The 72089-nt window shown below is 48.4% G+C and overlaps 1 long non-coding RNA gene across 1 annotated transcript; it reads left to right on the top strand.

Annotated features, from left to right (window-relative positions):
* The first annotated feature begins 33889 nt into the window (after positions 1–33889).
* Positions 33890–39671, top strand: LOC105879942 (uncharacterized). Its single transcript, XR_012918837.1, has 3 exons — positions 33890–34109; positions 38978–39049; positions 39577–39671. It is a non-coding gene; the product is annotated as an uncharacterized LOC105879942 (long non-coding RNA).
* Positions 39672–72089: the final 32418 nt, after the last annotated feature.

Below are 72089 nucleotides of genomic sequence, written 5' to 3'. Positions count from 1 at the left end.
GGACATGAGCACTCAGGAGGTGTCGCCTGAAGAATGAGATGCTTTTTTATGATGCAGTAAAAGAGAGGAAATCGCCTTGGCCTCTTGCCTCGTCCTGTGCTCAGTAAGTAAGCGGGCAACCCAAGCCCAGCCTCCCATTGGCAAGGGCTCCGAGAGCTCAGAGTTTCCACTGGGGGCTGCCATTTCAATATAGAGCCGCAGGGAGGGGCCAGAATGGGGGCAGGGGAGAGAGGCCCCACCTCCAGACACTCAGGAGAGGCCAAGGATTGCTAAAACCCACAGACACTGAAAGTTTAGAAGAGCTAGGGTCACACACACTACATTAGCAACATTATATACTCTCAACTGGAGAGTAAATCACTGCCCCCATTTAAGGAAGGAATTTCTCTCTAAATGCTATTATTGGAACAATCTATTATATTGTCTGAAGAGTAGTCTGTGCCCAGAGCCACCACTCCACCCACTAACCACTCCCACTCACTGTCAGGCTATCTAGTGATGATTTTCACACCAAAGATAAAACAGGGGGCTCAACCAACATTTATTGACTGCCTGCTAAGTGCCAGGAACTACATTGAGCACTTTAGCACTCGTAAGAGTTGACTCAATGAGCCAACAGATCTGGTAGCCTTACATGTATTAATTTATCTTAATCCTTACAACAACAAGGCAGATCCAATTGAATAAAAAAATGAAGTTAATATTATCACACCCATTTTACAGATGAGAACACTGAGTCCCAGAGATGTTAAGTAATGTGCCCAAGGTTGGAAGTAACAGAGTGAAGAATTAACCCCAGGCTGGTTTATGCTTTTAACTACCCCACACCTCCCTCTCATAATTGTCATTGTAAATGTAGGTCTCTGGGTTCTCCCTCCTTCAAGGGTCATCCTTAATCTTAATACACATAGGGAGAGCCATTTTCTCCCCCACAGAAGGTGTTAGGATGAAACCTTTTGCCCTTTACTTCACCCTCTCCCAGCCTCCTTCCCGGGGAGGGGCGATTTACTTGGTGGGTGAGATGGCTGGAATGTGACTTCCATTGGTCCACCCCCTCACGATAGATAGAAGGATGGTGGCTTCCCTCTTAGTGCTGTTGAACCTCACCATTGTCAGGCCGAGGGGCGTAGTGATTCTCCATGCCGGCAGCTCAGTGAGGATCTGTCCTCCAGACCCAGTGCTCCCCTCGGGCAGGTCCCGTCTAGACTAGGAAGATGGATTTCAGCTCTCTGGTGCCAGGTGCCAGCTGCATTCATCCCCCCTCCTTGCCAATAGGACCGCCAATACTGCATCTCAATTCTAGTATCTACTTCTTAGAATCTAGACAGGGAAAGGAGGTGACCAAGTAACTCTGAAAAACACCAACAACTCCAACTCAAGCGTTCAAGCCCCACACCTGGGCAACTCCAGGAAGTCTGTCCTTCCATCAGGTTGCCCGAGCGTTCCTGAAGGGCACATTTCCACCGAGGCATCCCGCACGCTGCTGGCGTGGCCAGCCCCTCCCCTGGGGCACTGTGCACTCCTGGGCTCACTCCAGCTGTTCCTTAACGCCAGCTGTGCGCCGTGCAGCTGTGTTCTCCCCAGAACTCTTCGCCCCAAGTCTAGGCCTTGGCTCTGATTTAATTCTCCAATGTTGAGTAAGAACAGGCAGGACTAAATGTTTAGCGGAATGTTGGTGAGAATTTGAGAACAATCAGGAAAGGAAACATGAAGAAAGCAAAGAACCGTCAAGTGCATACTGGGCATTATGACTCCTGACGCCCACTGGGTGTGCCCTCCGTGGGGAGAACTCCCGTCCCCTCTTACCTTAGGCCCCTTCATGACCTGCCACCATGTTGCAGGGACCTCCCTGCTCTGAAATATACCTTTCAAAACTCTGGGGGGACTCAATGCACAGGGGGAATAATTTCACACCTCCAGTCCCCCCATCGGTCCTCCCATCAGTACCCAGCGCCTTCTGGGGTGTCGCACCACCTAGGCACCTCAGCTTTCCCCTGGACCAGAAGGAAGGAGAAACAAACAAACAACACACACCCTTCCTGCCACACCAGCCAACTCCCACGCTGGCTCCGGTCCAGAGAATGGTCCCCTCAGGGGCATTTCCCAGGCAAAGCAGTTTTCCTTCTCATCGTCTTGGCCTCACCACGTGAGAAATAAGAGCTGGATATCGCTTGTACATAACTCAAGAGTCCATCAGAAGGTTTATCCAAGACCAAAGCGCAGACTTCCTGCAAAAATGACTCTATTTCCCAGGAGTGACAGGAAAGATTACTGGTAGACATTTTTCTAAAAGGAGTTTGCTCCTGCTACACATGATGCCAGGGCACCTACAAAGGAGCTTTCTACTCTCTGAGGTTGGCATTTTCCTCATTTTGCAGATGAGGAATCTGAGGTTTAGACAATTTAAACAACTTGTCCATGGTGTCCTAGCCAGTAACTGTTAAAGTAGCCAATAGACACGAAATCAGTCAGGATTCTCACCACCAAACTCTGCGGGGAAGAGACAAATGACAACTCCCAGATTAGCATGAGAGCCTGGGTGGGTCTTGTCCCCGCAGGAGCGCGGGGGTGTGGAAGAGATGGCGTCTGAGGCTGTCTGATGGGCAGCCTCCAGGACTGCGGCCCAGGGTCAGTAAAGGAAAGTACCCATCTCTTCCCCTAAGACGAGCCCTTCCAGACCGAGAAGTCCACAGTCTGCAATTATTCATCTGTCTCGGGTGAGTTCTGTCTGCTCCTTGGTGTCAAGGACCAAGGGCCTATGATCCCAAGTTGGTCGTTTTGAAGGCATAACCCATCTTTGCCAGAGAAGCCTCAAATGCAGTTGTTGCCTGAGATTTCCATCATGCTTTTGTGCAAAATTCAATCTCTTCCCTGGGGAGGGGAGGACAGGGGGAGCAAGGCACAGAGGTGAAGTTTTGAGAGAGAGAATCAAGAATAAAGAGATGTTTTCAGGTGACATAGAAAAAGTGGGAAATGTGACCCTTTAGCTCAAGTTCAGCAAGGTGCCTTCTGCCCTCCCTGCATTAGTTATGTCACCAAAATCTCCCACATACCCCTGCCCTGGCCTCTGTTCCCAGCTTCCTCCTGGCCATTAGCCACATCCTTTTCCTGGCCACGTTAAACCTCTCTTTCAAGACTTTTCTTCTGGATGACTTTTCTCATTGTCTGAAATGCCCCTCCTTCTCTTATTCAGCTGCTTAATTCTTCTTTGTCTCACAAAGGCCAGGAAGGCTTAGGCGTCACCTCCTCCAGGAAGCCTTCCCTGGCCCATCCTTTCTCTGGGCTTTCATTACACTCTATGCCTGCACATAGCTCCACCACAGCACTCCTGGGGGCACTGACCCTCTAGATAAATAGGCTCGTGAAAAATAATCTTAGGGTGCACTGTTAATAGTTTGAAATCTATCATCACACATGTCTTAGCCAAGTCCAACTCAGAAAACACATTTTTTTTAAAAATGTCATAGGCCCCAGTATGACCATAACTTCTCCAATCGCCTTCCAGTTCTATTCTTCCCATCAATATCGTGACCTACATCTCAAGGGGAGGAGGAACGAGTCGTTATCACGTCCACTAATCCCGTAACTTCCTTTAATACTCTAGATAGGCTGGCATCCTTATCACCCCATGCCATGCACCAAACATCCTGAATTCCGTAAAGCATGTATGCATTTAACAGCTGCTCTGGCCTGCGCTGACCAATCAGAACTCATGCTGACCTGCCAAGGGAGGTGTCAGGGAGCTGGCGTGCCAGACGTCTCCTCTTTGCTTGCCGACTCGTGCAAGGTGCAGGTCCAGCAGGAGGCAAACGCGTCAGGTGTGGAGGGTGAAGGAGGAGGGGGATATGACACACATGACATGTTCGCTAACTGGTATGGAAATATTCCAGTGTTTTCCCCCCAGCCCACCAGAAATGAGAGCCTTGGGGACTTCATGGACCAGAAAGGGGCCTAGGTACCTACCTACTCTCATCATTGTCCATTGAGGCTCCAGCTGACCCAAGCTAAGATGCTCATAGGCCTGTAGAATATGTGGTGTTTTCTGATTGTTTTCTATTTTGTCATGCAGAGGTAATGTCAGAGAAGTGGGGGAAGTAGATCCAAAAGTCCGCAGAGTTCCTTCCAGTGCTATGTGCCTTGCAGACTTTCTTGCACTTAACACCAGGCCCCTAAGCTTCCAGACTCTGTCCCCTGAGCTTCCAGACTCTGTCCCGTAACCTGGCTTATAGTGCTCAACAACATTGAGGTCCGGGGTTGAGAATCGTGGCTACAGAATATTATTTTTTCCTAGGAGGAGGAACTTTAAATTCTCAAGATAACAGATAGTACTCATTCCACTGATGTCAACTGTATGATTTAAAATACTCATTCTTTTTAGTTATGTTTTAATTAAACAAATAACATATACACACATTGTCCAAAGTTAGGGAAATACAGATAAAGCAGAAATGCCCCTCAGCCATCATCCTTCCTCTAACTCCCCCAGAGGCAACCACTATTGGCACTTTGTCCTGTGTCCTTCTATACTTTCAACGTGTGCTATATACATGTATGTATATGTTTTGAAGACCTTTCCATACATATATGTGCATATAGAAAAATAATGGTTTTATTTGGTTGTGCTCTCTTTTTTGGTTTGTTTTTACATGGTATTAGATGAATTATTCTGCAATTTTTTTTTTCACTTAAAAACATGTTTTGAAGACCTTTCCATCTACCTCATTCTTTTTAGCTCTGGCTTGAATTCTACAAATTAGATAATCTTGTGATTTAATTAACCATCCTTAGAGATGGGCAAGTCTGTGTTTTCAGGTTTTCACTATTACAGACACTATTGCATGGGATAGTCTTGAACATGCTTCTTTCTACACCTGTATTTTTCTGTATCAGATGTTCCTTGGCAGGACAAAAGTTACAAGCATCTTTCCTGAGCGTAAGCTCACTATCTATTTGCTCTACCACACCAAACACTTTATGACAGTACGATCTTCCCAAAATGCTTGCCAAAACTAGATGTCATAGGACTTGATTTTCCTCACCATGGTGGAAGAAGCATGATTTCTCTCTATCATCTTAACCTGCATTTTCCTCACTATTAGTGAAGCTGAGCATCTTCTCATAAGTTTGTAGGTCCTAACATTTCCTGTGGACTATCCATTTGTACCCTGTAGCAGGCAGACCGCTAAAACGGTCCCCATGACCTCACTCCTTGGGATTCAAGCCCTTGTGTAATCCCTTTCCCTTGAGGCTGGCTGGAACTAATGACTTGCCTCTAATGAGTAGAATATGGCAAAGATGATAGTTGTCACTTCCAAGTTACCAAAGGCTGTGCCCTCTGTCTTGTTAACACTCTTTCTCCCTTCCTGGCTCCTCTTCAGCCTGATGAAGCAAGGAACCATATTTCCACTTGCCCTATGGAGAAGCCCACATGGTGACAAATTAACCATGGATTCCAGCCAACAGCCAGCAAGGAACTGAGGCTCTCAGTCAAACAACCCTGTGAGGGACAGAATGCTACCAACAGTGGTACGACTGAGCTCGGAAGTGGGTCCTTCTTCAGTCAAGCCTTAAGATGACTAGAGCCCCAGCCAACACCTTGTCTGCAGCCTTCGGAGAGACCCAACTATGCCAGGCCTGGATTCCTGACCTACAGGCACTGTGAGATAATAAATGTTTTAATCCACTCAGTTTGGGGGTGATTTGTTGTACAGCAATCGATAATTAATCTATATCCTTTTCCCATGTTTCTATTTTTTGATTTGTATGTATTCGGTATAACAGAGTTGAATATCCTTTGTGTTATATATGTCGCAAATATTTTCTACCAAGCTTTCAATTATCATTAAATTTGTTGAGAGTTTCTTTTAGTATACCAAACTTAATGTAATGTCTTCAAGTGCATCACTCTTTTCTTCGATGGCTTTTAAATGTTGTGACTTGCTTGAAAGTATCTTTGCTACTCCAGAGTTGTGAGCATCATCACGAATTGTTAGCTTCTTTCTCGTGACTTGCACCCCAAGTCCCAAGAGGGCAGGGCCTCTGGGTCTTGTTCATCCCTGGATTCATGGCCTGGAGCCTAGCGCCTCACAAGAAGCTGGCATTCAGGAACACTTTAACACATCCATGCAGACAGGCTTCACAAGTCCAGTCTACATCCCTCCCTCTCAGTGAATTCTCCCTGGTGTCTAATGCTGATTTCCGGGCTAAAGTGTGCACCTATCACCTCTTGCTCTTTGCTAAGACAGAGAACAGATACCCTTCCATCCCCTCCCACAGCTTCCCCCACCCCCCGGCCCCGTGAAGCACACCAATGGACACACTTCTCTGTAGCTGCATGCTTCGGACCCTTAAATATTGATGGCGTGCTGAAGATCTCACACTCTAAAAGGCAAAAAAAAAAAAGGAATAAAAATAATCTGAAGATTTCACTGAAAGTGCTGGCAAGGATTCAATGCCAAGAAATGTAAAAAATTTACAGCATGAATTAAATTTACCAGAAGAGACACCTGAGGAGAGATGGCTTGTGCTGCAAACACAAGCCCAGCCCCGCGCCCATGCCAGGCACCAGCGTGAAGTGAGGGGCTAACAGGAGTGATGCCAGGCGCAGGAAGAATCGGAAAGGGGAAAAGACAGCCCAGGCCAGGGGACTTTCAACACAAAACACAAGTAAAGAAATTGAGACCCGGAGGGGTGAGAAGTGCACAGGAACCTGTGGTATGACTTAATACAGACAGGGGTGATTTGAGAGCATGCACTGCACCCTGCCATCAGTGTACATATGTAAAAACCGAGTCCCAGAGTGGCAAGGTGAATCGGCCATGGTTAGGAGCAGAGGGGGATTAGAACCCAGGCTTTAGTTTCCCTGGCCAAGGCTCTTTCCACACAGCTGGGGGAAGTCCAAGAGGGAGTCCTGGCTCCAAGAAGAGGAAGGAAAATCTCACTCATATTTCTTGAAGGCACAGAGTAAGAGAGTCCCATTCCTGGGAAAGTTGGGAGGTGAGCCAGTGCTAGCAGCTAGCATTTATTCCCCAGATTGTCCTGGGAGAAAGGATTTTTAAAAATCATATAGCTGGGAACTTAATTCAGCCTGTTTGGACTCTCAAGTCCACTCTTCCCACAGGCAGAGGTTGGCTCTCTGTCATATCAAGGTCAGGCATTGCCTTAAGGGGAAGAACAACCACCCATCAGACCAGGAGCAGGAGTGAGGACTGGATTCTTCAGGTGCGGGACGGGTGAGAGCTCAACATCTGATCCGCACCTCCACAGGCCTCTGGAATGCTTTGTACACCCTTCCATCAAGATAATTTACTACCTGTCATCTTCCAGGAAAGTACAATAAATATACAAATCTACAATGACAGGATATGAATGGCACGCCCTAGAGTTACACAATGTGCACCCAGAACAATCGCGTGAGTCAGCCTCTAAGCCACCCCATTCCCCTCCGTGCAGCTGCGCAGGTGGTGTTCCTGGAACCAGCGCAGCCAGAGACATCCCAGCCCCGGGACATCCTTTATGGTGCCTCTGGCCTTCAGGTTCTTCTCTGTCCACGTGGCTGCTGCCTGATAAGTGGCAAATAGACTTTCCTCCTAGATTCTACAAGGCTCAGAGATCACCTGTCAGAAAACACAGCAAAACAACAACGACAATTCTCGCCTTCTCCAAGCTCCAGCCCCAGGCCAAAGCGTGGGTATAAAGCAGAATTGCCCCTGAGCCCCTAATGGATCAGTGACTTCCTAGGCCATGGGCAGCCAGGCCAGGCCACTGTTAACCTCTGTGGAAATGGAGCTGGCGGTCTGCAAACCGGCCAGCTTCCGCAGTCGTCGCCTGCACTCGCTGACGTGTGCACACTGCAGTTCAACAGAATAAAATAATGAAAAGGAATGCAGGTACTGGCTTGCATTTTAGCATAGTCTTGTAAAAAAAGGCTGGGAGAAAAATAGATCAGACACTCAGGCTATACGTGTTCATCCAAACACAGTTCGTTGTCATTCGTTTGCATGGTTTTTGCCATGAAAAGATTTTTCATGATATTTGGTTATCAGAATCACTTTGAGGAGAGCAGGAATCTTTGTTCTCATTTTATAGATGAGAAAGGGGAGATAGAAGCAGAAAGACTGGGACAGGGTCACACCCTGAGCTGGTAACCAGGTTGGATTGGAGCCTGGACTTTCCCTCCAGTGCTTTCTCTGCTGTACCACTTCCCCTGTGCCCCTGTCATTCAGGGCCTCCTGGGCCAGCACAGGTCCCTAACCTACTTGCCACCTCCCTTGCGCTGGCTTGCCTAAGAGCAGAGGAACTGGAGGTCCTAGGAAATGTGGCAGGAAGCAGGGCTTGGGTGGCTCGGGAAGGTGAAGCCTGCTACTGCCCCACAAGGGGCCACTCTACACCCAGGCCTGCCAGGCGCAGGAAACAAACCATATCCTGTAGAGTTCATTTTCTTCCTCCAGTGTCAGAGGAAGTAGGTGAGTTCTGTCTTACCACATGCCACTTCTCTTCCATAGTGGAAAGGCAAAGGCAAGTAGGAAATGTGATTAGAAGATCTCAAATGCCATTTCCTTCCTCCTCATCCTCCACTTCACCAAGTCCTGCCTCTGAACTTAATATTCACCATCCATGACTCTTTGTTTTGGTTTTAAAATAGTCCCCTCCCAGAGAAAGTAAAAGAAACAAACATTTTTAATCATCAACCGTGAGCCAGGAAAGTTCAGACTAAAATCCCACAAACGATCCCACGATAATGGTTAAAATAAAAAAGATAAACAATGCCAGCTGTTGGTGAGGATGTGGAGCAACTGGAATGTCCAAACACTGCCGTCAGGAGGGTAAATTGGTACAACCACTTTGGAAAATGGTAGTATTGACTAAAGGTAATCAAATGTATTTCCTATGACACACCTGGGTTTGTACCTAATAGAAATTAGTTCTTATGTCCTCCAAGAGACAGGTGCAAGAATGTTCATAGTGCCTTTGCTCATAATAGCCCCCAAATGGAAAACAACCCAAATGTCTATTGGCAATAAAATAAGTTTTGGCATACTTATGCAATAGGATACTACAGAACAATGAAGAACACACTGCTAGATACAACACTGTGGATGATTCTCAGAGACATAATATTGAGCAAAAGAAGCCAGACATAAGGAGTGAATACCATGATTCCATTATTAGAAATTCAAGAGCAAGCAAAATTAATAGATGGTGATACAAGTCAGAATAGTGGTTACCTTTGGGAATGGGTACAAGGAATCCTTAAGAGACACTGGGAATACAGTTGTCCCTCAGTATATGCAGGAGATTGGTTCCAGGACCCCCGACATATACCCAAATCCTCATGAAGTTGGCCCCGTGGAACCTGAGTATATCTGAAAAGTCAGCCCTCCTTATACTCGGGCTTCACATCCCCCCAACACTGTGTTTTCAAACTAAGTTTAGTTTAAAAAAAATCCACACAGCACAAACCCATGTTGTTCAAATGTCAACTGTAGTCTGGATCTTGGTTGGGATGGTTGGTGTTTATATGGGTGTAAATATATGCAAAAATTCACCAGGCTATACACTTAAGATACATGCACTATTAAACCTCAGCAAAAGAGAACAAAAGGAAAAATTCACAAATACCATAAGACAGTGGTTCCCAAAATGGTTCCCAGTGCATCACAGGGGGACACATTAGAAATGCCAATTCTCTGACCACAGCACAGACCCACTGAGTCAGATGCAGTTAAAACAGATGCACTCTGTTTTAACAAGCCAGGGTGATTCTGATGCAGGCTAATGTTTGAGCACCCACCATAAGATGAAGGTAGTATTTGTCCCATTTTGTATATTAAGAAAACTAAAATTTCTAGAGATAAAGTAACATGTCCAAGTTCAGCCAACTACTAAGAGATAAAGCTAGAATTTGAACCCACATCTGGCTCAGTTCTATGCTCCCTTTCCCAAACCACACCACCTCCCTCCATGGAGATATGGCTCACCCAGGGGGCACGTGATGTGAGGCTGTGCTTCATCACTTCCACTAACAAAAAGAAGATTCTATTAATAGTTCTGGTTCTTTCAGGGCAGACAAGACAGATGGTCGTCAAGTTCGATTTCACAGGTTTTTAAGCTGGAGAAAGCCATCTAAGACTATTTCCTGTTTTTCTAAACAAGTCTGATGCAGGAAGAGTTGCTAGAAGTGAAGCTGGAGATAAAGACAGAGCCCAGGGTTTGGCAGGCCTTTTAAACTATGGTTAGTAGTTTGGACTTTGACCCAGGAGCAATGAGAAACCTGCCATCTCCCCCTCCACCCACCTGTAAATTCCATGATGGTGGCCGCCATGCGTTTGAGTCACTCGTACATACCCCCCCAACTAGGGTGGTACCTGCCAAATGGCAGAAGCTAAATAAAGATTTGTTGAACTGATTATTTTATGCTGGAGGCAAAATGATCCATTTTCTGTCTCTAAAAGCTAGCCCTGGCTGAGGTGTGGAGAATAAATTTGAAGAGATCAAAGTTGGAAGCAGTGAGACAGGCGAGTTAGGAGACTGGTGCAAGAATTCAGGCCACAGTGGAGGAGTGCATGGGTAAGGCTGGTGTCTGCCAGGATGGAGAGAAAGTGGAATGAGCCGGCCACCAGTCATTCATTCATTCATTCAATGGAGTGAGGCATCTTGGCCAAGAACCGAATGTCTCTGAATATCTTTCCCATCTATAAAATAGGGGTAATAGTAGTACGTACCTCACCAGATTGTGAGAATTAAGTGAGATTTTAGCACAGTGCCTGGTGCATAATCAGCATTCGAAAGTGTTGGTTTAATATTGCTGCTGTGGTTGACCCAACCACAGGGCCTGGGTCGGCAATGCAGTGATCTCGTCATGGTGGCTCCACGTGACTTGGGGCAGTCGCTCCCCTCCAATGGTCTTAGTTACCTTATCAACAAGATAGGAGGCTCAGTAGCCGACCTGGTGAGCCCTTACCACGTTTGTATTCTGTGCACGCTAAAGCTTTTATCAGCCCAGACAGACAGACAGACAGACACTGCATTCCGGGAGAGGGGGAGACGCTCCCCGCCTGGAGATTTAGCACCTGCCAAATTTTGGGTTTGGTCCCTCTGACTTAGTGCAGTTGAGCACCGTGGAAGCAGACTGGAGGACAAAGAATGTTAACTGTAATATCTATTCAAGGGCCCTTTATTAACGGAACTATTAGTGAGGAGGTGGGGGAGGTCTACACATTTCTGAAATATCTGTTTTCTTCTTGCAAGACAGGGAACAGAATTCAAGCTTTCAAACTGTTTATAAAGTAATCAGCATTAATTTGTTCTGTTCAAGTTTTAATTATACACTGTAGGCCATTCTGACAGGACACCACCACCGCGGAGTCTGTCAGCGGAGATAATTTCCCACCAGGATGACCACGCACCTCATGAATTATACATGAAACTTTGTTTCCTTGTGACTGTTGCTAAAAGATGCTGTCAGCCCCCTGAAATCTCAAAAGATCCGCAATTGTTTTTCGATAAGTCTAATTAGCAGGAAGTAGGTGGGGAGGTGTTAAGAATGACTTCCCAGGGATGTGAGCTGCCGAGAGATGCTGAAAGGGTCCTTCCTCAGCTGGTGACCCCGGCAGGCTGCACGCAGGGTGGGCCCCGGCGGTGGAAGTCGGGTCAGGATCCCTGCTCCCGTGGGCAACGAGATTTACACTTGTTCTCCCCGAGACAGAGCCCCAGCAAGCCAGCCCGAGACTCCAGACATAATTCTGTTATTCAAATGGGAGAAGAGTTTGATAGCTATGCTAATGACTTTTATCTGTGAAAACATAACTAATAGCTTGGTTTACATTTGCGTACATTTATGAGCATAATTTTAGCACATAATTTTATTGCACAATAAAACATAATGCAGCATTAGTCGGCTTCACCAAAAAAAAAAAAAAAAGGGATACCTTAGAGTGATCTGCACGTAAACCTTCACACTGCATTTATATGACAGTATCATTTTAAAATGTTGACCCGTTTGAATTAATGAAAGAGTTTCCCAGTTAACAATTAGCTGCATGAGGCCATTTCCTGTAGACATAATATTTGGGAGCGATGCTTATGATTTGCTGCATAATTCATCGCAGAATTGATTGTTAAAGATTGTTTTTCAGCACTGTTATTCCTACAGTTAAATTGGATTGCAAGGAGGTGATCCTTCTCGTGTGGGTGCACAAGCTTTCTTGGAGCCTCTGCGGTGTGGCTCCCATCTGAAGGAGGAAGAGACATCAACTAGGCCAAAGGGGCTCCTTTGGGTTCGAGGAGGACAAGACCTTGGAGATGGCATGGGGACACCCCTTTGCACAAGAGATCTAATGAAACAGAGCTCAGAGATGGGGCTCAGGGCGCAAAGAGGGGTGAGACCCCCAGGCTGGAGGGTTACAAATGGCCAATGTGAAACAAGGTGGCAGCAATGGTGGGGACGTTGTGAAGGAAGGAATCTGCATGACATTGGCTGAAGGCAGAGTCAGAAAGAAGCAAGGAGGTTTGGTGATGCCCAGAACCAAACACAGTCATCCTTCCTAGGTGGCCCACTGGGGAGCACTGGCTGCACTGGATGTGTCAGTCAAGACTCTTGTCTGCAAAAGCAGCAACCCAAGTCAATCCAGCTCAAGCAAAGATGGAATTTTTAGGCTTGTGTAACTGAAAAGTCAAGGGATGGGTTAACATCAAACACAGTTGACTCTCCATTGCTCCAAGGATATTATAAGTGATAAGTGCTCGCTCTCTTGCTCTCTCTCTCCACCTCCCCTTCTCTCGCTCATGTCCCTCTCTCTCTTGCTCTCCATTGTTTTCTATTGTGCCAGCAGGATTCTCTGTTAGGGCCTTTCCCAATGGTGGGAAAGATAGGCCTCTAGCAGCCTCAGCCTTACATGATAATAACAGCCCCTAATCATAAATGAATCCCTGCAAGATCCAGCCCTACACACTGTGTCCAGGGCTGTGAGCTACTCTGCCTGGGGCCCCACACTCTAGCCTTGGTGAGAATGTTCAGGCCCTTGGTCAGTAGCCTCATCTGAATCTTAAGGAGTGGGACAAGGACCTTTCCTAAGAGGAAGGGAGGCAAAGAGCCAAGAAAGCAATGCATGGCCAGTCCCTTCACTGGGTTTATGCTGTGAGGGACTGGAGAGTGCTTACCATCATCAAGACAGCTATCCTGGAGGTCCCCAGGCTAGAGGATGCACTGCAGAGAGAATGTACTGCATCTTCAAGGGGCCACAAGGCAGGTCCTACCTAAAGTACCTGGAGGAAGCGGGGCTACTCATCTTGGGACCAAGAAGCATTAGGGATGATGACAGCTGTCTGCAAATATTGGAAGCTTGCTTCTCCTGTGTAACTTTCAAAGGCGAGAAAGAACAGTGGGTAAAGTTACAGGCAAGCAAGCAGGGTTGGCTCAATAGATGGCTACTATGGACTGAATGTTTGTATCTCCCAAATCATATGCTGAAATCCTCACCCCCAAGGTGATGGTATTAGGAGGTGGTGCTTTGGGGTGAGTGGAGCCCTCATGATGGAATTAAGGCCCTTACAAGAGAGGCAGAGACATGAGATCTTTCTCTCTCTCTCTGCCACGTCAATACATGAGAAGACAATCGTCTAAGAACTTGGAAAAAGCCCTCACCAAGAACCATCAGATCCATGCTAGCACCTGGATCTCAGACTTCCACCCTCCAGAAATGTTTGTTGTTTAAGCCACCCAGTCTATGGCAATTTGTTATAGCAGCCCAAACTGATTAATACAATGTAAGGTCTGGGCAGATAGAATCTAACTGGACAAGCTGTCCTAGGGTTGATGAGCTTCTCATCTATGAATAAATGCAAATAGGCGCTAGAAAAATCCCCTGCCAAAATGCTGTGGAGACAAAATCAGAATAGGGAGAGAGAGTGACCTAGATGACCAATGACCATGTACTGTAAACACAGGGATGGGGGAGGCCCCTGCTAAATGGAACCTCAAAGAACAAGTATCTTCAGGTGGAAAAAGTGAGACTGAGATGCATGTGTCTGAATCCTCTGAATATTAAAAAAAATAATAATAAAGTAAAGCCAATAAGGCTGGAATGTAGGATGCCGTAGAGAAAAGAACAGATCTGGAAGTCGGGGTGAGCAGATAGAACTCAATAGGGAGAGAAACAATTTCAGAGTTAACCAGGAAAACTGAAAGTAAGAAGCAAAGAGACAAAGAAGGCAACCCCAGAGTGAACAATTAAATCACCTTCCCCCAGGCAATATGGGAGGGAGGGTTGCAAAAGATCAGTGCCTGATGACAGCAGACTAGACTGGTGAGTTAGTTTCCTGGGACTGCTTTAATCAATTACCACAAAGTGGGTGGATTAAAATAGCAGACATTTGTTATCTTACAGTTCTAGAGGCCAGAAGACCCAAATCAAGGGGTCAGCAGAGCCACACTCCCTCTGGATGCCCTAGGAGAGAATCCTCCTGTGTCTTCCAACTCCAGTGGTGCATGGCTCCAGTCTCTGTCACCATATTCCCATGCCTTCCCCTCTTTCCTGGTGATATCTTTTCTTCTCTGTCTCTTATGAAGACATCTGTCATTGGGTTTAAGGCCCACCCAGGTAATCCAGAATGATCTCATCTTAAAATTTTTAACTTATGTACATCTACAAAAATCCTTTTTCCAAATGAGGGCACAATCACAGCTTCTAAGTAGACATATCGCTTGGGGGTCCTTCATTCAACTCTCTACAACTGGCAATTGACCCAAATTGAGGACATCACAGGTGTTGTGGGCAGTGGTGGCTGAGAGGAGAGAGGCTGACCTCAGGCAAAGCTAATGCAAGTTTCCTGGCCTCTTCCAAAACTCAAGGTCTGCAAAGGATGTCCAGGACGAGGAGGTAGTAAAAGTGCCTTGTTTATTTGCACACCCCTTAGGAAAAGAAGTGAAATGTCATGGACCGCAAATAGCTTTTAAAGAATGAAGTCACCCCAGAATTCTCAGAGTTCGTGTCTGGATGAGCTTTGTAATGCTAGATATCTATTTACCTCTCAATCAAATGTTAAAACTAATATAACTTCTGGTAAAAGCATTTATTTGTCTTTTAGGTTTCCTAGGAGTGTTGACAAATGACACACACCAAGAGACTATTATCTGGCCAATTTTCCATGAGAAATTTCACAGAAAGTAGATCCAACCTATATAATCAATAATCAGTATTAATATGAACAACCATGTTCACAAGATACTTGGGTGAAAGACATCACTCAAAAACTTCATGGTGGAATAAACCAACAGTGTCTGAAGAATGGCTCCATTTCCCTGATTGTCAGGTTCCCTGTTGTATGATAGCCTGTTGTATGATAGCCTGTTGTATGATAGGCTAAAACTGACATAGAGGTTGTGCTCCCACCCTCATCATCATCCTCCCTACTGAGGACACCTTCATCCCCATCGTTGATGAGTTCCTTTAGTTCAGTGTGTTGGAGCCGTGGAAGGCAGGCAGAGACCACTGTGACGTGGTGGAAGGAATCCCAGACTCGGAGACATTTCACTGTCTCATCCCACTGGCCCTTTGTGGCAGGTATTATTGTTCCCGTTTTACAGAGAGAACAATGGAGGCTCTGAGAGGTAAAGTGTTGTACCCAAGGTCACACAGATGCTAAGTGGCAAAGCTGAGATTTAAATCTGAGTCTTTCTTGACTCCAATATTCTTTCTGTCTTAACTTTGCTTACAGCACATGCGACAGTGGTAAGTACATGCTGGGCAGGTGTCCTAGCACTTAACTGAGTCTGCAGGTTCAGGTCCCACCACCCTCAGGCTGGTCTGTCCTGGTACATCTATTAAGTGGTTGCTAAGAGAGGATTCTATTACAAATGTCACATACTAGCAAGCCAGGACAGGCAATGTCATTAATTACTCTTGCTAAGTTGGCTGATTTCAAAAGATGAAAAAGTCACATGATTTTCCTCAAATCTCTAAAGAGATAAGACAGCCTGTGGGATATGTAGAAAGAACCCTGCCTGGGAGTCCCAGGGAACACTTTTCCTTCCAGACCTGGCTCTGCAGGATTTAGGACCAGCTGTGGTTTGAAGATTCCTATCTTAATGGTGTTCTAAAAGCTCCTTTTTTCCTTGTGGCCCCTGCAATTGCAGAGAGGACCAGAAACTTCCCACTGAGTTTATTGTTTAGGGAACTGCCATCTGGTCCCAAGTCATCTTGTCTTCACTTTTTCTCTTTTTTCCCCTACCTTTTACAATTTCTTGTCTTTGGGCCTTTGTCCAGGGAGCTCTTCTTTGTAATTAACACTTTTTGTGTCTCTGGCAGAGGCAGACCAGCCCTTTAAAGGCCTCTAATGACACCTGCTTTGGCCCCTGCTGTGCCTGAAGAGGTAATGGCCTCTAAAGCTTTCTCCGCAGCCCATGGAGCCTCTCCTGGCCAGCCCCTGTGTGCCCCAGCACTGGCAAGGTTTTATATTAATAGATACTCAGTTTAGAAAAAGACACAAAGAAAGATGACTTAGCCTGTTGTGTCTGAAAGACACAGCACCATGTAAGTGTCTTCCTGTCCTCAAAGCCAAATGTTCATGAAGTAAACTCAAGGGCACTTCTCTTAGACCCCCCGGGAGGAACAGGTCAATCTTGATCAACCGAAGTGTTCAGGAAGGGGCAAGGAAGGAGGGGGGGATTATAAGTAATTGGAAAGTTCTAGCTTACGGAAAGTTAACCAAAAGAGCTTTTTATTTTTCCCCTAGCCTTTATTGCAGCTTTTTTCCTGAAACACCTTGTGAAATCACGTTTTCATATTAGGGTGAGCTGGTGAATATGGTATGGTTACTCTTCCCTTCTTATCTTCTTCAAGAGAAGGGTGAAGGGGTAGTTGAATCTTCCTGTGTGCTCCTGGGGCACTGGGTTCCATGCTGTTAGCACTTAGCTCAGGCTACTCAGTGTTCTCATTTGCATATACTCACATATCATTCCTCTACACTTAGAGAGCAGGAACCATGTGTCATATTCATGTACCAAAAGCAGGTTGTTTTGGCCCAGCCATTTTGAGCACAAGGATATTTGACCCCAAGTTTTATCCCCTGCATTTGCTACTTACTGGCCTAGCCAATGACACAGTAAGAACACAATATGCAAAGAGATGGGAACAAGAGAGACCAATTGGACTAGCCACACAATAGACCAGACCAGGGCAAGAAAGCAATTCTGGAACCTCAGGCAGAATTGCTCACAACTTCCTCTAGGATTGGCTGTACAAAATTATTATCTTTTATCTGAGTCAATGAATATTATTTATATTATGATTGTAACATAATTATATTATAATTAACATAAAATAGAATGAACAATAAAATTTAGATATATACAATTTGGCCCAGGAAAATTGAACGTAATAGAAGTAATGGCTAGGAAAAAAAAAAACTCACCAAAGCCAAATCTGTAATCAATATAACTTGATATGGATCAAAAAAAATCTGATCAATAAACCAGAGCTAATGCAAAGTTTTCATGGGCAAGAACTAAAAAAAAAAGAGAAAAGAATAAAACCTTTATATTAATAATATAAAATTAAGACTAAAATCATGGGGATGGTTTAATTAATGGTTTAACTACAAAAAAATTAAGGATTTGAATTGGCCTAGGGGCTTTTAGTGTTGGAAAATATTTTCACAAAAGAATATCATCAGTATTAGCATAATTCTGATTTAAATATTTACATTCAAAATGCTTGGATCCAAATGGCACCTTCGAACAATCCTCCACCCCTGTTAACTCCAGTACTTTGCACTAGAACTCAGTCCGTGAAAAAAGAGTTTTTTGTTTTTTCGAAGTTTTGCATTTCTGTATTATTGAAAATTTTCAACACAAATAAGCATTAGTTTTATAATTAATTCAATAAAAGATATTTGAAATGTTAAATGGGTAAAATGATACATGAGTGGCAAGAACCGTGAAGCGTCTGAGGTTTCATCCTACTTGTGAGCTAACGAGTTAGAAGTTCAGCTGCTGTAATTTCATTGGTGCTGACGGAAGATTAGAGATTCCAACAGCAGTAGTCAGAGTGTTAGCTTTGCACCATTTTCCTGAGCCCCAGTTCCCACAAGGCAATGCAAAGTGGGTCAGATCATACATGTACTCCCATGGAAGTGAGTCCCAGGGGAGGGAGCCTCTTAGTTGGGGGAATCCAAATCTTTTATAATGGACAGTAAGCCTTCCTGACCTTTGTTCCAGGGGAAGGCACTATCCCTGCCTTCCAAGGCTGTTAGCCATACAGACATCCTTAAAAATGTAGTCTGGAACAAAGGCAGCCAGTGCTCCTGCTGGCCAGACATACAGAAATGCAAGAGACCCCTGGAGAACTGTCTTCCAGTTGATGAATAAACTTAATGAATAAACTTATATCTTAAACTGATGAATAAACTTAAATCTCTCTGTGTTAACTGTTACTTTCACAGGCCTCCAAGCCATCCTTCCAATGCCCTGATTATTACATTTCAGAGCTGAAGATGGAGGAAGAGAATGGCCTAAATCTTGTGGGGCGTAGGGGGAAGCTGCTATTGAAATTCCTAAAGCTGCATCATTCTGTTTTATGCCTCTATTATCTTTGAATGAGAAACTTAAGTACATACATTGCATTCTAACTTTGAAGAGCTCTAACTGTGCCAAGAATAGACAGATTATTCACGCCACAAAAATCTATCAAGTGCTAACTATATGCCAAGTGGTGTTTCAGGTACAGCCACCACATTGTATTCTACCATCGTACTCTGCACAAATGGTGTCTCCTGGAGTTGTTCAAGGTCTTAGCCCAGGTTCTAGGTGTTAGGGATGCAAAACTCTACAAAAATCACCAAATTTCATGCTTGAAGTTTACATCCCAATATGCAAAGATACACAATAAAGGTTTAAAATGTAAGTAAAATATATAGTATGTCAGATTATGATGGACGTTATGGGAAAAGTAAATCTGGGAAGGGGGTGGAAGAGGTAGGGTGGGGGCACTTTTGGAGAAAGTGATCCCAAAAGCCCTCACTGATAGGGTAACATTTGGGTGAAGACCTAAAGGATGAGGGATCAAGCCATGTGGGTATCTGGGCTAAGAATGTCCCAGGTAGAGGAAATAGCTCTGAGGCTGGAGTGTCCAGCGTGTTTAGGGAAAAACAAGGAGGCATGGGGCTGAAGTCAGACAGGAGGTCAGGCAGGTACTGGTCCTCTCATTAAGTGAGGCCATTGCAAAGACATAGTTTAATGCAGAGAACAGCAAGACTTTAGAACCAGCCATCAGAGGCAGGGAAAGGCATTGAGTTGACTCAGTCCATCAAGCACTGAATGCGCATGTTGAGGATGTTCAAGGAGTACATGGCCACATGCTGGGTAAACAAAGAAACCACCAAGAAGATCCTCCCAACCTGTTCTTGGACTAGACATCGCTGCTTGCTAGAGCTGGAAGGAAAGTCGGAAAGTTATCTTGCTGTCTCCAGTTCCTAGGTAGGAACTCAGAAAACCACAGAGAAGAACCAAATTGCTCAAGACCACATCAAGATTAGTAGAAAAACCAGGTCTAGCACCCAGGACTCTTGGAGCATAGTCCAGTGATCTTTCCTCAATCTCTTTCAGTCTCCCCCTTATTTGGGCCATAACATTATATGGTCATCCTCTTCACGGGATAGTTTTGAAAAGTAAATGTAATGTATCCTGATATAAATTGGTGATTACCACTGGGACTAAAAGTCAGACGTGTCTTGCATCTCTGATGGCATGGGACAGGGAACACGGGCTTCTCTTTGCATGGAGAGAAGGGGAATATAAGGAGGAAGAAGGTAGGGAAATTCATAGAAGGGGATGACAACATGACATCTGTTGGGGATCTTGCTCACTCAATCTAGCTAAGGGAACCAACCTTAGTCTAAGCTCCACAAACAGAGGAACTACAGGCAGAAAAGGTAGGAATGGATTTCCAGAGAGACTTGATGAAATATGGCCCATAACCAACACCATCTGGGACACAAGCAACACAGATGGGGGTGGGGGAGGCAGAGGGGGTGTCTTTCTACATGAAGTACAGTCATGCTCCAGCATCTGAGGGGTAGCAGATTAGGGACAATTTGGTGACCTGGCTCTAGTCACTGATACTAGAGCGCCGATGACTGCCATCATCAGGAGGCAGAAGAGGAAGACTCTAACACAGCCTGCGTGGTAATTACAGTCTACCAGCTGGTCCAGGACCTACTGGGTGACCATCCTGAGGCCCTCCAAACAAGATCAGGGAGTCCTGCAGGATGTGGCAGAAGCCATTGCAACATGAGCTATGACCATCACAGAGACCTCCATGTAGGCCCACAGGCTGGAGACAGCCCGGGCAAAGTTGAAATCTGCTTGCAGAGTATCTGACATAGAGCAGATGCTCAACTAATCTCTCCTTGAACCCAACACTCATTGAACTTCCAAAGCAGGGTCCCAGCCAAAAGTCCATTCAGTTAAAGTGACTGTGAGTAAATTCCACATATTATTTGAGGGTCCTTGGTAAAGGAAGAGGATTACAGATCTCAGGATGGCCCTCTACAGCTGGGAATGACCCCCGTTATGAACCCCAAAGGGGTCGCCAAGATGGGCAGGTGTGTGTCTGGTGTGTGCATGTGTATGAGTACATGCCAAGCTTACATGATTAGTAGGAGGGGAAATTAGAGAAAAGGGCAAGAAGAGAGAAAGGCAGTGAGTAGGGAGGGGAAGAGGAGAGAGCCTGGAAGGCCAGAATGAATTTGGAATCCGGGGACCGTCTACCCACTGGGAGGCCATGTGTAGGCGCCTGAGGCACGTTGTCTGGCGTAAGCTGGGAAGGAAGCAGAAGGGAGCTGGGGGCGCCCTTCCATCTCAGGCCAGGCAGCTAATTGTTTCTGATATGGGCCAGAGTCCTGCCAATAAATGCTAGGCTTATCCTCACATTTGAAGTAAAAAAAGGTTTCCTAACATCTGTTCCAAATTTCTTTTTGATTTCAGACCGGCCTCAGTCCCATTACCCTTGAGCATTTGACACTAGTGGTGGGAGTTGGTGGGGCTTTAACGGTGAAGCAGCTCACAGTGATTCTCCTGGAGCCATCCAGCTCTCTAACTCTTAAGAAAGTACTGGGCCCCTCTGCCTCTCTGGACAGGCCAGGAGAGGGACAGCCTTTGCAGACAGGACTCTCACCACTGCTCCAACACCAGCCTTGGAACCCCTGCCCCCATCCCCCATCTCTAGTCTTTGGAAATCACCTTAATATCCTATCACCATCTACTCTCTCCTATTCTCCTAGTTTCCTCCAAGAGTCTCAGAGTCTTGCTTTGCAAATCGCCTTCTTGGTGTCCAGGCATGTGGCAGAATAGAAAGATCTGGGATCTAACAATATCAGCCGTGCCTCTTACTGTGCTGATGGCCACTGGGAAGTTATTTACTCTCAGAGGTTCAGCTTTCTAGCCGTCAGAACAGACATAATAGCAACCGACCTGCAAAGGTGACTATAAGCCCAACACAGTGCCTGAAACATAGTAAATGCTTAATAAATACCATGCCCACGCCACCCACTGGAATGCATGGCCCTGGAGGGCAGAGATTTCCATCTGCTCTGTTCACTGATGCAGTCCCAGCACCTGGACGGGTGCCTGGCACCATGGTAGAAGCTCAGTAAACATTTCTTGAAGAAATGCAGGAATTTGAGGGAAATTTTAACTAGCTAAAATAGAAGCCATCTACATTCTCTTTCTCCCATTATCTCCCTCTATTTTACTTACAAACTTTTCCCAGACTTATGCCCTCTTCCCATAAAGAAATGCAAACCTTCTTTAAATATGATTGCACTTCTCTCCTTCGCTTCAGAGCAAAACTCCTTCACCAGGTGGCCCTTGCTTCCCGCCCCTCAGCCTGCACAGTCCCCACCTGAGGTATATAGCATTATCTTCCTTTTACAGAAGAGGAAATGGAGGGCTAGCGAGGTAAGTAGCTACTTAGTGAAGAGAGAAGCTGGGACTTAAGCCCCATCCCACTAGGCTCAGGTGTTTCTATTTAATCACTGCCCTGTGCCCTGTCCTGCTGCGTCAGCTACTCACCTGCCATCTGCTGGCCCCAGCTCTATCCCCGTGGCCTCTCAGTGGGAAGCAGGTGCACCTGCCCAGTCGCTCTCCTCTAAGTCAGCCTTCAGTTCCCACGGCTCACTCTGCTGTGTAGGGGGATCAGCGGGGCTTTTATAATAATTAGTCACACCTCGTTTCTCCATCTGAGTTGGAGTCAATTAAGAAATAGGGTGCTGGAGTCAGGCAGACAGTGTGATAGTTTGGATAATTTGACAAATATTCACTCCTCTCTATCTCACTAGAGTGGATGAAGAAGATTTCCCTGGCCCACTGAGGTTGCTCATGGCCCCATGGCTTGCTTTGGCCAACAGAAAGTTTACAAATGTGACTCAAGAAGAGGCCATCCCTGTGCTCAAGAAGTTTGGCTTGTCCCTTGCTCCACTGGTCCTGGAGGAAGGAAAGATACAGGGGGCAGACCGAAAACTCAACCTATAGCCTTGCGGCTGATCCCAACTGAGCCCAGCCTAGATCAGCCAACACCAAATGACCCACAGACATCAAGCAAGAAGAAATGATAAACAGCTAAGTTACAGAGTTAATGGCACTGTCATAGCAACAAATGATAGATACAGATGGAGGTCCAGAAACCAGATTCATAGCTGATCAGGCTGTCTGGGTAATCCCAACATCCTGCCCCAAAGGCAAACAAGTCTCTCTGCCATGTTCATCACTCACAACTGTGCCCTGAGTGGTGACATAGAGCTAAACACACCCAAACCTCCAACCAGCAGCCATGCTCACAGACATGCAAGATCCTGTGCATTGGATCCTCAGGTAACTGGAGGCTCAGACCATTTATATTTCTACCTTTGTTGCAGAAAACCTCTGTAGAATGGGACCATCTACCTCCTTGACTTGGTGTTGCCAAGGCCAGGACTGAATGTCAGTATGGAGGTGGGGGCTGCAGATGGGGCTATGCTGACGCTTGTATCTCTCCTAGATGTCTTTTCTGCTCATTGCTCTTTTTAAAATGCTGTTTGCTTTAGCTAATTCGTGGATCCCAACTTAAGATCCTTCAACTGAAAGGTAGCATGGAGGACAAAAAGGAAGTCACGAAGAAACTCACCATTTTGTTTCTAGTACATTGTTTTTCTGCAAAAGCAATAGAAAGAATCCCCTTGAATGTCAGCGAGCCAAGCTGACCCTGTGGCTTCTCAGGAGTACCCTCTCTGACCCTGGGCAGGTCACTCACCTCTCTTAGCTTGGTTCTTGCTCTTCTCCTCCACCATGTGGGGATAATGACAGTTCCCTGCCTCTTTCACAGAGCTGTGCTGAGCTGCGAATGACATAAAGTCAGGTTGTGGAAGCACTTGGAAAATCATAACACTCTGCACATGCAAAACGGTAAACCACTTCCCACCTCCGGCAACCTTGGTCTTTTTCTAAAACAGTGAACAAATTCACATACAATTTCATTGGACCATGTTTCTTTAACAAGAATGTCTGTCCTTTTCCTCATTCTTCCCAAAAGATCTGATCTTTCTATTCTTGGTATATTCAAAAAAGCACAGGCTTTGAAGCAAAAAAAAAAAAAAAAAAAAAAAAAAAGTGAGTTCAAATTCTGGTTCAAGTACTAATAGTTGTGTAACCATGAGCAAGTCAAGTAATTCCACTGAGCCTAAATTTCTTCATCTGCAAAATGAGTATAGTAATAAACATCCCTTAAGATTGCTGTGAAGGTCACAAGGGATATTGGTATTAAAAAACTTTATAAATGGAAAAGTGATGTACAGGTCTCATTATCATGATTTTCTAAGCATTTTGGGGGAACTACTATGTGTGAAGGGGCTATGCTTGATGCTCTGTGTGACCACAACCAGGGAGTTTGGGGGCAACTTTGCTGTTTTCCCGAGAACCTCTGCTCTTCCTCTCTGAAGGCACCTTTTGCCATCAGATAGCTCCCCTTCTCTCCTCAGCGGGGGCAGTGAAAAGAGGAAAGTGACAAGGGAGAGGGGAGGAAGGAATGGAAGACCCCCAAGGTGGCTGCAGCACCACCCTGGTTTCTAGAAAGCTCACAGCATGCCGGGTCTCCCCAGGGACCAAGAAGATGAGGTGTAGTAGCTGCTGCCGGGTAACAGCCGTAGTCATAAAAGTAACACTGTGAAAAATCCATTTTGCGGGTAACAATGAGAAGTTAATGCAAACAGTCATTGCCCTTCATTAGTAAAAACTTTGGCAGCGACTTTTCCAGGCTCCCGGGAAGCCTTTGGAGAATGCTGCTCCAACCCAGAAGCACTTCATCATTTATATGAATGAAAATGAGTGCAAACAGATTGTCGAGCTGTCTGTTCACATCACCTCTTTTTTCTTGCAAGGAATCCCCTCTGTAATTACATTTCGCCTGTCAGTTCATAAATTTTTCTTATTACAAACTAGCCATTATTGATTGCTTTTTAAAAGTACTAAAACTGAGCCCAAAGCAGTAGATCTCTCAGTAAATTCAAAACATACTATCTTCGGTCTCAATCACTGGTGAGGAGTGAAGGGAAACATCTCCGAGTTCATTGTGGACTCCGCACAGATGCGGGACTGCCATACGTTTCGGTTTAGAGACTTGGCTTTGAGGACTGTGTATTTTAAGCCACAATGAAAATAATAAATAAAGGATAAACTTATTTGGCAAATGTTGACACGTTGAAAGCCAACATCCTGTCATTGTTCTTTCATTGGGTCCCACTGCTCAAAGGGTTCTATTTGGGTTTTTGGCAGTTATGATCCTACGTTGTAATGAGCAGAGGGAGAAGGTGGGGGTGGATAATAAAGACTTACAGTCAGAGTTTTTAAGTCACCAACAGAACATTTTCCTAAATGCTCCTTTTAAAATGAGATGCAGAGACTCTATATTTGGACCTATTTGTAAAAACGTGAGAAGAGCAAAATCTCAGGGGATTTCCATGTTCTGGGAAAAGAATGGGCATTTCTCATCGCTCACAGTTTGAGGGAAGTTTCTAGAATCTTTACTAGTCACAAGTAAAAGACATATCAGCAGAAGACACTTAGATTCCGAGCCTGTGCTGTGGCTCAAAGGTCTGAGAGAGGGGTGGAGAGACACCCAGCAGGACAACACCCCCAATCCTCCAGCCCAGCCCCCTGAACACAAGTCTCTGAAAACCAGGGCAGGCTGCCAGCCCCCAAAACACACCCCTTTAACCTGCAGCTGTGGGGAATGCGGAGGGGGAGAGCAAATGAAAACCTGGACTTGTGTGATCAGCTCCTGATTGGAGCGGGAGGGAATCGGGTAATCAGAGCAAGCCGCAGTGCGGTCTGGGCCGGGCTGCCAATCCTGGACCGCTCGCTCGCTAAAAGCAGGCAGTGGCTACCGATCTGGCCAGGAAACAATGCCCCATTCAGCGCGCAGAATCTGTTCTTAATATCAAGATGCAAAACTGGGGCCCCCATTGGTGAGGAAGCCACGTCTGGGCCAGGAGAGCAATTACACCTTAGCCAACCCAGTGAACAAAACGAGAGACATGAAAACATTTTTAAGGTGGAAATAATTTAAGGGCCTTCTAAATATCTTAACAGCACACTTGGCCACACTTGGGATTAGGAAGCGATATTTTATGTTAGGCAGCAGGCCTTTGGTGTGCATGCGTTTTTCTTTTTAGCCGGGGATCCGAAGAGAGGACTGTGCTCTGTCAAAACGCGGCACCCCTCCTGGAGCCTCTGTGGGGCTGCCCGTCCCCAGCACTGGGCAAAAAGACACAGGAGTCCCTGACGCAGCAGACCCGGTCCCTGGGAGCCCCGAAGCACAATCCCCGCCGACACCACCACCACGCTTGCCTGTGGGAGAGGGCTGCCCTCAGAGCAAAGCCCGGGAGACAGGCAGAGCTCCAGACCCCAAAGCTTTGGTCGTGGACCCCAGAGCAGGGTTGGGCTGGAGCTGGGACACCCTCTGTTTTCTGTCAGTTCCCAGATAAGACGAGGAAAGGTCAGGGATGCTGGGAGGAGTCAGTAATCCCTGGACATAAATCTACATCCTGTGTGAAGCAGCCCTTGCTCTGCCCAGCCCAGTGGAGGCTCCCCGCTTGGCTTCTGAGCAACTTCTCCCTGCTGGGTATGGGGTCAGAGGGGAGCAAGACTGGCCTGGAGGGAGGCTGGGAGTAAGGGAAAAGATGGTGATGATGACAGAAATAATGAGGAGGAGAACTAACATTTACACGGTGCTCACCCTAAGAGCTTTATGCATAGCAATAACTCCTTTAATCATCAACCGAATAAAATAGGAACTATCATCATCCCCATTCTACAGATGATGAAACCACAGCACAGAGAAGTTAAGTAACTTGCCCAGTGTCACACAGGCAAAGTTAGGATCTGAACCTAGAACAACTAGCTCCAGGGTTTGTGTTATTAACCACTTTGCACCTAAAAGAGTTGAGGGTAGGAAGCAAGTTAGAAAAGAGTTCCTAGGCTGGGCACGGTTGGTCACGCCCATAATCCTAGCACTTGGGGAAGCCAAGGCAGGAGGATTGCTTGAGGCTAGGAGTTGAAGACCAGCATGAGCCAAAATGAGACCCCTTCTCTACAAAAAAAATAAAAAATTTAGCAGGGCATAGTAGCATGTACCTGTAGTCTCAGATACTTGGGAGGCTGAGGCAGGAGAATCACTTGAGCCCTGAGCCGGGGAATGTGAGGTGGCAGTGAGATATAATGATGCCACTGCCCTCTAGCCTGGGCAACAGAGTGAGACCCTGTTTCAAAAAAGAAAAGAAAAGACTTCCTGAAGAAGGTTACATGTGGGCTGAGTCTTAGAAGGAGGAGCTGAGGTTCCACCAGGGCAGCCACCATTGTCTCCATTATTCTCCTGCGACCGAGCCCGTGTGCTGCGGAGCGGCCAGGCTAGCACCGCCTGTGGCACAAGGCCCAGTCTGGTAACACTCGGGCTCTAGGCAGGGGAAGAAAAATAGCTTGATTCCCTCCACTCCTAGCAATGCCAGACCCTGGTACCGTCTACAAAGTGTGGCTCAGAGTCCAGCGGGCGAGAACCGTGTCCCTGAACAGCAGCATCAGCCTCAGCCTTGCTGGGGAGCATGTTAGAAATGCAAATTCTTGGGCCTCGATCCAGCCTTCCTGAAACAAGCATCTATTTTTTAACAGGCCCCCAGAAGATTCCCAGGCGCTCTCAAGTTTGAGAAGCCCCGATGCAGGCTAGACGCACCACTGCAGGTTGGTCTGAGCAGAGTGCCCAGAGCCACAGGGAAAGTCCGTGCAGGGCCAGTGTCAGGGTCTGGCCTCTGACCCACCATCTGTGCCGTCTGTGTTGCCCCAGCCGAACGGGGGCTGCGCCTTTTCTCGTCACTGCAGAACGCGTCTGACGACAGGCGGCGGCCACTGCCTCGCTCCCCCAAGATCTTCCCACAGCTGACTCCGCAGTAAAGCCTCCTTCAAAAGAAAGCCAGCCTCGACTTCCACGCCAGCTTTTATTTAGGGTGGACGGGATTAGTCTCTGACACCTCTGCTCCCTAACTTCAATTCCCATTCTCGAGGGGCTTTTCTGTCCTGTTTCTCAAACCAAGATGGTGGCAGAGCCCAGCTGCTGGTTGTTCCATCACTTTCCTTTTCCCCACTAGGAATCTCCTTCAGGAGCCAAATAAGCCCAAATGCAGAGAGCACAGCCTTTGAAGTCACAAAGACCTGGGTGCAAAAATCAGTGTCATTACTCCCAACCTGTGTGATCTTGGGCAGGTTGCTTAACCTCTCTGAGCTGCATTTTCTTCATTAGTAAAATGGAGATGAGATTATCTAGCTCAAAACTTGATGAGATAAAATGCATCTAACACCTAACACATTGCTCCCTTCCCTGACCACTTTCCATCACCAACCCCCAGGCCTGGGCCCCAGTGCACAGGGTCAGGTCTTCGGCATCTATAGGCCCTGAGTGACAGTCTTCTCTTTTCACTCGTCCCCACACCCATTGAATTCCTGTCACTGCACTGGCTGAACCCACAGCCCAGTCCCCCTGTGGGCTCACATGCAGGCTAAAGGGTATAGGTAGGGCCCGGGGCACATCCCCTGTGCCAGGGTGAGCCAGAGTCCTTTGCTGCCGGGCTTGGGGTTGGCAGCCCCCAGCGGTGCTGTTCTGGGTCTGCACCGTCCGCATGATCCCTAAACACACTCTGAGCCACTTCGTGTCCCATCTTGGTCCAACACAGCAAAAAGGATCCAAGGTAGGCTTGTAGGGACCACATCCGAGAACAGCCCTTGCCTCTCCACCCACAGGACAAACATCTGTCTGGCCAGAGCCAGAAGGACGCAGAGAGGGAGCAGAGCAGCCAGGAAGCTGTTGCCTCCACGGGCTGGGATTCAGCCCCTGCCACCACCCTGTGCCATCGCCTAAAACTCTGCCGTTCAAGCTCTATCATCCTTCCCGCTTCTTTCAGAATGTGAACGTTCTAAGAGTATGAAGTTCCTCACAGTCCGCTGGGGATAAGCTTATGAGAGAACTTTCCATTAGGAGTGACAAGACAGCATGGGGACCTGGTGCCAGGAGGGGTTAAAGACACGCTTAGAAGCCCAGGAGATTAAAGCTCTGTCATCAGCTAGCCCATTGCCCTCCCAGGCAGGAGTCCCTTCTAGAATTCCACTCCTTGAACACTTCCAGGGATGCTTCCCTCTCTGTCAAAGGAAGCACAGTCGTACTTAATAATCTTTCCTATTTGTTGAGCACATACTATGCACTAAGAGTTTGATGTAATAGATTACCCAAATTAAGCCTCACAAAAACCCTACGAAATAGAAAACATCATTGTCTCCTTTTACAGATGAGGAAGCTGAGGCTCAGAGGGAAGGGGGAGAATATTTGCTCCAGGCTAAACAGCCGGCAGCATGCAGCCAGGATTCCTACTTGCATCCCAACTCCAAGGTCATGTCCGTAGCCATTTGGTTAACAGCTGTCATCAGAAAGTATTTTCCCCTTTCTTAGTTCTGCCGGTTAACTACTAATTAATTAGTGGTTTAAACAGTAATCATACCTCCCTACCAACCTTCTCCCCATCACTACCATTTTGCCTATATTGCCCCTCAACTACGGAGACCAGCCCCATACCGAAGACTATCATCTCCCTCATTCGGTATGCTCTATCTGCAGTGATACGACCCAAGACATCGGCACCCTAGGCAACCTCCCTCCTCTGCTGACACACACTGAGCTAGTACTAGTAGTATATTAATGTAAGAGTCTAAACATTTGTTCGCTCTCACAGCCTCTCAGAGGGGCCAGGAGTGGGCCTGCCCCCTTCCTGATGGGGTCTCAGAATCAGGGCATGGTACAGCAGCCTCTGGAATGTTCTCTCCCAGTTCAGGTTGTTCCTGCTGCTCTTCCTTTGCCCTAAGCCTATAAACTCCACATTCCTCATTAACAGCAGAGTCAATAATTGCACTTCTTCAACAAGCAAGAGTCAGACCCATCCCCAGGCACCCAGATGCCCCAGTCCTGTGTACTTTTCCAGCATGTATATTTAAAAAAAAAATAATTGCCTATTCCAAATGGCAGACTCATCTTCCTGACCTGTGTCTTTAGATTTTGCTCCTTAGCTCAAGTCAGAGGCCTGGAGCTAAAGGGCCTTCGTGTAGATTTAGAAGGTTCTCTGCAGCCCATAAGGCAGCCCTCTTCAATCTCTCCCTAGTAAATGATATGAAAGTTTTCCCTAATTAGAGTCTCCCCTTTAAGTTCTGTAGACTGCTAATGAGTAAGAAAGAGGAGACACTTGGGAGCCCTGAAGAAATTATTTGAAAGCAAAACCAAGTGGTCTCGGGAAAATAGCACTATTTCAGTCAAAGGGATTTTTTTTCCTTACTCACGACCACCTGACACAGCCCAGCTGGTGCGTATTGGGAAATTAGAGACACTGGCTTTCTTCAGAGAAAACAGGCCTCTCTTTTATATTCCTGGAGCTTCTTTCGCTTGGCAAACTGTCTCCTTATCAATTTGACCCTTCCCCGACCCCCGATCTCTCTCAGCCAAGGCAGGAACTGGTATCTCCTTTTGCTCAGTGTTCTCCCAGAGGTCCAGAGAGAGTAAGTGAATTGCTGGAGGTACACAGTAAGTTGACAACAGGACAAGAACTGAATCCTGGGGTTACAGGTTCTAGGTCATTTCATTCCATGGTTAAAAATTCTGAGTGCTCATATGTGGAAGGAATGATACTTTATGGGCACTCATTTATTTATTCCTTTCCCAAATAGTTATTCAGTTTAAGGACCTACTGAGCCCAAAGTCCAAGTGAAGTCCCTGCTCTCCTGAAGGTTACATTCTAGCCAGGGAGCCAACAGTAGACAAATACACAAGACAATGTCATCTGCTGCTCAGTGAAATGAAGGAAAATGCATCAGAGTAAAGGAATAGAGACAGAATGCCATTTACAAAGGGGAATCAGGGTGGCCTCCAGGAGGAGGTGGCAATTGAGCAGAGATTCATTAAGTGCAGAGGCAAGCCATGCAGTTAGCCAGAGGAAGAGCGTTCCAGGCAGAGAGAGGAATCAGTAAGTGCAAAGTCCCTGAGACAGCAGCCTCTTCAGGAACGGCAGGGAAGCTGGCCGGCTGCCGGCGGAGTTCATGCAGGGTGCAGATCACTGAGGGTGTGCCGGCCATGGCAAGGACTTCAGATTTTATTCTAAGCATTCCCAGTTGCTTGCAGGGAGATAACAAGTTCAGACTTCAGTTTTAAAGGGCTTATCTGGCCACTCTTTGGGGAATGGACTGGCAGGGCCAGACAGAAGCTGGGAATTGAGTAAGGAACAGATGAGCTCATCAAATCCCCCAGCAACCCTGTAAGATAGGTTCTATGACCATGCGGCACTTGAGTCTCAGAGAGATTAAAGAACTCGCTTCAGGTCTCCTGCCAGGACGTGGACAGGTTGGGAGAGAACCCACATTTGATCAAAGCCTGAGCTACCCTAGGACTGAAAGCTCAAAGACAGAAAGAGCCCTGGCTGCTGTCTTTAAGGTGTGAAGCTCTTATTTCAGGCTCGCTCCACCCACCCCAGCCTCCGTTTACTTGCGAACCTCGATTAACTGGGGCCTCGTTGTGTCCCAGGCACAGGCCGGGGCTTTGACGTACAGGATCTCATTTAATCCTCTCTGCAGCCCAGGGATCCATGTACTATTATCCCAGTGTTACCAGATGAAAAAGATCTCATTTTCTCAGTAGAGACAGTGAAAACATTCCAAAGCTGCTTTGGGGTTTAATTCACAGAAACCTCAGCATTTAATCTACTAAACCAGAAAGTAATCCCCTCTTTGGCTGGCCCTGGGAGCCTGGGTCTGCCCACAGTCATCAGAGCAAATTGGTAACTCACACTTACACACGTGTGCACCCACACGCATTCTGGGATCCAAACCCAGCTGATCCCTGAGCCATCTGAGTGATGCCTGCTGCCACCATGAATGTGAGTCCTTAATGCTTCCCTGACCCCCTCCCCCAAAAGCCCCTCACCCTCCTGTGCCCACACAGCCAGTGCTGCAGCAATAATGAGGCCATACCCATTGCACCCTCACAGAACACTGCACCCCCTGGCCTAGGCCTCTCCTCCCTGCCCCCTCAGCCCCATCCAGGCCCACTAGAGCTCCTCTCCCCCAAGATCCAATACGGCCAATCTGACAAGCTAGGCTGGACTCAATTGCAAATGGTGGCCAGGCAGTTATTGACACCAAAATCTCAGGTAATCCTTTTGTCTTTCAAAGGGAACTTCTCAGACAATTGTTTGGTCCTAGGCAGTGAAGATAATGGAGAATATTGGGCATACGGAGAAGGGATGACCATAGGAAGTTAGGGGTGCTTCCGAAAACTCTACCATTTCAAGACTCCTGACTTTGGAGAGAAATTAAACCTGACAATGACTTATTTTTTAAGCACCTATTATGTGCCAGGAATTCTGCCTAAGTTGCTTACTGTCTAGCAGGGAATCAAGCATTTAGACAATTACAATGACAGCACAATCTGTGCAGGAGATTAGAATTATGTGCATGGTGCAGGTGGGTTGAGGAGAAAGGTGTTAAATCTCTCCTGGGGCCGGGCAGGGTAGCTTACACTGGTAATCCTAACACTCCGAGAGGCCGAGGCAGGAGGATCACTTGAGATCAGGAGTTCACAACCAGCCTGAGCAAGACCCTGTCTCTACTAAAAAAAAAAATATATATATATATATATATAGAATAGAAAAAAATAAGCTGGATATGATGGCAAGTACCTATAATCCTAGCTACTTGGGAAGCTGAGGCAGAAGGATCGCTTGAGCCCAGGAGTCTGAGGTTGCTCTGAGTTGCCATTACACCATGGCACTCTAGCCCAGGTGACAGAGCGAGACTCTGTCTCAAAAAAAAATACCTCCTGGGAGGGTTCACGCTGACTTCTGGAACAGGACTCTAAGTATAAACATGAATGTGTTCTCATGGCTGATGGCGAGGGGAGGGCTCTCCAGGCAGAAGAAACCGTGGGGCCAAAGGCAGAGAGGGGAGAAGCGGCACAGTGTACGGGCGTGGGGAGCCTTCATCATTGCCCGTGTGCACAGGGAGGTAGAGGGAAGCAAGAGGATGTCTTTTCTGATGTGGTGTTTACACCCTGATTGTCATCAATGGTTTCCTCTGCAAACTCCATTGCCCAGCATCAGCCCCACCCCAGCATCCCGGCATTGCCCCTGGGGTAAGGAGGTATAGCAGAAACTGCACTACGGGGGCTTCAGCAAGGCGATGGCTTTCTGATGGGGTCAGTATTGTGCTCATAAACCTTCCATGGCTCCCAGTACCCAGGGGGTCAAGTCCATAGGAAAGAACAAAGACTAAGTTCCCAGAAGCCTCTCTGACCTCTGACCCTTCCCCAAACTCTCCTGCCTTCTCCAGGAAGTTGTCCTTGATCCCTCCCTGCTGGGAGGGCTCCCTCTCTCCTCCAGACTCTCACCCTGGTATCTCTCTTATGACACTGTCCTGGTCCTCCTTGGGTCAGAGACCCCTGTGGCCCAGTGGGATAAAAAGGCTTAGGGGTCCCCACGACCTGGGGGCTGCAGTGGAGATGAGCGGGGTGCAGGTGGTGCAGGGCAGCCGTTAGGCCAACGGGCTCCAGAGACAAGGTTCTCAACCCTGGCGGAACACACAACCCAGCCTTTGGGCATAATCTTCCGAAATTGTTGCCAGGTCTCACCCCCTAGATTCTGAGTTAATTGATTTAGAGGGGGCTCTGGGCACGGGTGGTTTGTCAAAGCTCTCCAGGTGGTGCGAATGTACAGCCAGGGTCAAACCACTGGTCTAGAGCCTGACTGTAGAGTTCAAGTCCCTGCTCCACCATCTCGATCCACTTTTGAAACTGTGAAAGGGGATGATAATACAGCCCCTCCCTCTGAGGAGTGCTGGAACGCTTAAATTAGATGACACATGCCAGGCTCTCAGCAGCAGCTTGGCTCAGGGGGAACACTTCCTAGTAGCTCTTGCTAGTGCTTTAGGCAGGGCGTGCTAGACACAGTTCTGGGTCCCCCGCAGAGCCCACCGCAGAAGAGGCACCTGGGAAGGGGGTGTCGGGTTGGAATCAGTTAACTGAGCTCCAAGGGCACCATGCAGGCAGGGCCCAGCCCCCAGCCAGCTCCATGGGAGGCTTCCCTGAGGACTTGCCCTCCGTTCTCCAGGTCAGGCTGGCCACCCGGGTCCTCTTCAGCACCGTTTCAAGTCCAGCTTGGGTGCGAACAGGTGAGAGCACAAGGAAACCCCAGGACCCCTCCGTCTCCTCCCTACGTTGCCACAGATGACTGCCGTGTCATAGACCCTCCTGGCCACACCAAGAGTGTCCCAGGTGCGTTTTCAGGCTGCAACCCCTCAAACACTGACCACTCTGGCCGGGGAGGGGGAAGCCCACCAAAGGGAGCTGGGAGCCAGCCTCTCTCCTGTCTCTGGGGCCCTCTGGCCTCCGGTCAGACCAACTGAAGAACTGGGTTAGCTGTGCCCATCTCAGCTTTCCCCAGCATCCTGCCAATCCAAACCCGGCATGCCAGCACCCTGGAAACGGAGCCTCACATTTCCCAGGAAGGCGGTAAGATGCCTGCGGGCCTCCTGCTGTTACATTGATCAAGAACTGTAAAATTCAAGAACGTGTAAGTGTCACGGTACGATTGCCAGGAACTTATTTCCTTGCTGCTGAGGCTTTACAGCAAAATCAAAAGAAATTTCTGTAACGGAAAAGGAAAATTCCATCCCTCTCTTCATCTCTCTGCCCAGCCTTTTCCTCACCTCCGCTCACCTGGAGGAGAAATTCTAATCTGCTAGATGGGGCCATGCTTGCTAATGAGCAGAATCACCATGCGGGGCCTTGTGCCCTGAGGCTCGCTCTCTCTCTCTCTCTCTGCTTCCAGCAGCTTCCTGGCGTGGGAGGTAGGGGGCCAATGGTTACCCCTCTTTAGGGCAAGCCCTGGTAACTTTCTCTCTTGGCGTTTCTTACATCTCTACAGCAGTGCTACTAAAAATGTGGTTCATGAACCACTGTTAAGCTATGAACTGGTTTTTACTGGCCTGCCATGAGATAAGAAGATTGTGGCAGAATTTAAGTTGACTATGTCACTGAGCATACTGTTTGGTTCCACTGACCCATTTTTCTTAGCAAGACTTTCTTGGTGAAGGAGGCAGGGTGTTGATTTACATTCTCCACGTGATGGTTATCTTATCGAAGATGAGTAATGGTTTGCGGAAAGCCTAAGTCGTGTAGCACTGTGCCTTAGGACAGCCCCGACGTTGGACATGGTAAGGTTTGGGTTCAGCTTAGATGGAGAGAAAGAAGTCCCACTGTGTTCCTGCCCCGCCTTGCCAGGCCTCTGCATTGGAAGGCACCAGACTAGTCCCAGCTCATAATGAAGTGGCATGTGCTATTATCCTTTAAGTGTACCCACATCCAGTAGCCTACCCGGAAGGAGGGGTGACTGGCCAGTCGAATTCACACTCAAATACAATCTTGTCTCTCCAATGACCATAACTAATTGCATTTGTATTTTAAAATTTATTGATATATAATGTGTCTAAGGTTACCAAGACAGAGCGAACAGGTTCCAGATGGATGCCCTATGTCAGGCAGAACGCTTGCTTGCAGATGGACCCAGGAGACCAAAAGCTAAGGAAATATTGTGAAATACTCCCACCCCAGGATATTTCTATCCTGTAGAGGTATAGAGAGAAAGCCACCAGTTTAGGCAGCCTCCCTGGTCTTCCAGGGACTGCAGCTGAGCACATGAGTCAGTTATCTCAGTGCCTGTCATAATGATCAACAGTGATGCTTCACGGCATGGGGTGACAACTGCAAGCCGCAACTGCAGCTTACTCTTTTCATGGCCATGGCAGGTAATTTAGGTTCTGTAGTCTTTCAGGATGCTCGCTTCTGCAGTTAATGTATGTATAACTCTAGAATGTTGCTGAGACTCAATTTCCCCATCTGTGAAATTAGAACAAAAATAGACATCATGTAGAGTAATACATAGGTTCCATATAGGGAAGAACTTTCTGCAGAGAATCCCAGAAAGGGCTGCCTAAGGCTGAGCTGACTCTCTGAGCACTGGAACAGCAGCTGGTTGTCTCCCTGAGAAGATGGGTAAAGAGAGCTGGGTTCTCCTGTAGTCCCTCTCAAAATAGTTGGCAAATTTCTATCCGGCACCACCTTTCTGAACGCCAAGAGATCTCAATGGCCAGAGCTGCAGGGAAACCTACCAGTGTTGTTTTGTTGTTGGTTTTTAGATACGAGTCTCACTCTGTCACCCAGGCTGGAGTTCAGTGGCACAATCAACTCACTGTAGCCTTGAACTCCTGGGCTCAAGTGAGCCTGCCACCTCAGCCTCCCAAGTAGACGGGACTGCTGGTGCACACCATGACACCTGGCTAATTCTTCTTATGTTTTGCAGAGATGAGGTCTTGCTATGTCACCCAGGCTGGTCTTGAACTCCTGGGCTCAAGAGATCCTCCCACCTTGGCCTCCCAAATTGCTGGGACTATAGGTGTGAGCCACCATGCCCATTCCCCACTAGCATTTACCCAGACACCCTGGCCCCTACATCTCCATGGCCTGCTGCAGTTTGAGGGGTCCATATATATATGCAGCTACTCATTTTCACTTACGTTTGCTCAACTCATTAGCATGCTATGTGTAATGATGGCCAAGTTGCTGAGGGGCCTGCTGCCTCCACACTTAAGCTAGAGAAAGTCAAACACCTCCAGAGAAGAGTGACCCAGACCCAGGTCCATGTGAGATAAATAGCATCTCCAGCCACCTCCCCTCTCCTCCATCAACCCCATGTCTCCCATGCATGTCCAGAGAGGGAAGGGGCCAAGACATCATCCTATCCTCCAATGCCAGCTCTGGTAGTGTCCTGGGGGCTTCCATAACAAAGCACCACCAAAGGAGGAGCTTAGAACAACAGAAATTTATTCTTTCATAGTTCTGTAGACCAGAAGTTGAAAATCAAGGTGTTGGTAGGGCCACAGTTTCTCCAAAGGCTCTAAGGGAAAGTCCTTCTTGTCTCTTCCAGCTTCTGGTGGTTCAAAGGGTTCCTTGGCTCATGGCTACAAAACTCCAATCTCTGCCTCCATTTGTATATGGTCTTCTCTTCTGCCTCCTCCTCTTCTGTCTTTTATAAAGACAGTTGTTATTGGATTTGGGCCCACCCAGGTAATCCAGAATGGTCTTACTTTGAGATCCATAACTTAATGTCATCTGTAAAGACTCTTTTTCCAAATAAGGTCACAGTCACAGGTTCCAGGGATTAAGTTGTGGACATATCTTTTTTGGGAGGGCCACCATCTTAATGCCATCAACACTGCTATGACCTGAATGTTTGTGTCCCCTAAAATTTATGCATTGAAATCCTAACCCCCAAGCTGATGGTATTAGGAGGCAGAGCCTTTGGGAGGTGACTGGATCATGAGCTCTGCCCTCATGAGTGGGATTAATGCCTTTATAAAGAGACCCCAAAACCTCATTTGCCCCTTCTACCATGTGAGGGCACAGAAGTAAGGTTCTGTCTGGGAACCAGAAAACAGGCCCTCACCAGACACCCAATCTGCTGGTACCTTGATGTTGAACTCTCCAGCCCCCAGAACTGTGAGAAATAAATTTCTTTTGTCTATGAGCCACCCAGCCTGTGGTACTTTGTTATAGCAGCCCAGACTCACAAAGACAGATAACAAGGACAGCACCTAACACGTAGTAGAGACTCAATAAGTATTGTTGAATGAAACAAAGAATCTGGTTTGGTCACTTCAAGGACAGTGCCCAGGGGCAACCCTGAGGGAGCCCCTGTGCCAGCTGATGAGGACACCAAATGAGGGAGACCCAAGCCTAACCTTGAGGAGCTCTTTTTAGAGGCGAAGACAGAATCAAATGGAGCCAAGTGATTGTCAGCTTCACCTCCTGCTAACTGGGCAGCCATGAAACTCAGCTCCCTTCCCTATCTCTAGAACCAGGGAAATAATACCTATGGCCCAGGGGGGAGTGAAGAGTTGTGATGTTGCCTTACTTCTGGAGGGGGTCACAGGCCCATACAGACTGGCCTCCTTCTGCTGCAGAAAAAGTGTGTCCACAGTAGGTGCCCAGCCAAGTCATCGACACCATCTCTCCCCTCCTGCCCACAGCGAGCGCTCCAAGCCCGAGAATCGGGGAGGCACCCAGGTTGGCGTGGAGGCTGCCTGGCTCCTGCGCCCCCTGAGCCCGCTCGCTCAGTCCCAGAGCCAGGGTGCGCGCCTCAGACGCCGCCTGCTCCCGAGTGGGCGACAGCCTGGGTGGTAATCAGAGATTCCAGCGGAGCCTTTGATGCTGCAGCCGGCGCGGCGAGCCGGGCACTGTTTGAAGTGCCTTCCTGTGTAATAAGGATTTCTAATTCACTTGAACCAAAGCAACATTTGCAGTAAAGATCATTTTTGGAATGAAAAATAAATTGTGACTGGAGGGTCTGGGTTTGTTTCAAAAAGGGAGATCACCCACAAGCATCCCGCTCTCTAAGAAGCCACCCGCCCGCGTGTGTTGAGATGGAGAGCACGCCACTCAGAATTTCAAAGTGCTGTTAATTAAGAGCAGTTTATTAAAATGTCAATCTTTGAAACCAAAACAACTCTCTTCCCTTGCTTGCCAAGTGGGCTTCCCAGCCACTCTCCCCATTCCAAATAATACCCTGAAAAAATTATCTGTCTACATAGTGGCCCTAAAAGCCAAGGGAGAGCTGCTCCCAAGGACAGCCCCTAGCACCTGTCCTTCTGCTGAAAGCCACTCTCGTGGAGCCTGCTTTTCAAGAGACAGGATGGGCCAGGGGCTAAGTGTGTGGACTCAGGAGCCCGACTGCCTGGGCTGCAATCATCGCCCTGCCTCACCAGCTAGGCGACCTTGAAAAACAGTTAACCCCTTTGCGCCTCAGTGCCTTCTACTATAAAAAGAAGTGATAATAATAACACAGTCAGGCCTTGGCATCTGTGGAGTCCACATCTGTGCATTCAACCAATCATAGATCCAAAATATTCCCAAAATAATTGCATCTGTACTGAACATGTTCAAATCTTTTTCCCTTCATTATTCCCTAAACAATAAAGTATAACAGCTATTTACAAAGCATTTACATTATATCAGGTATTATTAGTGATCTAGAGATGATCACAGGAGGATGTCCATAGGTTTTATACAAATACAACACCATTTTATATCAGAGACTTGAGCATACATAGATTTTAGTATCAGAGGGAGGTCTTGGAGCCGACCAATCCCCTAGGGACACTGAGGGACGACTGTGCCTATCTCATAGGCTGCTGCCAGGATCAAATGAGAGGTAGTATGTGTACAGTACTCAGACTGATGCCTAGAGCATAGGAAGTGTTAAAGGGGCATTATAGCCCAAAGTCCCCATGAGTTGGCACTAAATCTCCCTTCTTTCTTTACAGATCTGTCTTTTTCAAGGCAAGAAATGAGCCTTCTTCAGTTTTATAACTCCAGCAATGAAGATCTGGCATACGGTAAGTACGGAGTAAATGTCTGTTGAATAAATAAGCAAGTCCATGAATGAATGCATGCAGCCTGCTCACTCAATCGGGTTTGGTAAGCAGGGCAAGGTTGGCTGCCCTGTAGGAATGCATGATCTGATAGCTGCCCAAACAGCACAGGGCTCTGTGGTGGCTCCCTCGGATCCCTGCCTCCTGGCACTCTTGTGCCATCCCCATCCCTCGAGTGTGGGCTGGACCTACGGACATGCTTCTAATGAAGGGACTACAGCAAAAATGATGGAATGTCATTTCCATGATTAAGTTATAAAGACCGTGACTTCCCTTTTTCTGGCACTGTCTTGCTTTCTTGGCTTGCTGGCTTTGATGAAGCAAGCTGCCACATTAGAGAGGCCCACGTGACAAAGCACTGAGAGCAGCCTCTGGCCAACAGCCAGCAAGGAACCAAATTCCACCAGCGGCCATGGGAGTGAGCTTGGAGCCTCTCCTTCCCCAGGTGAGTCATGAGATAACCACGGCCCCCGTCAATACCTTGATTTCAGCCTGTGAGAGACCCTGAAGCTCAGGACCCAATTGAACTGCACTGGAGTTCCTGGCCCACAGAAACTGTGAAATAATAAATGCATTGTTTCAAGCCACTAATGTTGGGTTAATTTGTTACGCAGCAATAAATAACTAATACAGGCTGTAGGGAACAAAAGAATCTTGGAGAGAAGGGATTGCCTCCCACCTTGCCTGGGGTCATCTACCCTGCAGCTTGCTGTCTCCATCAGTCACACCAGAGCCACGCTGCAGCCCAAGGGACCCCCAGGAAGAAGCGCATTTGAGTCAGGTGAGCCAGAGTTTGAGTTCCGGCTTTCTAGTGTGTGACTTTGGGAATATTGCTAATCTCTCCAAGCCTCTGTCTCTTCTCCTGTAAGGGAGGATCACCATACCTGCCTCACAGATGTGCTGGAAAGATAGAGATCGTGTATGTGAAAATGGCTGGCAGAGCTTTCCAGACCTTTCACGGTAGAAGCAGCTGGAGAGGCCAGTGCCCTCACTCCGATGGTCACCTGAGGCTCCCAGCTGTCACCCCAGTGATTCAACACAAAATCTTGGAGCATCTCCTGTGTGCCAGACACTGTGCTGAGCACCAGGTCATGACAGTAACCAAAAGGGCACAGTCCCTGAGCACTGCTCATGGCGCTGGCTTTCTAGTGCGGAGATGAGCACTGAACCAGCAAGGGCAAGAGTGAGCTGCAACCACCGACATCCTGGGCTCTGGGAGGGTAGAATGTGTGGGGGGGTGGAACAGGGACCAGCACAAGTGGGCAGTCAGAGAGAAGGCCTCCCCAAAGAAGTAGCCTTTGGGCTCTGCACTAAAGGGTCGGTGGAGTTAGCTATGTGAAGAGGGCAGGGGCTCAAAGGTCCAGGGATGGGAAATAGCAGGGTAAGTTCTTACCCGAGAATGTTTGATTTTGCATACATGATGTGCCAGACACCGTTCTAGGCACTGAGGACGCAACATCAATCTAAACAGCACATTTCCTTCCTCTTGAAGCTTACATTTTAGTGGAGGAATTACCTTGCCCACGTATATAACAAGGAAGATAATTGAGGAAAGTCCTCAAAGGGCACGACTTGAACTGAGACCTGGATGATGTGAAGGAACAAAGTATCTGAAGAACTAGGGGATCGGCATTCCCTGTGGGGGACCCAGTAAGAGGAATGGTCCCAAGGTCATTCCAGTGATGTGGCTTCTAGAACCAGCCAGAAAGCCAGTGGGCTGCAGTGGAGAAGGCAAAGAGGACATGACCCAAATAAGGTGGGTGAGGGGAGAGGGGGGCCTGCAGGGTCTTCCAGGCCATGCAGAGGAGTTTGGACCTTTTATCTTGTGGTCAACAGGAGCTGCCAAAGGGTCATGAGATTTGAACACAGACCTCGTGCAGAATGAGTCCGGCAAGGGGCAGATGGGGCAGGTGGCCAGGGAGGAAGCTGCTGTGGGCGATAGGTGTGTGAGAGAGATGAGGGTCTCACCTGGCCGGCAATCCCCAGCCTGGAGTCCACACTGGTCTCTGACCAAGTCCCCTCCCTGCAGTACTGCTCCTGCAGAGGGTCCCTTCCCCAGATGGGTGGGGAAACACCAAGAGTACCCCCAGATCTCCCTCACAGGACTGCCCCGCCCCCGCCATAGACGTGTCATCGAAAGTCTTTACATAAAGGACAGCAGGGCAGGCTCTGGAGGCAAACCACCAGGTTCCAATGCCAGCTCTGCCATCTGATCGCTGTGGGACCTTGAGCTTCAGGTCCCCTCAATAGTCGTGGGGGGCTAGAATGCAGGATGCAGGGGGCTGTCATGCAGAGCAGACGAGCGCACATGCTAGAGCCCTGGCACACACGCGTGCTGCTCAGCGTTAGTGATTGCGAGAGTAAAGGGCCCGCAGGCTGCCTGTCTCCGGGCTCCGTGACCTCCTCCTCATCAATCTTCAAATCCCCAAGGCTTAGAAAAACAGAAAAACAAGTAATAAGTGACGTCTCCCACACCCAGTGCTTCCACCCAGTCTGCCTGACCTGACAGGTCCCACGGATGTCTTGCGAGCCCCAGCCTGTGGCAGGCGTGACGCGCCCTCCCCAGGTGTGCTCTAGAGCTGCCCCCGCAGCGCACGGCAAGCAGCGGGGCCAGGCGGACCAGGCAGCAGCAGTTCCAGATCGTGAAACGGGCCCTCGGTGTCCATGTTTCCAGCAAGCCTGTCCTGGGGCTGGGGTCTAGGGAGGACTGAGACTGCTCCACAGTGTCATTGACACATCTTAACGTCCATCCAGTTGTCAATAGCTACACCCTAGATGAACGAATGAATAAACGCAGTCTGTGCTGCATAACATTTGGTCAGCCAAGGACCACGTACACATCAGTGGTCCCAGATTATAATACCGTATTTTTACTGTGCTTTTTCTATGTTTAGGTACAAAAATACTTACCATAGTATCACAGCTGCCTACAGTATTCAGCACAGTAACACAGGGCACAGGTCTGTAGCCTAGCGGCTAGGTGTGTGGTAGGCTACACCACGCAGGGTTAGGTGAGTACTCGCCAAGATCACAAGACGAAGGCTGATGCACATCCCGAGCATTAAATGATGACTGTACATGAGTGAATGAATGAGCAAAGGAATGGATGTGTCTTCACCAATCTGTGGGTTTCTTAGGGGCATTCATTCATTCATTCAACAGACATTATTGTGAGTGGATCTCCATTGCTCCTCCAGACCCAGGCTGTTCCCGCTCTGCCCGGGAGGCTGACCTTGCCCTTTGGCTGCAGGAGACCAGAGGGTAAGAGCAGAGAGGGATGCCTGCCCTGCTGGCCTTCCACTTGGCTGTGGCACAGCATTCTGGTAACCTGGGGCCGGTAACGACCCCGCTGTTGCCAGCTGTGGGGTGTTTCACACCTCTTGGTTGTTTCCCCGAACTACACACAGAGTTTGTAAGTAGTCTCTCCAGCAAATGCTCTTCAATTCCCGTCTACAGGAGGTACAGGTGTCACTTGGTTCCTGCCAGGTCCCTGAGCTGCACAGCCTGCTCTGCCCAGCCCTCTTGGCACCGAAGCAAGGGTAGAGGGTTCCTGCCCTCGGGGGTTATTTATTATTATAAAATTTATTGCAAAGAGTCTAATGAGAAATGTGATCAATCAGTAAAATACACAACCTAAGAGATAGTAGTGCCCACTAGGGGAAGGAGGGTGGGTGGACAATTTAGGTATGGAGGCAAGGGAGGCCTCACTGGGAGAATGGCAGCAGCGAATGACCTGAAATGAAGGGACATTAGATGAGGGAAAGCCGCGCAAAGGCCCTGAGGCAGCGTGTTTCCCCCGTGCCCAAGGAATGAAGAGGAGGCACAGCCTAGCCTTTTCTCTCTCATGGGCCTGGAACCCAGTAGGCTTTAGTGAATGCTGTTTGTGGTTGAAAGGGGGAGAGGAGGGAGGGCGAGAAGGAAGGAAAGAAGAGGCTCTGGTGGGTGGGGTGCACTCACTGGGCAGTGCTGGGGTCACTGTGCCAACCACAGGAGCCTCCCTCAGGTCCCCAGCCCATCAAGTGACTGGCTCTGCTCGTGGTGTCCCATGAATCGCAGGCTCTAGGTCATCCCCAGCTGTGGAGCATGGGCCCCCCCCAGCGCCCTCTCTCTTGAGTGCTCCCGTTGGGGGATGCTCCCTACCTCCGACACTGGACAACCCAGTCATGAGGGCTGGTGCCCCAGGTTCCCTGGCCCCTGGCAGCCCCAGGCTGGGGAGAAGCCCACCACCCAGAGGAACCCTCGTCCCTGCGGCCGGAGGCCTGCCCTCCTCCCCAGGCCCCTGCCCCAGGCTCTCGCTGACCAGGCCCCTGTAGCAGAGCAGGGCAGGACCGGAAGGGAGGGCCGGCAGAGGGCAGCCCTGGCCCGTGCCCTGGGGAGCCCGTCCCTGGGGAGTCTCTCTCCTTGCGGTGATTGTTTCCCAGGCTCCCTGGAGCCAGAGGAGGATGGAATGTTCTTATCGCTTTCCAGAGGGAAGGCTTTCTTCTTTCTTCACAAAAATGTTAAGCTTCATAATCCGATAGGGAACCTGGACAGGCTGCAGCTGGCGGCCTGGGTCCCACTTCTGGGAACCGAGGGAGGGGGAGGGGAGGGAGGGGATGAGTCCTGTTGAGCAAGACCAGGGTGGGGAGACCAGGGTGGGGACAGGGGATGGGCAGGCCCTCCCCATAACAAAGAGGAAATCTTGTTGATAGCTGTCAGACCCCAAGACTCCCCCCTCCCCGCCCCACCCCTGCCCTGTGAAGAGGGAGGAGCGCCACCTCCAGCTTGCTGGCCTGCTCCCACACCTCCACACAGGGACACCTGAGTACAGGTCTCAACAAGGGAGCCGACTCACTGTGCTCCTCCATCCCTCCTGGGAAGGTGGAGTTTTACTTGTGAACTGGCTTTTTAAAACCAACACCGTATTGTAGACACCTTTCCCTGTACAGGTTCATTTCATCCTAAGATATACATATAAGTACATTTATATATGCAGATTTTAAAAATTAACAATAATTATCTAAGTGCAGTTCCACATAAGAAGACTCTTCACTTTCTAATTTACAGGTTTATATATTGCTTGAATGTCTAGAGCGTACGCACTACTTGGATAATAAAAATACAAGGACATTTATATTTTACAATTAAAAAGAATATGTGCTTGAAAAAAAAGTCCTTTGTGTGTTGGAGCAGGGGCATAAACTGAGGAAAAACACTATTTCATGTGGTTGGAGGAGTGGGTGTGGAAGAAAACACAACTGGCATGTCCCAAGGCCACGCACCCCATGCGCAGGGACAGCCCTTCCCAGCCAGACCCCCACTTCCCCGCAGGGAGCCAGGCAGAAGCGGGCATCCGCCCCGGCTACAGAGCCCCGCATATGGGGCAGGTTCAAAGTCAAGCTAGCAGGGCTGGTAGCGTCCTCCACCTGACCCCAACTAGCGTTATCTTTGGGAAAGATGAACATCACCTGGGCCAGATGTGCCGTTGTCAGTGCAAACTGGGGAAGGGAGCGCGGCAGACTCTGAGGGCACCTTTGCTCACAGGTCAGACCCCAAGGCCACCCCAAGCTGCAGCACCCAGCAGAGGACAGCTTTGCTTGCACTTGCTCAAAGTTTGGAGGTACTTAAATTCAAATTCCCAAATTAAAAGCAGACCTCAGTGAGGAGGGTGGGAGTTGAGCCTCTCACTCTGGGGAAGGGATGGCTTCCAGGGTGAGGAGGCAAGGACACCTGACTACAGGTCTTCACAGAGGGAGCTGTGTGGAACTCAGGGAAACTGAGGCTGGAGGGGAAAGCCGGCTTCTGTGTTTCCTGGGCTTACCTGTTCCTGCCCTATGGAGACAAAATATATATATATATATCTGTGGTGGTCTTTTGAGAGGGACTCTGCACACACCTGCAGTGGTCATTTGTCACCTTTGAACATGTTTGGGGGGCTACCCAGAGCCCTGGTTGGAGCCAGAGACCACCTCTTTCCATGCCGGCCAGACCTCGGCTTTCCCAGGCCTCTTGCCCCTTAAAGGCAAGCTCATGACCTCACTCCGATCACCTGACTCACCACATCAAACTAAACCAAAAGCAAATGATGCAGCAGAATAGATGCCACCTGGGACTCACTCCAGGGACAGCAGCAGCAGCCACCACGCTTGAATTCCAGAAGAGCCAGGGCTGAGGTTCTGGGACAGCCAGTACCTGGTGCTGGTGGTGACGCAGCACTGCGCTGACTGCAGTGTCAGGGCCCGGCAGTGACGGCCTAGGTGCTCTCCCTGGACCAGTCGGTTCTGCACAGTGATTTTGGATGTCGCTCCTGGCTGTGGGGCCTCCAGGCCAGGAGCTCTGGCCTTCCAGAGATTCTACAAGTTTCCCAACACCCTTTTAATAAATCGCCAGTTTACCCAAAGTAGCCAGCGTTGGTTTCTGGGTTTGCAAGGGAGAAGCCAGACCTGAATCAGAGGCCTGCGTATGCTTGGTCAGATGACAGTCAGCAAGGTGTGAGGGTCTCAAGAAGGGACAGTAACTGCTCCAAGCCTCCCATGGACCTGCCACCCTGTGGAGAACTAAGCTCTGCCCATTGGCCAACAGCGTCAACAGCGAAGACCCTCTCCTTACCCTGCCCTTCCTCTTCCTCTGCTCAAGAAACACTAAAACTCATTCCTGAGCTGCATCTGTGGGACCGCACAGACCCCCGGGTTGTGTGGGCCCAGGGTATGCTAACTTCCCCGTGGCAGCCAGCAGCTGTCACAGCCCTGACATGCTGTCATCAGAGCGGCCTTGCAGCACAACCCCAGGTTGCAGATTGCATTCATAGCGCGATCTATGGCAGCGGTGCCTTTGCTCCAGGCGACACACTTCCACAGAACCATGGAGTGTGATAGTGTACTGGGCTTGTGCAACACAAGGTGGTGGCCTGGGCCATCAGGGTGTGATTGAGAAGTGAGTTCTGGGTTCAGACCCACAGAGCTACTAGGAGTGCACACTAGCTGGAAGTAGGAAAGAACTTTGCTGAAATCAAACATCCCTGCCCTCCCCCAGACCCTCGCCTTTTGGCATCCACATTGCCAGGTCCTGTCCCAGACATCACAGCCTGAGACCCCACACCACCCGCCTCGCTCGGCCGGAGCAGCCACCCCCACGCACAGCCTTCCCTCAGTGCCTCCTCCATCGTCGGAATGTCTGCATGTGAGCTTCTGTTTCAAGACGAGCTGGGGGGGTGGACGGTGCGTGAGCCCACCCATACCGCGCAAGCACCAGCCCTGTCTCTCTGGAGGTTGGCCGGGCCTGAGATGCCATGGGCAGCTCCTCCCACTTGCTCCGCTGGAGCCAACACAAACAGCCACGGAGCCGCCCCCAGGCTGGCCGCCCAGAAGGCCCACACCTCCATCCCACCCTCCTGGGCAGCTACCCGGGAGCCGGGAGCCAGGTATCAGGCTTCAGCTGGCGGCACTCCCAGCAGCGCCTGCTGGCCCACACTGGGCCCGCCGCCCAGCCTGCCCACAGGCGCTGGCCGCAGCCTGGGCAGGGGCCCCGGAGCTCAGCCTGTTAGCACCCACCAGCCGCCTCCCTGCTCCGGGCCGGCCAGGGGCTGGCTTGGCAGGGGAGCAGGGGGCGCAGACGAGGTGCCCTGACTCACTCGGCTCCCCGGGACCTCCAAGTTTGCTCTGGGACCCATTCCATGAGGCAACGTGAAACCCAAGCACTCGGGCCAGAAACAGAACATTTTGAACAATTTGAGGGGAAAAAATTATCCAGACCAATTTCAAGACATCTGAGAGCTCGGGGGGGGGGGGGGGGGGAAATCGCAGCCACCTCTTCAGGCACTATCATGTGTTTGCGCCAAACCCAGACAGCTTGGACTGAGGCAGCACGAAGGCTGAGAGTCCCCACCTCCTTCCAGCAGAGGACGGGCCTGATGCCCAGGACTCTGGGCCGCTGGGCACATTCTCTCCTGTGTGACTCCAGGCAGCCTGCCTCCTCCTTGGACTCCCATGGTGTGTGGTTGACGCTCAGTGGCGTCACCCGTCAGCCAGAGCCATCTCCTTGTCCCTCAGCTCACACATTGCTGCTGCTTTTTAAATTTTTATTATTTATTTTAAAATTTTTCTTTTTTAAATTTTTTTAGCTACCTCATATGCGAATACAATGTTGCTTCTTCTTGAAATGTCCCCGGCCCCTCCAGGACACCTTGCTGGCACGTGAATGGTGCCACACAGCCCTTAGGGCTACTGTTTAGGGAGCCCCACCAGACCCTGGGCTCTGAGCAGGGGAGCTTCAAGTAGGTCACCCCATTTAACCCTTGGCACTCGGATGTCGAGTGTGGATAATGTCGAGTGGATAATGAGAAAAAAGCGAGCGAGTGCAAAGGGTTAAGGGCACCCACCTTATCAGTTGAGCATAGTCACTCGTGTCACAGATGGGAACACTGAGGCCCAAAGGGTTTCAGTCACTTAGCAAAGTCACAGCTCTTACTGGAGTTGGGATTTGGAACGAGGCAGGGCGGATCCGGAGGCCACTTAGCCATTTCTCAGTACTCCCTGGAGGCCAGGGAGGGAGGGACCAGCTCTGCTACAAGAGCAAAGCATGGGGAAGGCAGATGGGAGCTTTCACAGTAAAACCAGGTGCCAAAAGATGACCAGGCAGTCCCCAGGCAAGTAGGCAGGGAGAGCACCCCAGTGGAAAACAGAGCCTGTATAAAGGCCTAGAAAGGAGGTGTGGCAGCCGGCAGTGGCTTCGGGTTCCCCCATACATGTGTGAGGAGAAGGGCAAGAGGGACCAGACTGGAGAGTCAGGCAGACTCTGGAGGCACCACACCCGGCCCTCACACCCACACACACACCCAGCCCTCCACACACACCCCACCCCAGCCCTAGAGACCGGGCCGCCGTCCTCCAGGTGCAGAGAAGCTGGGGCTGGTCTGAGGAACGTGGAGACTCAGATGTGACTTGAGACCCATCCCTCAAGGACCCTGTGAGCCCACTGAGGGGCAGTCACAGTACAGTCACCGGGAGCCACGAGAGCAACACCGCAGGCCTGAATAGACATGAAGGACATTCAAGAGACATAATTTTAAAAATATATAGTATAGTCTGGTTTCTATGGCATTTGATCGTATTCAATAAGCAGAAATTTTTTTGTTTAGTTTTGATTTTTTCCCCTTGAAAATATGTTAGTCATGCTTATAACAACAAAAACATTGTTTAAACAACCAGAAGTATATGAAGTAAAAAATGGAAGTGACCTTCCTCTCTCGCCCAGTCTACTCCCCTGCCTAGAGGTCATCACTGCAATAAATTTGGTCTTTCCTGAACTTTCTCTTTATATAAACATATATACAGCTATGCACATGTATAGGATGTTTTTCTTAAGAGCTATACATATTCCTCTGCATCTTGCTTTTTTTTTTCACTCAGTAATGTATGGCGAGCATCATTATTCAACCCTTCAGTAAATATTTGCTGGGATCCCACTGTGCGGACAGGGAAGTGAGGTTCCTGCCATCACAGCCCCCACAGTTGGGGTGGGGTGGGGGCGGCAATGGGAAGGAAGTCATCGAATAATTACAGGCTGTGATTAGGGCTGTTATGGGAGAGTAACGGGCGCCCTGACTTCAGACGGGGGTGAGGGGGGCCCTCTCTCTCAGGAGACATTTAAGCTGAGACCTAAAACCTAAGAGCCAGAGGAAAAGCATCGGAGACAGGCAAGAGCCTATGCCAGGCCCTGCACATGACAGGGAGCGGGCAGGGGCTCAGCAGCTCCGGCCTGCAGGGAGCCCAGGTGACAGGGCCGTGTGGTCCAGGGCAAGAGAGCTGGGTGATGAGGCTGGCCCTGGAAGGGGCCCCTCCGTCAAGGTGATGAACTTGGATCTCATTGTAAGAGCAATGTGAGGGTTTGAGGCTATCTCATTCGTGTTTTAAAAAGATCCCAGGCCTTGGGGCCACTCGTGGCCTTCTGGATCCTTGAGTGTGGCCTTTTGACCGAATCCAAATTTTACAGAAGAAATGCTTTTTTTTTTTTTTTTTTTTTTTTTTTTTTGAGACAGTGTCTCACTTTGTTGCCTAGGCTAGAGTGAGTGCCGTGGCATCAGCCTAGCTTACAGCAACCTCAAACTCCTGGGCTCAAGCGATCATTCTGTCTCAGCCTCCCAAGTAGCTGGGACTACAGGCATGAGCCACCATGCCCGGCTAATTTTTTCTATATATATTAGTTGCCCAATTAGTTTCTTTCTACTTATAGTAGAGATGGGGTCTCGCTCTTGCTCAGGCTGGTTTCGAACTCCCGACCTCAAGCAATCCGCCCGCCTCGGCCTCCCAGAGAGCTAGGATTACAGGCGTGAGCCACCGCGCCCGGCCAGAAGAAATGCTTTTAATAATAGGGTTTGTTCTGTGAGTTTGGATTTGGCACTTGGGGATCTGGAAGGCCACATGTGGCCTTGAAGCTGCAGGTCCCCCCCCCCTTGGATGGATTATAGGGGAATTAAAGCAGAGGCAGGGAGACCACTTAAAGATGCAATGGGCAACGTAACACCTCTCCTCGAGATGCCCACGTTCTAATCCCCAGAACCTGTGACTATGTCAGGTTATGCGGCAAAGGGGACATAGGATTGAACAAAGGGAATGCAGATGGAATTGAGCTTGCTCATAAGCTGACCTTGAAACAGGGTGAGTGTCCTGGATCACCCAGGTAGGCCCAATGTAATGTCAAAGGTCCCAAACAAGGGAAGAGAAAGCAGAAGAGGAGGTCAGAGTGATGCGGTACGAGAAGGATGGGATGGTCGTTGCTGGCGTTGAGGATGAAAGGAGGAGGCCATGAGCGGAGGTCCTCTGGAAGCCTCTAGAAGCTGGAAAAGGCAAGGAAATGGAACCCCCACCCCCACCAGGGCCGCCAGAAGGAAAATAGTGCCCTGCTGATGACAGCTTTATTTTAGCCCAGCGAGACCCCTGTCAGACTTCTGAACTACAGAACTGTAAGATAATACACTTTTGTTGTTTTAAGCCACCAGGTTTTTGGCAATTTGTTACAGTAGCAAATAGGAGATGAACTCAGGAGGTTAACGCAGGAGAAGGTGAGAGGTGCTGGGCTTGGACCAGGAAGGTCAGAGAGAAGCAGACAGATCAATTTTGGTACCTACAATGAGAGAGAAAGAGACTTGTCGGGGAGACAAGGGGGTCAATTGGATGCAGATGTGGAGGGAGAGGAAGGAGCCCTGGGTAACCCAGGTCAGGGGCTGGACAAGTGCACGATGGTGGAACCTTACTGTGCAAGGTTTGTGAGGGCAGGGACTTTGTGTCATTCACTGCTATATCCCCTGCACCCATCGAATGCCCAGAACGTACCACGTGCTCAACAAATATCTGCTGAATGAATTGATTAAATAAAAGAGAGAATCAGGAAAGCCCAAGGTTGGAGAGAGACGATGCATTCAAAGGGCAGCACGACCTCTCCCAAGTGGCTCTGTGGTCCGCCACAGCTATCAGAGAGATATGTTAGGAGGCTGAACACATTGCTGGGTAGGAAAGAGGAGCCGAAGTGGAGGAGCCCTCTGGCCACACCTGCCTTGTAGGGCTGAGCACAGAGAGTGTGGCCAGCCGCAGGGTCCCCAAGGCAGGCAGGCGGACAGGAGGCGGCTCAGTGCTGACATTACCCAGTAATAGGAGGTCCTTATCACCTGGGATGGAGCCGGGTGCTCTACTTAATTCAGGGGAAAGCTACTCTCTGGGAAACAGGTGCCAATTTGCAGCAATCACAATAAGAAACATCCTCTCTCTGGCTGATGCAAGCCAACAAGGTAATAGGGCATTGTGCTGTAGGGAGAGATCAAAAGGATTTTTTCCAAGCCCACGGTGGGCACTTAATCCATCTTTTGCTCTCTCTCTCTCTCCGTCCATTACAGCCTGTGGATGTACTATTTACAGGACCTACATTAGCTGCCTTTTCAGATATCGCACTCCCTCAAAACCACTTCAGAAGGAAAGTGAATTAGAAATGAATTTGAGACATAGGCAGCAGCTTTCACTGCCTACCCCTCTGCCCCCAGCTGGCAGCACCTTCCTGCCTGCGGAGCCACGGCCCACACCCTCCCAGCACGGGCAACCCCAGCCCCCAAGGACTGGGGACACACGGGGCTGGCGTGGAGCACCCAGACAGAGAGGCCGAGGGCGGGCGGAGGGCAGATATAGATAAGGAACCAGGGCAAGAAAGGCCCACCCTGGGCAAAGGCCGGAACTGTAGCTGAGACAAAGCAGCACACCTGGGAAGTCCTGGGAAGTGTGCCTGCAGACGCAGAAGCACATCCAGGGGAGGAGGTCATTTCGGACAGCCCCCTGCACTCTGCAGGGCCTCCTGTCCCGGCCAGAGACCCAACCTTCCAAATGGGCCTTCCCACTTTTAAGTGCCCTCCTTTTTGGCTCCCTCCTTCTCTTTCTCCAGAAAACTCCAGAAATGCCACAGCCCCTCCTGATGTAGGGGCATCTTCCAAATATGAGATCCCATGAAGGGCAGAAGCCAGGCAGGAACGTGAGAGTCTTCTGAGCGCTGAGCAGGGAGAACTTCCCATACAGGAGAATGCAGAGCCAGAAATCCCCTGGCCCAGGCTCCTCCTTTTACAGACGAGGAAATCAATGAACTAAGTGACTTGAATGGAGTCCCTAAAACCTGACATTTCTGATCCACAACCAAATGCTTTTGCTTCCATTCAATTAGTTTAAAATCTAAGTGGTGCAACTAGAACGAAACTTGGACTTAATCTAGGCTGAGATTTTGGGCCTGAAACTGGGGCCATGGAGGGGAGAAGAGAATCCACTCCAGCCACAGTTCCATTGAAATCATCTTCCTTATTGGGATTTCCCCTAAGAGCTTGCAAGTGAATGAACCATTCGCCCTGGGGGAAAGCCACAGGCACACCTCAGGCAGTGGGCTTGGGTTGCTGTCTGTGGCAGCCTCCAAAATGGTCCCAGGGTCCCCACCTCCTGGCCCTCACTCCTCGTGCAACCACCCCCCCTCCAGAGTGGGCCGGCCCTACACACCCACTTCCAACAAATAGAAAATGGCAGAAGCGATGGGCTGCCACTCAAAGATCACGTTACTAAAGGATTCTCCTTCTGTCTTGCCCACCCTGTCTCGCCCGCTCTCACTCTCCCCCTTTCCCCGTGAGGAAAGCCAGATGCCATGTTGTGCACTTTCCTCCAGAGAGGCCCTCTTGGCAAGGAACTGATGTCTCTGGCCCGCCGCCAGCGAGGACCTCAGATCTGTCAACAGGCACGGGAGGGAGCTTGGAAGCAGGTGCCCCGACTCAGGCTGGAGCTGGCCGGCACCTCGGCAGCATCCTGAGAGACCTCAGGCCCTGGGAGGACGCAGCTAAGCTGTGCCTGGTTTCCTGACCCATAGAAACTGTGTGGTTAATAAATGTTTGGGGTGATTTATTACAGTTCTGAGTGAACGCAGCACTTTCTGGAAGGGGGCTGGCATGAGAAGCCCACGCAAGTGTGAGCAGGGACCGCGCTGAGCTTGCCACCCTCTGGTGCTGGGCTGGAGTCAGGAGACACAGGGATCATGTTTAGCCCTGCCAGTGACCCCCTATGTGGCCTTGGGCGAGATCCTAACCGTTTACAGGCCTTAGTTCCCCCCACTGCGCAACGGAGAGGACTCTGCGACGGCTCCGAGTGTAAGTGACTGGAGGACGAGGAAGGGAAGGCTGCGGGCTCTGGATGACAGCTGGTGGTCGTGAGAAAGGGGACGAAGGGGTGGATGCATGATCGGCCCCCACCCTCCCTTCTGCTCTTTCCTCCAACCCTGAACCCCATGGCATGAGACTCGGCCTCAGTCTTCGATGACACGCTGTGACCTCAGAGGCCCGGGGTCTCCAGACCTGGTAAGAGGAGACTCAGACACTGGGGGTTCCTTGGAAGGAAGAGAACTGCCCTCGCTGCCCCACACTCTCTCTGGCCAGCGTGTGCCCTGCCTTCTGCCCCGAGGAAGCCTTAACTGATCTCCTCCAGCCCCCTGTCCCCTCAAAGTCCCGGCTGGGACTCCCAGCTCCGGGCCCCGCCCCCAGGTGGAATACCCCTCAGGGGCCTGGGTGCCAAGAGGAGGCTTCGGGGGCAAATGTCCACACCCTTCCTTTCCTCAGGTCCCCAGAAGCAGACCCCTGCAGGGGGACAGAGCTCCCCAGGCCTTCCCCTCTGTGCCCCAGGTGGGGGGGGGGTGCTCTTCCCTACACACCAGGCATGGGACGGTCCCCAAGGTCCCACTTCTCTCCCCTGAGCAGCAGGAAAGCCTGGGAAAAGCCATGCAGCCCCATCGCTTGTAGGGGGATAAAAACAAGCCCAAATAAGGGTCCATTTCTGCAACATTCCTGCAGGCTGCAAGGGAATGCCAGACCAGGGCAGCCTCCCACGGCGGCCTCCCCCTCACCAGGGCCGGGCCAGGCCCGAGTCTCCAGGCTGGGAAGAGCTGTCGCGTGATGCCCTCTGCAGCCCTCTCTCCTCTTTGAGCCTGCTCCTCCTCTCACAGGCCTGGGGCAGTAGCTCCTGGCGGCCTCTGCTGATGAGTCGGGGGTCCCGGGGGTCTCTCCGGGGTTCCTGAAGCCCTGACAGGCGATTGTCAGCAGGTTCCCTGATCACTCCAGAGGGCTCCTGCGGCCTTTTACACTCTGGCTCCCTCCTCCTTCTTTCACAAGCTGTTACTATTTCAATCTCTCTAACTCAGGGTTTCTAAACATCAGAACCATTGACATTTGGGGCTGGTGAGTTGCTGCGGGGGCTGCCCTGTGCAGTATAGAAAGTTCTAGAGCATCCCTGGCTTCCACCCACTAGATGTCCTTAGCATGTCCCACCCCCACTGGTTATCACAACCAAAAATGTCTCCAGACCTGCCAAATGTCACACCCAGTGGAGAGCCACTGTGCTAAGTGGATTTCAAGTCCTTTTGCTGGCGTCTGATCAAGCGTCCTGGCTGCAAGGCTATGCTAGAAGAAAGGCAAGTGGCAAGAGGAAGGAAACCTCACTAGACCCACCACCACAAACCCCTTCCTCCTCTCTCTCTCTCTCTCACACACACACCCCAGAACTGGAGAGGCTGCTACTCCATCTCTGCTTGGGTAACGAGGCCCAGGAGGTTGGTGGCTCACGCCAGGCCCACACAGCCAGGCAGAGGCAGAGCGGGGACCCACGCCAGGCCTAGAGCCCCGAACCCATGCTCCGCACCTTGTCACCATCCACCATTCTACAGATGAGAGACGGGCTACCCTTAGACTCTTCTGGAGCGGGAGGAGAGACTGCACCTCCCTCCCCAGGGGCACAGCGTCCACCCCCCACTTCTGGGGCCCAGGTGCCCCGCGTTCTCCAGGACAGTCCAGGTTCCTGAGCCTCCTGGGCTGAGTTGCACCTTCCTTTGCTGAATCGTCCCGATCTCTGGTGATCGATTTGCATACCGTATCGATCTCAAGGGCTGTGTAATATGTTTGATTTGTGGCACTTTGCATAATTTTCTGATTAAGTTACTTATTTAACCTATTGACCTTTTCTCTTAATTAGAGTATCTGGGTACTGCAAATGTTGAGTAGTAATCAAGTTGTGCATTTCCCTGAGTGGAATTCGCATCCTCACCGCTTCCCTGCTTCTTCACGGCTCCGTCTTCCTCTGGGGTAGGGCGTGTTGAGCTGGCCGGTCCCCCCACCCACCCACCTTCCCCGGGGAGAGGGAGAAGGGTGCAGATGGGGCCAGGCCCTCTTTGGCTCCTGCTGCCCAGAAGCTTGGACTGGGCCACGACAGGGCACAGCATTGACTAGACTAAGTACAGTAGTCCCCTTGGTCTGCGGTTTTGCTGGAGTTTCAGTTATCCACTGTCAATCGTGGTTGGAAAATAGGTGAGTACAGTACAATAGGAATTCAGAGAGAGAGAAAGAGAGAAAGCATATTCACATCTCAATATTACAGTGTATTATTATAATCGTTCTGTTGTATTATTAGTTATTGTTGTTCAGCCTTTTCTGTGCCTAACATAAATTAAACTTTATCATGGGTGTGTATGTATAGAAAACTCACAGCACAGATGTTCCTCTATTTATGATGGGGTTATGGTTCCTACTGAACACCTGTGGCTTTTGCGCCATCCTAAAGTTGAAAAATCATAAGTTGGGCCATCATCAGCCGGGGACCGTCTGTATACATGCATAGGGTTCGGTGCTATCCTCGGTTTTAGGCATCCAATGGGGGTCTTGGAACATACTCCCTAAGGATAAGGGGACCCTACTCTACCCACAGCTGAGTGGACAGATCAGGACAGGGGTGTGGGTCAGGTGTTTGGACACTGTATCAGTTAGCTATTATTTGTAACAAATCACCCCAAAATGCAGTGGCCTAAACAATATCAATTTATTATTTTTTATGAAGCTACGGGCTGGCTAGACAGTTCTGAAGATCTGAGCCAAGCTGGGATGCTTTGGGCTGAGTTTGCCATGCATCTGCAGTTAGTGGTCAGCCTCGGCTGGGGTGACTGTGGCCTGCTCTACCAGTCTCTCATGTGTCCTCAGCAGAATGACACAGCTGTGTTGTCATGGGGCGATGAAGAAGCAAAAGTGGCAATAGAGCAAGCCCCAGTGCATGACTTGTGAAGCTTCAGGGGTATCACATTTGTTCCCATCCCACTGGTCAGAGCAAGTCACCAAGAATCAAGAAGTATAACAGAAAGCCTCACCCACAATAGGAGGAGAGAATTGGGCCAGGTGAGACTTTATCGGTCCACCTTAGACAGAATTGCTCAATTAAATGTTGAGAGTCTTGACACAAGTAGAAAACACAGGGGATCCTCCTCCTGCCCCACCATTCTGAGCCTCCCCCACCCAAAACCCTAGAGCTGAATGTTTTGAGCCTGGGATCTGGGGAAGTGAGGGTTCGGGGTGCAGTTTGCTAGTGCCTCTTGTTTCAGCATCTTCTGCTTGGAGGACCTGGATTAAGATACCCTTACAAGGGATCTCAAAAATCTGCCTGTCTTCTAGTTGCAATGGGTCAGGAGAAGACTGAGAGAGGCTGTCTCAAGCCTTCTGTGCCTGTGACACTGCCCTCTTTCCCAGTGGGGCCGTGTCACCTTCATCCTTCCGTCATGGAACAAGGGGAACACCCCCCCCCCAGGGCTCTGTGCAGGAAGGGGCATTGTTCCCTCCTACTATCAGGTCTCCAGACCTATCTGAAAGGAGAAGAGTGGGCTCCAGGGAGGACCCTAGACCATTTTTAAGAGATCCTTTCCCCACCACCAGCCATCTAAATACCTCCTCTCCCCTTTGGGGTGCAGTGTCAGCTGCTGCCACAATCCACTCTCTGCTCCTCCCACAGAGAGAGCTTTTATGGCTTTGTTTTACAGCTTTATTTAGGTATTACTGACATACAATAATCTGCTTATATACAATAAAGTGCACAATTTGGTGAATTGCACACATCACATGCCCTTGAAACCATTAGCACAATCAAAACAATGATCATATCCATCACTCCAGAAGGTTCTTTATGCCCCTTTGTCATCCTTCCCTTCTCCCCCATCTCTGTCTCCCTTATTCCCAGGAAGTCACAGATGTGCTTTTCTGTTACTAGGGATTAGACTGCATTTTCTAAAATTTTATATAAGTGGGATCAAACAGGTCATCATCTTTCTCTCAGCATAATAATTTTGAAATTAGTCCCTGTTATTGTATGTACCAACAGTTCATTCCTTTTTATTATTGAGTAGTATTCCATTGTATGGATATACCACAACCTGTTATCCATTCCCTTGTTGAAGGATAACTTGAATTGTTTCCAGCTTGGAGCTTGCTATGGTATGAATGTTTGTGTCCTTCCAAAATTGATATATTGAAAGTTAATGCAATAGTATTAAGAGATGGGATTTTTAGGAGGCTATTAGGTCATGCGGGCTCCATCTTCATGCATGGTATAATTAGTGCCCTTATATAGGGGCTTGAGGGAGCCTATATAGCCCCTTTGCTCTTTCTCCATGTGAGAATAGAGTGCTTTCCCCCTTCTATCATGTGAGGATAGAACAAGAGGTGTCACCTTTGAAGAACAGAGCCTTGATTTTGGACTTCCCAGCCTCCAATACTATCAGAAATAAATTTCTGTTGTTTATAAACCACTGAGTTTATCTTGTTATAGAAGTCCAAATGGACTAAGACAGGTTTATTACAAATAAAGTTGCTACATTCATGTTAAAATAGACACATGCTTTCATTCTCTTGGGGAAATACAGAGAAGTGGATTGTCTAAATCATATGGTAGGTGCATGTTTCACCTTTTAAGAAACTTTAAAGCTATTTTTTTAAATGGTTACACATTTCACATTCCCACAACTGGTATATGAGAATTTCAGTTTCTCTACACCCTCACCAACACATGGAGTGATCAGGCTTTTTAATTTTAGCCATTCTTGGGGTACTTTAGTAGCTTCTCATTATAGGTTTAATCTACATTTCTCTAATGACTGATGAGCACATATTCTACGTGTATTGCCATCCATCTATCTTCTTTTAAACTGTCCCTATGATTGTTCAACTATAGATTATATTTTCCGGCCTCCCTTGCAGCTATGTGTGGTCATATGATTAATAAAATGTGAAAGAAATTTATTTTTTACACTATATGCTTTCTTAAAAGAAAATTGCTTGCCCTCAATTTATACTTTGTATCAATCATCTTTTGCTGCAATGATGCCTCATAAAACCACCCAAAACTCAGTTGCAAATAAACACAGGTATCTATTTTTTGCTCACAGGTCTGCAAGTTTCTGAGCAGCTGCTATGTCCTCAGCTAAGGGTAGAGATCAGGTCAGTTCCACATGTTTCATTCTGGCCACAAAGCTCCAGAGACAGCAACTATCTTGGGCAGGTTCTGCTCAGGGCTGAGACCAGAAGCTGCCAGGGGATCATACAGAAACTCATGTTACTTCTTAAGGCCTAGATGTGGAACTAGGGCAGGGAAGTTTACTCTGCCTGTGAACCTGGACAAAAAGGCAGTGAACATTTTCTGAACAATACAATTTACCGGTGTTCTATTTCCTTTCCCACAAGCTGGAACATGGATGTAACCCACACTGGGCTGTGCAGCTGAGGTTATTATTCTAAGGGATGATGAAGTAGCAGGATGGAGGGAGCCTGGGTCCCTGAGAGTCCTGGTGGAGCAGAAGTGCTTGCTGACTTGGATAGCAGTCCTCACCTGAGAATGGTTAAATGAGAATATGAAGACCTCATCCTCTTTATGACACTGTATTCTTACCCTTCTTTGTTTCAGAAGCCTAGACTTTACCCTAATACATGCTCCAGCTGTTTCTTTTCCAGCACAGGGTAAATTTTTCTTTTTCTTTATTTTAATCTCCTCTCAGGTAGGAAAAAAAAATACCCAGCAAGCATTCTTCCATGTCTAACAGTCCAGAAGAAGGAAAGTCCTGGGGTCAAAATGCAAAAGCCAATACTTCACATTACTCTCCTGCCACGTGAGCTACTCTCCTGCATGTTTCCAAGGATCCTGGGAACCAACCTGGCATATTCAGAACACTTCCTTCCCTGGTCTCCAGTCCAGCATGTTCACCATCCTCTCACACAGAGCTCCTTGCCCCAGCTCTGCCCTCAGTTCTTTCTTCCCCAGGCCTGTGTGGCTGGTCTAGCAGAGGCAGGTGCCAGACCTGGCGGGGGCATCCTTGCCTCTGACTGGCAGTGCCTCCACCTAGCCTTGCGGCTCCACTCAACAAACACTAAATAACAGGCTCTGGCATCTCCTGAAGCTCCGCGCTCATTAGCACGCTGGGAGGTAAGTGCAGGCAACCAGGGAGAATTTACCGTGCAGCAACAGGCTTCTCACATAGAAGCCAAACACACCCCAGCAGGTATCAAGTGCAGAGGTTGGGGGCCTCCGAATGCCTCCGAAAATGTTCCTTCTTCCTCTGCCCGAAGCCAGCCTTTTCCTCTCCTGCCTCATTTTTGACGCCCCTTTCGCAGGCATAGCTGTCGGGCTCTTCTCCAGGGGAGTTTCCTGAGAGCCTGTGGAACTGCCAGCCTCATCCGCCACCTCTCCTCCTCCTCCTCCCTGCACATACTCTCTGGCCATGAGCAACTCCACCCCATCCCATTTGGCTCCCAGATCTTACTGCCCACCCTTCCAGCCGCCCATAATACCTGTACCTTCTTCTCCACCTAGCAAACTCTTACCCACCCTCCAGGTCTTGATCAAATGACACCTCCTCCAGGAAGCCTTCCCCTAAGTCCCCAAGCACAGCAGTTATCTCGTCCTCTGGCTTCCACTGATTGAAAAGCATCTCTCTGTTCCAGTTCCAGCATCTCTCTACCATGGGTAGCTACAGGTCTGTTTCCTCCCATCCACCAGGCTGTGTGTACTTTGAGGGCAGGGTCAAGGTCATTTTTATATTTGACTCTCCAGTGCCTAGCATAGTGCCAAACAAATGACAAGTGTTTAGTTATTATTTGCCGGAAGGAGGAATGAATGAGCAAAAGCAGACAAATAAATAAACAAATAGCCAGTCAGGTGGGAGTCTACTCAGATGTCCTCTCCTTCTCTGGCACTTACTTCTGTGCAATATGTATCATATATTTATTGTTCTATGTCCCCTCTCCTGTCAGCACCAGGAAGATGCGGGCTGTGTCTGTTTCATGTACAGTCAGTGCCCAGTTCAGAGCCTGGGCCTTAGAGGGTATACAATAAATATCTGTTGTCTAAATTAAAAAATGAAAGATTATTAGGTTAGAGGACTAGTGGATATATGAATGGGTACCAGGATAAAAGCAACAAGGATTAGTTTTGTCATCTAGAGAGACTTGGAAAATTTTTCTTCAGAAAAAAGACTGCTTATTTCTTGGGGGAGAAAGCTATAGCTGGCCTCTTGGTTTTATAAAGGCAAGGCCCCAGGCTTACTCGAAAAGTGCAGGTTAAGGACATTCAGGGCCAAACTTCTTTACAGAATAATTATTTAAGTAAAAGTCTGATATATGGATAAGGGCATATAGCTATACTTTTTTTTTTTTTTCAATGTTAAAAGAGTGGCAGTTGTTCATTTGGCTGTTTCATCACTCCTGGTGAGTAGGGAAGTAGAGGTTTCCTGGCAATGGGCCCAGATGACAGAAGACCTGAGCTGAGTGGAAGCAGCAATGTTCCTTCTTGGCCCCTGCCTGGGGACAGAGGCCACCAGGACTGGGAGAAAGAGGCAGGAAAGGCCCTTATGAAGGGCCATAGATAATAGACCCTGGGAACTCTGACATAGGAGGTTTAATTTTAAGTTTCTCTTCCCTGTGCCACCATTTCCTTATAATATCCTCAGTGCAATCCATGACTCCTGACAACGCTATGTCAGTGGCACCCTGGAGAGTAAAGAAGGCTGCTGCCTCTGTTCTTGTGGCAAATTGCTACAGGGACAAGAAGGGCTCCGAGAAGCAAGGACAGCCAGAGAGCTCCCGGAGAAGCTGGGAGCTGTAGGTCACAGCAGGAGGTGCTGAGCAACAACCAAAACAGGTAAGCACTCCCCAGGTAGCCTGCAGAAAGCAGCTGGGGCTGAGATTTCTTCAGTAGGGCACGGTGAGGGCTCAGGTATCATACGTGAATACAAAAGAATGCCCCCAAGAACTTGGAGAATAGGAGGACATAGATTATTAGTGGATGGATGGATGGGTGGGTGGATGGATGGATGGGTGGATGAATGGATGGTTAGATGGATGGGTGGGTGGGTGGATGAATGGATGGGTGAATGGATGGGTGGGAGGATGGGCGGGTAGGTGGGTGGATGGATGGATAACTGGCTCTTATAATTCCCTCTACCTGCAGGTGTTTGGCCCAAACAGAGTGATTGGCTACTTGGCTATCTGAGTTATAAAGGAAATAGGTGAAATGTTATATTTATCTGGACCTTACTTCCCTGCCTAGAATCCTAAAAATCAAACCTTTCTCTGTTGCTTCCTGGCCCTCTGCACTGGCAACCCCTGTCCCAGGCAGACAGGGATTGTGCCTTAATCAGCCCTGGGGAGGAAAGCCTAGTTAAAATATTCAACTGCAACAGCTAAGAATGCACACTGATTAGCAAAGTGCATCCCAGCTACTTCACTCCACAGCAGCAGGCTGATTAGTGAAGGAGGCAGTTCAATCAGCACAGCCTGCAGCACCCAGACAGGGCCCTGGCCCTGCCAGCTTCTCAGGAGCTCGCTTGGTGGATGCATGGCACAGGCAAGGGATGTGGCTGTTGCTGACCCCTAGGAAGTCAGCTTTGCCCCCAGCCTCCTGCTCACTTCTCTGAAACCTGGACACTCAGCGTCTACCAGGCACCTACCATTTAATTATCACATCACTATGAAGCTGATAATATAACTATTCCCATTTTATAGATGAAAAGACTGAGGTACAATGAAGTTAGGTAGGCTATAGAACTAGAATTCAAACCTATGTTCGAAGTCCACATTTAATACTGTCCCTGCTACATACAGGGAGGGAGTCCAGTTAGGGACAAATAGGGACCCATTATATCCACAAAAGCAACCCGGTGGGGTGAGGCTGATCAGGGGCCACTACCTTTGTGGGCTTGTCTTGGCTTCCCCAACACAGAAGACCTCACAGATCTCCATTCCTGGACCTACCTGCAGCTCCCAGACACCCCATTAGGCCCTCAGACCACAAGGACTGCCCGTTCCCCTGCCCTACTGCCCAGCCTTGCCGCTCTGCCCTCCTCCTGCAGCCCTCATGCCCAGAGCCAGGAACTCCTGATTACACTGAGCTGGCATCCCTGGTTCTGGAGGACCCCCATGCATCACACTCCTCTTCTTTATCAGAGCTTAACAAGCTGCTGCAAAGTTCCCACCGCTCACAACAAAAACAAGCATGGCTCAGTCTCGTTCCTGCTGCTCCCTTCTCCCCCCAACTGCTGGCCTGGCCCACGAGACCCTCCTCAGTCTTCTCAGCATCCCTTCCTCCCTTCCTCCTGGGTCTGTCCCCTGTCATCAGAGGTCCAACAATACTCGAGTGTTCTTTTCTATTCTCATGATTGGCTCCTCTGCCAGGTTGCCAGGCTCTCAAAGAAAAATCTCTGTCTTCTTCCTCTTTATTCCTCCAGCACCCAGCTCAGAGTAGGTGCCTAATGACTTTTGACCAAAGGCTGAATAATTCTCAGAATAAACCCTTCTGTCTAACCTAGCACACTGCCTGGCACCTTGCAGCTGACTCATAAGTGAATGTGGATGGGTAGGGAAGGGGGAAGAGCCATTGATAAGCCAAGGTTCAAGGCTTTGCAGAGTAGACATGAGCCCTGCATCCCCTATGGTGAGACATTTCAAGAGCATCCTCTGACCCACTGACTGCAGTGGTTCCAATGTGGCTTCAAAAGACCTTCATGTTTTATGCTGAACCCCGCACTGCTTTTGCTTGTCTCTAGGCACAAGCAAGAAAGAATTGTGGCCATATGGCCGATCTGATGAGACCTGATGACTACAGTGCATCACAGAGCTAGGAGAGAGAATACTAAGCAACAGAAAGAAAGCACCATTCTCCAGCTATTCAGCCAACTGCAAATCACCCAAAGGTAGACATTCAGGGATCTTCTGTCTAGTGAACTAATCCACAGGTCCAAGGCCAAAGCCAAAGAGTGACAAAATAACCCCACACCCAGAACAAGAGTTTCCTCAGTGAGTCTGTCTTCTGGAAAAGAGAGTAATTCAATTCTGTCTTCGCGTGCACGCCCCTGCCCTTAGACAGGCAGAGAGAGAATCGCACTTGCGAGCTAGAGCCCAGCTCTAGCTGAGCTCAGCTAGTCCTTCCTCAGCACCATGGTCGTAGCCCAAGAACATGGTTATGGGTGTCGTAAAAGTGCCCATTGTCAATACTCTAGTTTTAATGTAATCTTATGTCTCATAAAATAAAGATGAAAATAGTTTTAAGTGACACAGAGTATGAGAATGTCATTAGGTTACTCTGAATGTCCCTCTCTCTTTCTCTCTCTCTCTCTCTTTCTCTCTCTCTCTCTGTCTCTATTCTCTTTTCATGTAAAACATTAAGTTCCATCAAGAAACCTCTTCCTCTCCTTCCTTTCATAGGTCCTTTCTCCTGAGATCCAGGTAGCTCTGAGAAAAATGTGTTCAATCCACCTTTTAGCCTAGGAATCCTCCTTTTGTTAATGTACACAAATAAAATAATCTTAAAGACAGGAAGCTTTTGTGCAAAGATGTCCATCATAGTGTTTTTTTTTTTGTTTGTTTGTTTGTTTTTTTGAGACAGAGTCTCGCTTTCTTGCCCAGGCTAGAGTGAGTGCCATGGCGTCAGCCTAGCTCACAGCAACCTCAAACTCCTGGGCTCAAGTGATCCTTCTGCCTCAGCCTCCCGAGTAGCTGGGACTACAGGCACGAGCCACCATGCCCGGCTGATTATATATATATATATATATATATATATATATATATATATATATATTAGTTGGCCAATTAATTTCTTTCTATTTTTATGGTAGAGACGGGGTCTCGCTCAGGCTGGTTTTGAACTCCTGACCTTGAGCAATCCGCCCGCCTCGGCCTCCCAGAGTGCTAGGATTACAGGTGTGAGCCACCGAGCCTGGCCTCATCATAGTGTTTTATATATTAGCAAAATACTACACACATACAAATAATGCAAAACCTAAGGTCTAAAAATGGAAGAAGGGTTAAATAAATTATAATTCAACAACTCTATAAGAAATTATATAGTCAATGACAATGATGGTTAGATGACAATGTCAGGTCAGTTCAGTAAATATGTGTTAATTAGTTTCTATGTGCCAAGCACTGAACTAGCCAACTACATGAGAATTGAAAGATAAACAAGATATAGACCCCTAAAGAAGCTCAAAAATTATTTTCAGGTTATAATAAGAGAAAATATTTACACATATTACATTTTAAAAATCAATTATTATTTTTCTATGAACAATGTTGGAAAAAAACTTTTCATATATATCCAGTATGGTCTCTATACTATGACATTTCTCTTAATAACCCCATTAACATAACCTAGGCTCCCACCTCGCCACCACAATGTTCTCCTTCATGCTCTCATCCTGGATTAGGAAGACGTCCTGGTCATCACACCCAGGGTTGTTTACACATGTAATTCAGTCCTGGTCATCACTTGTCACCACTTACCATCCTGAGCTGGTGTATCAGTGTTTGCTATAGCCAGAGACTCACTTGCAACCTATTCAGGGGAAGTCAGCCAGAGCAACTCTATTCACCCTTGCTGCTTGCCCAAACATTGTCCCCAGGGCCACCCAAGGAGGAAGAACTGGAGAGCCAGGCAGTGGCAGCCTCACAGTGTTGCTATTAGAAATAGGCATGTTCACATGGCTTCACATATACACTACCTCTGTGACAGCTGTGACAGCATCTTAGATAGAAGGCACTAGGGAGAGAAAAAGATGGAACAGTGGGCCTCTGAGGTGTGGTTGACACCAGCCTGGGCCTGAGCTTTTTACTATCACTAGCAGAGCTATCAATCCCAGGGCTGGGTGGCCAAGAGAGGCTCCTGACACAGCCCGAGGTGGTGGCCCCAGTCTAACCCCAGGGCAGCATCGGCCCTTACAAGGAGCCAGGGCCAACAGTCCAGCCACCCCTTCCCCTGCAGTGTGGTCCCTTCCCTTCCTGGTAATATAGCCTCTGGGTTTTTAGCATTCTGAACAAAGGCTAAACCTCTCATGCTCCCTTACAGGTAGGTACGCCCCTGAGGCTAAGTCCTAACAAATGGGATGCAAGCAAAAGGGTAAGGACTTCCTTGAACCTTTCTTAAAAGGCAGCTGCGATGTACCCTGTGCCCTGTTTATTTATCACTTCCTCCATCTTGCATCCTGGAATGCAGATATTCTGTCTAGAGCATTAACTGCCTTTTTGAATCATAAGAATGAAAACCAAATTCTAGAGGTGGAGAAGCATGAGCTAGAAGTTGCTTACGAGAAGCAGAAATGCCTTATCAGTTATGCATTGCTTGCTTCCAGGTTTGTATATTAGCTCAAAATAACAATTTCTCTTCATCCTACTCCTACCTTTTTTTTTTTTAAGCTACTGCTTATTTGGGTCTCTGATACTGAGTCTATTGGGACCCAATACAGTGTCCTTCCCTTCCCACTAATCTCAGTTGGCATCATCTCTAGAAGCCCTCAAAATGGAACATGGTCAACTTCTCCATCCTCTCTTCCTCCCCAAGTGGGCTCCACAGTCCTTCTGCGGGTTTCTTCTTGACCACCTCGATAGCCTTTGAAGACTACATACCAAGGGAACATGGGAGACATAGCCTCTACCTAGTCCAAAAAGTGTGTTATGAACAACCTACATATTATATGACAATGGTGAACAACTCTTAGTCACAGGACTAAGAGTTGATGATTTTTATTTCTTCCCATTTCTAAATTTTCTCATTTTCTTCAATGAGCATTTATTATCTTTATAATAAAAAGTAAAAAAAAAAAACTAATAAAAATGAACTGATATGACTCAAATGAAAAAATGTAGAAAAGCCTCTCAGAGGTTTTCAACTCAAAAGTTCAGAGGTAATTGACATTGTCAGAGTGGGCAAAGAATGGAGTGATATCCCTTTTAAGGTGTCATGTACGAAAGGTGTATTTGGCCAGTCACCACGCTAAGTGACTTGCATATACTATCTCTAGTCTCCAATTCATAGATCAGAAAACTAAGGCTCAGGAAAATATTTTCCTCAAGGGCACACTGCTGATTGATAGAGCTGGAATTTAAGTCTAAGTCTCCCCCAAGTACCGATCTTGTGCTGCTTCACCAGAGGAAGCTATTTCATCTGCCTGGATTTTTGGAGAGCTGGACCCGCTACCTCATCCTTATGATAGGACTCTGTTAGTTACAAAAGGAAGAAACTCCAACCCAAACTAGAGTGAGAAAAGGGAAGTAGTTGGCCCACAAAGCTAAAAAGTCTGGGGTGAGTTTCAGCTGCAACTTGACCAGCTCAAACCATATCATCAGGACTCATTTTTCACGTATAGTCTTTGTAGACTTCTCATGGTAACAACCTGGGAAACAACTCTGACCTGCAGGCATCTAAGATTATAGCCAAAGAGGTAAAGCACTTACCTTTGTCCCAGAATTCTCAGCAAAAGTGTCTTTTATCTCATTGGCTCTTTGTGAATTACGTGGCCATCCCTAAACCAATCACTGCAGCCTCAGAAGTGCATTGCCTTGAGCAGTTTAGGCTGGGGGCAGTTTTATCCCCACCCAAGCCACAGAGCTGACATTTCAGAAGATGTGATTTCCCAAAGAAAATTCTAATGATCATTTAACAGAAGAAATGTGCAGGGTTGTTGGGGGCAGGACTACTGACATCTCCCAAGCCCCCCAAAATTGTAACAAGCCTCCACTGACCTTGGATTCTGCCTCCCGAGGAGCCAGTTCTCTGTGTGAATGCTTAAAACAAACCTGACCCACAGCTGACATGCATGTGGCCCACAGAAAAAATGGCTTCTGTGGGACCCGCTTTCTCCTTTTCACAAATGGACTTAGTTCTTAAAACCCTTTAATGAGGAGTGAGAAAGCATCACTCAGCTAGCTGGATGTGGACTCAACTCGGGGCCAGAGGCATTTGATGATTTATTAATTGACCCACCAAATCTAGTTCGTCCCTATAGGCCAATACTAACCGGCCATTTCATTTATTACTTGGCAAAGTTTGACTTCATAAAGTAGATCCCTTTTCAATTACTTACAGAAAAATTTCCTTTGGCAATTCAATGCAACAAACTTTTATTAAGTACCAACTATATGTCATGGACTGCTGGGCTGGGTACAGAGATGTGCTCTCCACCCAGCAGATGGGACAGGTCTGAGAATGAATGATTACAGTGTTGTTCCGACAACACCTTATTCGTCTCCTAGGGCTGCCATAATAAATGACCATAAACTCAGTGGCTTAACACAAGAGAAATTTATTCTCTCACAGTTCTGGAGGCCAGAAGTCTGAAATCAAGGTGTCAGCAGGGTTAGTTCCTTCTGGAAACTCTGAGGAAGACTCTATTCCATGCCTCTTTTCTAGCTCCTGGTAGCTACCAACAACAGTTGGCATCACTTGGCTTCTAGCCATGTCCTGCCAATCTCTAACTCCATCTTCACCTGGCTGTCCCCTCTGTGTCTCTGTGAAACCCCCCGCCATCTTTTCTCTTCTAAGAATAGTTGTCATTGGATTTAGGACCCACCCTTAACTTAATATCACCTGCAATGACCCTATTTTCAAAGAAGGTCACAGTCACAGGTTTTGAGTGGCTGTATCTTTTGGGGATCCACTATGCTACCCACAGCAGTCACTGTGCAAGGTGTGGAGATGCATCAGAGAGGGGAGTCGTTTTCTGTCTTTCAAATGTGGTAGCAGTGGTGTCCTCACAGGGGAGGGCACATCTGAGCTCTCCAAGAGGAGATTGGGAGTTTCTAAGGAAGCAAAGGGGAAGAAAGGCATTCCAGGCATTCCAGAAAACAGCAGGTACTCATGCCAGAAAAAGAGAGAGAGAGCAATCACCTGCTGGGAACTAGGAACCATGTGGCATGTCCAGGGCACAGGGAGAGTGACAAAGGAAGAGGCTGGGGACGGAGTTAGGGCCTGAGAGCCTCAAGAGGGAGTCTGGACCTGAGCCCATGAGCAACATGGAGCCATTAAAGAGCCACAAGGAGGAAACAGATTTGTTCCATGTGAATGAATGCTCGGGTCTACTCGAAGGGTCTTGAGGATTTTAAGCATTTCCTTGTAACCTTGGCAAATAATGGATTGTGAGCAACATAAGGGCTAGGTTCACATTTGACTTACCTTGTACCTTGCACAATGCCTATGTCTCAACACATAGTACATGCTCAGTAAACATGTTCTGTTTAATGGAGGAGCTGAACTGAAATGAAAAAGGTGATTACCAAGGGCAGATGGCCTCTGGGTCTCACCCATCAGAGGCACCGTGGGAACCTGTGGTCATGAGACTCTCCAAATGGCAGCTCCGCCATGTACAAGCTCTGTGACCTCAAGCAACCCCTGCCCCACCTGGCTCTCAGGCTGCTGGTCTGGGTGATGGAAATGATCACCACCATCAGGTTGGTCTCCAAGCTCAGGCAGAAAGAGGCCTCCTCCAACAAGCAGGAGTTGTATCTGAAGAGGCGCAAGTGCTCACAGATAGGGCCCGGGGCCAGGGCTGGCCGTGTCAGCATTTTCAGCAGCTCTGAGGCCAGCGGCTCAGTGGGGCACCAATGACACATCTGGATTAGCACAGCCTCTGGCCACAGCCAGCATCAGGAGTCATGGAACTGCCTCCACAGCTGCTCACACATACTGGGCAGTTGTCCCTCCAAGGGAACTGTGACTTTCTCAGCCTCTAAGCTGGAAGGTGGGGGCAGGTGGGCTCCAGAGGGGCCATGGGGGAGCCTGCCCTGTTCACACTGGGCCTGGAGGCTTTCCTCCCTGGCCTGGGTCCATCCGGGCCTGCCTCTCAGCTCCTGGCTCCTGAAGACTATACTGGGAAGCCCAGGGATGGAGCCAAGATGGGGCTTTGTGCTCCACAGTCCTCTTCCAGGGGGAGGCCCCGGCTCTGGGCCTCTCCTGGTGTCCTTCTGTCAAAAGGGGTGCCTACAGTGGCCTTCCTGACTAACCCTGCTCTGAGAGGCTTCCCCCACCACCTCCCTGCACCATGCGAGTGCCAGGTTACCACCACCCTCCTTTCCCTGACATCCGCTCGCTGGTCCAGAAGCTGCAGCTTCTAAGGCAAGTGGGGTCAATCAGCAGGTTTCTCTTGAGGATCTGGACTTGGGGATCTGGACTTCCCTTGAGGATCTCTGACTCCATGGGCTGCAGGGTCAGGCTGCAGGGCTCTCTAGCATCTGGAGGTGCTGGTGCTCACACCAAAGCGACGTGCAAGCCCCAGATATGGGAAGTACAAACAAGCATCCCGCAGAGAGAAGAGGGGGCAAAAGTGTGAAACTGGAAGATGAGAGAGTGACTGCAAGCCCAGCGGTCCCTCCTGAGAAGCCCTCCTGCCCCAGAGCTGGACTGGATGGGTTTCAGTTTCATACAACTTGGAAATCCCTGCCAGGGATGTGCTTCCCATTCCCAGCTAAACTCAACTCTGTCCAAAAGGACCTACTCAGGTTGCTCAGTCACGACCCCCCCTGTCCAGTACTGTGTGCTCAGGCTGGAACAATGACAGATGGCTGGCACTGAGCACCTCCTACCTGCCCAGTAGGCCCTAAGTGCCTGGCTGATGTTAATTCTTTTAACTTTCACTGCAGTGCTTTGAGGAAGTACTAGTCCATGTCAAACTTTCAGATGAAGAAACTGAGATACTCACAGAGATCTTCAGCAACTATACCAGGGGACCAGCAGTTGAATAGAGGATTTGGCCTCTGGTTCCAGAGTCCACACTCTTGGCCCCAGGCCACACTGCCTGTCTGGAACACAGAAGTCAACCAGACTCATTCCACCCAGAAGCCCAGGGCTGAGGCTGGAGGGGCAGGAGACACTTTGTGGCCATTGTGATAAGCAGCATAAGAGAGGATTGTAGCAAGTGCTGCGGGTCATAGAAGGGAGAGCCACCAACTCCCTGGCACACTCAGGTCTTCACTGAGGAGTTGCCATTGGGCAGACCTTGAAGGATCTCTGGGAATCTGTCAGGGTAGAAATGGAAAAAACATCATAGACAGAGGGAACAGACGGTGCAGAGACGAAAGTGTAGGGTGACTTTTCCAGGCTACACTGACCTTATTCTCTTCTGAAACCCTACTGTGCTGACTGGGGGTGCCCACAGGTTAATCAAATGCCCAGTGGAAAGATACTGTGTTGGTTTCTCCCGTATCCATAGAGGCGCATTTGTTTGGCCGGGTCCTGACTCTTTAAAACAAGTGTTTCACCCCAGCACTGTGCAGAGAGCTTGTCCCTGAGAAGAACAGCCCCACTGCCCCAAAGGCTCTCCTGTCTTGGCCCAGTTGCATGGATGCCAACGCCCTGATGTGTGTCCTGCCTTCAGCCCCTCCCTCTTGCTCCAGGCCTGGCTCCTGACCTTTCCCTCAATGTTGGCCTCACCCAGGAAGTGCCTCTGTCCACTCAGGTAAGACCCACATCTGAACCACCTCCATATCCAGGATGCTGCCCTGTCCCCAGCCCACATGGCTCCCAATATCCTGGCAGATCTTTCCTGCCCTATTTCCACCAAAGCGGTTTGGTTAGAGTACAGAATCTGTGTCCTGCTTCTCTGCCTGGCAGTATGGCCCCAGTAAACTCTGAAAAGCTCTCCCACTGAATCCTGCACTAATCACAACAAACAGAATTCTTAATGCATCCTTGGGCTCGCTAAAAAGTAAGAGAAATTTCCATGGCCAAACATGGCCATAAAAAGATCAGCAAACTGAAATTCAGATGTAAAAAGCAGAGTTTCCTTAAGGGCAAATGTCAATGCTGTCATAAGGAGATTAAGCCCTGTGTAGAATGCAAAGCCAGAGATCTGAGTCCAAGACTCCAACTCTAATAAAGGGACCTTTGAAGAAGACTAAAGTGGATTTGGATTTCTAGAGCTCCATGGCTCTCAGCAGAAGTATATATCAATCCTCTCTGGCGGGGGGTGGGGGGTGGGGGGGAGAACCTCCCAATTTAGGTCTGACAGGATTCTCAAAGTCAATTCAAAATGAGTTCACAATAGAAATTACCAAACACAAATGAAATGGATAAGAGGCAACAGAATGACAGATTTGGTCCTTCAAAAGCTTGGAATATTGAAATTATAAACAGATTATAAAAATAATCCTATATTAAATAAACAGATAATTAAAATATGGAGTTAAAGAGGTACAGGGACCAAGAAACTATCAAAAATAGTCAGGGAGATATGAAAATGAGTACTATAGAACTTTTAGAAATAAAAACAAAATTGTTGAAATTTAAAATTCAGTGGATGGATTACGCAGTAGATTAGACACAATTGAATAGAGAATCAGTGATCTAGAAGATAGAGCCAAAGAAATTAATGAGAACATAGTTCAGACAGGGAGATGGAAAATATTAGAGAGTAAGTGACATGAAGGATAAAATGAGAAGGGGCCATGAGAAATGAAAAAGAACCAATATTCAAAGAAGTAATGGTGGAAGATACTTCCACCACTTTTCCAGATGAAAAGTTATGAATCTATAGATGCAGAAACATAAATATATTAAGCAAGTCTAAATAGATAAATCTGCACCTATAATATTATAGCAATATAATAACAAATAAAGAAATTAGTAAACATGTAGGTAAATATAAATTAGATATTGTCTCTATAGAAAATATATAATAACAGTAATATAAGAATATATAACATAGTCACATACTGCATAATAATGTTTGGTAAATGACAAACCACATGCACGACAGTGGTCCCATAAGATTATAATACCATATTTTTACTGTACCTTTTCTATGTTTAGATATACAAGTACTTACCATTGGGTTACAATTGCCTATAGTATTTCATACGATAACATGCTGTACAGGTTTGAAGCCCAGGAGCAACAGGCTATACCATATAGCCTAAGTGTGTAGTAGGATAGACCATTTGGGTTTGTGAAAATGCACTCTGATATTCACATGGTGACAAAATCACCTAAGGATGTATTTTCAGAACATAACCCCATCATTAGGTGACACATGGCTTTACACGAGGCTAAAAAGGATAGACCTAAAATACTCAATAACAGCACCATGTAAGTCAGGAAAAGAGTGACTGTAATGAAAGCATTTCAACATTGTTGTGTTGCTTCTTTTACTATTGAGGAGAAACGTTAGATACCATTTAATGATGTTAAGTGTACAAGGTAAAAGGCAAGAACAATAGCTAAAAGAATAAAAACTAAATGCGTAATTTGTATAACTTCCAAAAACGTAGAAATGAAACGAGTTTTTTTTAAGTTAAACCAATAGTGACTGTAAATAACAAGTTTAAACAAAGCAAGAGAAAGTAGTACAGAAAAGGTGAGGCAAAGAGAACATTCAGAGTAAGCTGTAAGCAAGAAATATACCAATA

Source organism: Microcebus murinus, chromosome 4 (genome assembly GCF_040939455.1).
Source record: "Microcebus murinus isolate Inina chromosome 4, M.murinus_Inina_mat1.0, whole genome shotgun sequence".
NCBI classification, from domain to species: domain Eukaryota; kingdom Metazoa; phylum Chordata; class Mammalia; order Primates; family Cheirogaleidae; genus Microcebus; species Microcebus murinus.
The sequence above is the reverse complement of the archived record's forward strand: the minus strand, read 5'-3'. Positions and strand labels throughout refer to the sequence as shown.